The sequence below is a fragment of the Capricornis sumatraensis genome, chromosome 4 (genome assembly GCF_032405125.1).
Source record: "Capricornis sumatraensis isolate serow.1 chromosome 4, serow.2, whole genome shotgun sequence".
Lineage (NCBI taxonomy): Eukaryota > Metazoa > Chordata > Mammalia > Artiodactyla > Bovidae > Capricornis > Capricornis sumatraensis.
The window spans coordinates 40,015,089-40,087,177 of NC_091072.1; positions in this window are offsets into that span (position 1 = coordinate 40,015,089).

Below are 72,089 nucleotides of genomic sequence, written 5' to 3' on the forward strand. Positions count from 1 at the left end.
AAAACAGGAAATTGGAACTGTTTTTGGAACAGACTGTCCACCACACTTAATTGCAAACATATTTGGAAATGTACAAAATGAAGCCATAAGAACTAGAAGCCATTAAGGGAATATTTATCGACCAGAGGGATGCAGAAGGACTTCTAAGGATAAGATCGATAGATCTGTCAATCTGAAATCCAGGCGGTTACAACATTACCATGGGGAGAAATGAAAGAATCCGCAATCCATCGCTCTCCACTCACGTTGTGATGCCGTAGGTGTCAGCAGTTTATTGGTTTCTTTTTGCTGATTTTTGTTATGCTGGGTGAACAGAAACGGGGTGCTTATTCCTTCATTGAGGAAGACCTGGTTTGTTTCCAGTGTTTGTCCTTCCGGATAAAGTCACCATAAATATTGAGGAACATGTTGTGTATGTGTGTCTGTGTGTGCCCATGTTGCTATATTCCCTGTCTTTTGTTTAAATACCAGGGACCTGATTCTGTCGGCCGTATGTCAGGTGTAAGTTTGACTTATAAGAGGCTGTCAGGCCTTTCTTCTAAGTGGCATATGTATCATTGTAAACTCACACCAACAATGTTCCATTTGCCCTGTATTCTTGCTAAAATTTTGTGTTATATTCTTTTTTTCTTTTTGGATATTCTAGTGATGTACATTCCACAGCAGTTTTAAAGCAGACTTCTCTGATATCTAAAGCTGGGGAGCAACCTGTGAAAAGTTGCTCCTTGTAAAGACTCTAGTCTTCTTCCCTGGAGAATTCCATGAACAGAGGAGCCTCGTGGGCTACGATCCATGGGGTCTCAACGACTGAGACAGGACTGAAGGGACTGAGCACAGATACCAAGTCTAATTTAATATTTTAATTGTCATTAGTTGCTGTGATTTGTCTAAGAAAACTTAGCCGACACTCAAGTCATGAAGATTTTATTCTATCTTTTTCTCTAAAGCTTTATGATTTTATATTTTATGTTAGATCTTTTATCTACCTTGACTTAATCTGTGTGTAAGGTGTGACTTGGGGGTTAGGTTTCTTATTTATTTATTTATTTATTGTTTTAATGGATCTTCAGGTATCACAAATAGAAAAGAAAGAGACTTTTCTTTCTCTACTGGGTTATCTTAGCACCTTTGTCAAAAATCCCACGTGTGGGTCTGTCTCTGAACCCTCTGTCCTGCTCGGTTTATCTGGTTGTCATTTTTCATGTCAGCTCCAGTCTGTCTGGGCTTCCCTGAGAGCTCAGTTGGTAAAGAATCTGCCTGCAATGCAGGAGACCCTGATTCGATTCCTGGGTCAGGAAGATCCCCCAGAGAAGGGCTTGGCTACCCACTCGTGTTCTTAGGCTTCCCTTGTGGCTCAGCTGGTAAAGAATCTGCCTGCAGTGTGGGAGACCTGGGTTCAGTCCCTGGGTTGGAAAGATCCCCTGCAGAAGGGAAAGGCTACCTACTCTAGTGTTCTGGCCTGGAGAATTCCATGGACTGTATGGTCCACGGGGTTGTGAAGAGTCGGACACGACTGACTAGCCCAGTCTGGAACCTCTGTGGCTCCAGAGTAAATCTTGAAATCAGACAGTGTAAGATTCCCCATTCATTTGCCAAGCCTGCTTCAGTTTTTCTAAGTCTCTATCTGTGTGCAATGGTTTAATTTTGACAACAATATCCTACTGGATTATTAACACATGTTACCTTTTTGCACATCTCCTGCACTCACTCACTTACTTTCCCATCTTGCAATCACATCAAAAACTAATTAAATGCATGCAACTCCCTGTCTCAGGTACTGACTTGCGAGTGTGGGCAAATGAGGATGTTCTGTGTCTGTTTACCCTCACTGATTTTATGTCATTCTTAATATGTGCTTCTCTTAGTATTTTTATATATTATAAACATACTGCTAAAATGTGTTTAAATCTCTACCAAGATTACAATTTAAATTAGGAGTCAGAAAGTCTTGGATGTAGAGCATTTCTACTTAGTATCTGAATTTCCATGAAAATCTTATTTAATTATGATATATTTCTATATTTAAAAAATTAACATAATTGCATATGTTCTGCCCAGTCACAAATGTTATATACAAATTGTGTGAGGGAGGGGGGTTCAGGATGGGGAACACGTGTATACCTGTGGTGGATACATGTTGATGTATGGCAAAACCAATAAAATATTGTAAAGTAATTAACCTCCAATTAAAATAAATAAATTTATATTTTAAAAATTTTAAAAAAATAATAAAATAAAATAATCTCTAACCCCCCAAAAAAGAAATAAGACCGTTTATATAAGATGACTTAAAATTGCATTTTGTGACAGAAATATAGAGGAAGATTGACTTAATTAGCCTTTGAGAATAACTCATTTTCTCAATATTTCCTACAAATAACAAGTGAAAATTTTAGTAAGCAACTAGGGTTACAAATACATGCTTGCTTTTCACATGAAAAATGGGTATCCTGGAATATTGACAAGGTCTCTTTCCATTTCAGAAATATTTCCCATCTCCTTCTCCTACCAAATATCTTCATGTGCCATGTAGATCATTCCAAGACATGTCCATGAAAGTGAGAAACTAATTTTTTTTCCCTTAATTACAACTTAAAACACCTCTGTGAAGATTCTGCAGAAGTGTACAGTGTAAAGCACTACATGATTTGTAATCACTCATTCTGAGTCCAGGGTCTGAGACTTCCTTTCCTATACAGAACACATATTGCTGTCTGTAGAGATGCATGTGATATAAGTCTGGTGCGTTCTTTTGTTGTTGCAGTTAAATTTCTGCCTCAGCTCCCTTCCCATAGCTCTACTCTGCTGCATACGTGGACAGCAAGCATCTCTTCCTTCTCCTTCAAAGCCTATAGATGATCAGAGATGATTGTTATTTCACCTTTTCTTTTCTTCCACAATCCCTACCATTTCTATTTGCTTTTCTAAGTGGTGAGAGACTTCCCAAGCTGAAGGGAATCCAAGAGAAGTCTTTCTATCCTGGTCTGAGAGGACAGAACACAATAACATCCCAACTCTAACTCCTTTTTCATACGTTTGAGTTCCTACCAGCTGGTGGGTTGATGCTATGCTCTGCTGACTCTAGCTCTGACATGATCCTGGCTTCCTGTCCAGGCAATTCTTTGAAGAAGTCAAACATATGCAGTTAATGACTCTCATATTTGTATAGATGTTTTGGTGACTTTGGGCAAGCCAGATGAAGATGTTAACCCATTAGTAAGTAAGTGGAGACGGGTGTGTATGGCAGGGAGCATTTACACAAAAAGCAAGGTTAATCATTACTCATACTGGGGAAGAAGCAGGGAAGAGGATCTTTATATAAAACATGCCAAAAAAACCAGCTACCCGATTATCCAGAGGAGTGACTCTCCTAGTGTCTGCTCCCCACTCTGCCACCAGCCAGCAGGACATGGATCTAAATGGCACTGAGATTTGAGAGAGGATGAGGGGTTCAGGAATCATGCAGTGTGAGAGATTAAAGAAGCATCTTGACTGGAGCACAGTTGAAGTATCGTTCTAATGAAATTCTGCTGCTCCTGATAAGATTACCAGCTTATGTTTAGCTTATTTTTGACATTATTAATAGACAGGGATATTTTACTGTTAATCTAGCATTTAAAACAAATACCAAAAAATAGCTTCATTTTATGCCATCTAATAAACACTGGCTGTGTGTTCAGTCACTCAGTCATGTCTGACTCTTTTGCAACCCCATGGACTGTAACCCACTAGGCTCCTCTTTCCGTGGGATTTTTCTGGTAAGAATACTGGATTGGATTGCCATTTACTCCTCTGGGGATCTTCCCAACCCAGGGATCGAACCTGCACCTCTGGCACTGCAGAGGGATTCTTTACCGGCTGAGTCACTGAGGAAGCTGCAGTGTTAGTTGCTCAGTGCTGTCCAACTCTTTGTGACTGCATGGACTGTAGCCCTCCAGGCTCCTCTGCCCTTGGGATTTGTCAAGCAAGAACACTGGAGTGGGGAGCCATTCCTTTCTCCAGAGGGTCTTCCTGACACAGGAATCAAACCCGGGTCTTCTGGATTGCAGGCAGATTCTTTATTGTCTGAGCCACTAAGAAAGTCCTATAGAAACTAAAGGTGAAGTCATAAGGACTCTCCACTTCCCTGTATAGCTTTATCATCAAAAGTAGTTAAGGACGCAAAGACAGAGACTAATGTTCAAGTCCCTTCTACTTTCCAAGCTTTAAGAAAACCTTCTATTTAAATTACGTTATTTAATCTCATCATAATTTGAAGTGTCGTTCATGGTCAGGTCTCAAGGAAATGGGCTCCAAATCTTAGTACTTGACCAATTCCTTCTCCTCCAGAGATTGCATTCACTTACTTTTCGTGTGGGTTAAAAAATGAATGTCAATTATCTGTAAGATTAAAAAGAACATATTCTAAAGGTTAACCAAAGTGGCATGAATATTACTTAAGCTGGTTTTGACATCGCACCTTTTTCTTTGTTATACACCATCACTGATGGCTGCAGTGGATACTCTTCAGATCACAGCCACACAAAACAAGAATTCAGAGGCTGCCGTCTTCCTTGAGTAGGTAAAGTGACAGAAGATGGATTCTTCTATCATCTCACCAAAGAACTGCTTATTCTATTCAGATTTATAGTGTCTGCAGAACAAGAATGCTGTCGCTCATAATGTCGCTGGCCATTATTTATTTATCGGTCCAGGCAGGAGTTGTAATTCACAGCACCCTGGACAGCTGCCATTTCTCCCTCCCCATCAGTCATTCCCGCCTCTTCTGTTAACGTGTAGGCTTTCCTTTGAACCTCACCTTCTCCCACTCTCAGTCTACATAGTTGGCTTGTATTTGACTCTTTCTCTTCAATTCCAGAAGGGGACATCTGAGCCAGACTTTAGACCCAAAGACTGACCATAGAATGTCATTCTTTTAGAGGCTGTGCCCTGCCCCCTTCCCTCCTGTCACACCTGTATTTGGTGCAAGGGCACTTCATAGGTTGAAAAGGCAGAGTAATAGCAGTAAGACACTGCAGAAGAGTTTGTAGATCAGGATTTGTGGTGGTGACCATGTCTGGAATATACAGGCTGCCAGAATGTGGCTTGAAAGGAAACAGAGGAAGCATTTCTGCAAATAACTAAAAACATAAGCATCCATCTTACACACACACACACACACACACACACACACACACACACACACACATACATCCTGGCATTCAATCAAATGTATTCCATTGTTTGCATCAAATACTAGCCTAATAATCTTTCAGTTCAGTTCAGTTGCTCAGTCGTGTGCGACTCTTTGCAACCCCATGAATCACAGCACACCAGGCCTCCCTGTCCATCACCAACTCCCAGAGTTCACTCAAACTCACATCCATCAAGTCAGTGATGCCATCCAACCATCTCATCCTCTGTGGTCCCCTTCTTCTCCTGCCACCAATCCCTCCCAGCATCAGGGTCTTTTCCAATGGGTCAACTCTTCGCATGAGGTGGCCAAAGTACTGGAGTTTCATCTTTAGCATCATTCCTTCCAAAGAACACCCAAGACTGATCTCCTTTAGAATGGACTGGTTGGATCTCCTTGCAGTCCAAGGGACTCTCAAGAGTCTTCTCCAACACCACAGTTCAAAAGCATCAATTCTTCAGCACTCAGCCTTCTTCACAGTCCAACTCTCACATCCATACATGACTACTGGAAAAACCATAGCCTTGACTAGTTGGACCTTTGTTGGCAAAGTAATGTCTCTGCTTTTGAATATGCTATCTAGGTTAACCATAACTTTCCTTCCAAGGAGTAAGCGTCTTTTAATTTCATGGCTGCAGTCACCATCTGCAGTGATTTTGGAGCCCCCAAAATAAAGTCTGACACTGTTTCCACTGTTTCCCCATCTATTTCCCATGAAGTGATGGGACCAGATGCCATGATCTTTGTTTTCTGAAAGTCGAGCTTTAAGCCAACTTTTCACTCTCCTCTTTCACTTTCATCAAGAGGCTTTTGAGTTCCTCTTCACTTTCTGCCATAAGCGTGGTGTCATCTGCATATCTGAGGTTATTGATATTTCTCCTGGCAATCTTGATTCCAGCTTGTGCTTCTTCCAGCCCAGTGTTTCTCATGATGTACTCTGCATATAAGTTAAATAAGCAGAGTGACAATATACAGACTTGACATACTCCTTTTCCTATTTGGAACCAGTCTATTGTTCCATGTCCAGTTCTAACTGTTTCTTCCTGACCTGCATACAGATTTCTCAAGAGGCAGGTTAGGTGGTCTGGTATTCCCATCTCTTTCAGAATTTTCCACAGTTTATTGTGATCCACACAGTCAAAGGCTTTGGCATAGTCAATAAAACAGAAATAGATGTATTTCTGGAATTCTCTTGCTTTTTCGATGATCCAGCAGATGTTTGCAATTTGATCTCTGGTTCCTCTGCCTTTTCTAAAACCAGCTTGAACATCAGGAAGTTCACGGTTCATGTATTGCTGAAGCCTGGCTTGGAGAATTTTGAGCATTACTATACTAGCATGTGAGATGAGTGCAGTTGTGCAGTAGTTTGAGCATTCTTTGGCCTTGCCTTTCTTTGGGATTGGAATGAAAACGGACCTTTTCCAGTCCTGTGACCACTGCTGAGTTTTCCCAATTTGCTGGCATATTGAGTGCAGCACTTTCACAGCATCATCTTCCTGGATTTGAAATAGCTCACTGGAATTCCATCACCTCCACTAGCTTTGTTCATAGTGGTGCTTTCTAAGGCCCACTTGACTTTACATTCCAAGATGTCTGGCTCTAGGTGAGTGATCACACCATCGTGGCTATCTTGGTCATGAAGATCTTTTTTTGTATAGTTCTTCTGTGTATTCTTGCCACCTCTTCTTAATATCTTCTGCTTTTGTTAGGTCCAATACCATTTTTGTCCTTTATCGAGCCCATCTTTGCATGAAATGTTCCCTTGGTATCTCTCATTTTCTTGAAGAGATCTCTAGTCTTCCCCATTCTGTTGTTTTCCTCTATTTCTTTGCATTGATCACTGAGGAAGGCTTTCTTATCTCTTCTTGCTATTCTTTGGGACTCTGCATTCAGATGCTTATATCTTTCCTTTTGTTCTTTCCTTTTCACTTCTCTTCTTTTCACAGCTATTTGTAAGGCCTCCCCAGACTTACCACATACTTATTATCTACACATATCTAGCCAGATTTGAGGTCATTCATTGTGATAGAAATAAGGAAGAGTGGCTTCTCTGGTGGCTTAGTGGTGAGAAGTCTGCCTGCCAATTCAGGGGACACAGGTTCAATCCCTGATCCTAGGAGAATCCCACGTTCCATGGGGTGTCTAGCTCCATGTAGGGAAACTACTGAGCTTGTGCTCTAGAGACTGGAAGCTGCAACTGCTGAGTCCACTCATCCTGTGGACTGTGCCCCACCAGGCTCCTCTGTCCATGGGATTCTCCAGGGGAAGAATACTGGAGTGAGTTGCCATGCCCTCTTCCAGGGGGTCTTCTTGACCCAGGGATTGAACCCAAGTCCCATGTCCCCTGCATTGGCAGGCGAAAAAAAAAAAAAGAAAAGAAATAGGAAGGAACCTGAAGTGGAAGATTAGATGTGAGACTTTCCTCTTATTAATCACAAGTGAAAAATAAGATTTATCAATGTAGATTTTCATTGTGTTGCTGTCTAATGATGCACAATATGTATTCCTTTCTCTTTTGTCTTAAGGTAATTTTCTGAAAAAAAAAATAGACTGAAAATATAAGATTGGACTGGATCATTTGACTAATGCTCTACTGTTCTGAACTCAAAAATTCCAAACTAGATATCTTCATGAATTAGAAGGTTGCCATCATTAGTAAGCTGTGCATTAGAATTGATCATTAAAAGCTAAAGGATCCATTCATTCTGTGTCTTTCTTAAATGTTAGGCCATTTTCTCCCCAGAAGGACAATTGTGTACAAGGTCTCCACCAGTTTCCTCTTGACCATCAATTACATGAAGAAGAAGAATAAAATAACGATCCTCATTATTCCATCTGCATCTGAAAATACAGGGGATATGTGTTGTCATTGGCTGTCCCTGTTGAGAAGCTTGATCAGCCAGCTTGGTTGTGGAATTGCTGTGAGGATAAAAGAATTTTAGACAGCACTTAAGGTTTCTTCATGCTTGATTACACAAGGTGTTCCATGGACGCCTACCAAGGTTACTTACAAGCACTCACGGAGATTACTAAGAGATTCAAAACCCAAGGTCTTCTTTGGATCTTTGGGAACTAATTCCAGTTTCCAACATCTGCAAAAAAGTTATTTTATCTGAGTTCTTGTAAGTCATTTCATGCAATCATGAATATGAATATATTTGGTATATTTAGTTGTACAAAATGATAACTGTCTTATATCTTGAATTAAATAAGAATATAAATGTCCAGACCTCCAGTTTGCTATCTGCCCTACTCACAATTTGCCATTACTTCATTGACAATAAAAGCCTTCCCTAATTTTAAACTAACAATTTGAAAATATGAGGCTTGCTTTGTAGAATTCAGTTAGAGGAAGAAGTTTGGGAGTCTCAACTTTGCATGCATAAACATTCACTTAATTTTCACTACTTTCAAAATGAATGTACTATCCTCAATTAGATCTGAAATATTAAATCCAGGGGTCATATGATCTACCTTGTCCAGAAAATAATTTTCTGTTCTTTGGCTGTTTTATATTGTTCTTTTCCATATTTTATGAGTATAGTGGTTAACTTTAAAATATGGAAGTCCTGTTATAAGTTAAGAAATAGTCCACAATAATAGATTTTGGGAAAGCACTTAGTGATCAAATATGAATATTCTTCATGAATGAGTAATTGTTCTTTTTCACAGCTGGTAAAGAGATTACACACAAAATGAATTTCCTAAATGTATCTATTCCCTAAATAAAATTTCCTGAATTATATTAGCAATATACACAAAACATGTGAAGAGAATGATCCTCTTTGGTCCTCCCATGAAGCTTTTATGCGGATTCAGTGTAACTAGGAAATACCATAGCTATAAAAGGAAATCCCACTGGTATATATTTTGGTGGTGGAAATGAGGCAAGTGTTGGTTAACATGGATTATGCACAAACCTTCTATAAAAGCCTGTGGAATATGAATAGCTGGAGAAGGCAGAGTAATTTGGCAACAATTAGCCTAATATACAAATATGAAATCTCTTCTTGATTCTATCAATATGACACTGTGAAATCATGAGATTTAATAGTCTAGAGTTCTAATTATTGGTGACCACAAGGCAAATATTTGTTTTAACAGGTGGACCCCTTACATGTTTAAAGTCTTTTGGACTTTTTGGTTTTACATAGGTTTTTATTGCTTGGTTAATTTTCTTAATGTTTTATATTTTGTATATTTTGTTTTCCATCATATCCTGGGATCTAGAAATGCCTAACACAGAATCATTACTCAGTAATTATTTGCTGACTAATGAATCAATGCTGTTATTTTGAGAATCAATTGAGACTGTAAGGAGATCAAACCTATCCATCCTAAAGGAAATGAGTCCTGATTATGCATTGGAAGGACTGATGCTGAAGCTGAAACTCCAATACTTTGGCCACCTGATGCGAAAAACTGACTCACTGGAAAAGACCCTGATGCTGGGAAAGATTGAAGGCAGGAGGAGAAGGGGTTGACAGAGGGTGAGATGGTTGGATGGCATTACCAATTCAATGGACATGAGTTTGAGTAAACTCCGGGAGTTGGTGATAGACAGGGAGGCCTGGCATACTGCAGTCCATGAGGTTGCAAAGAGTTGGACATGACTCAGTGACTGAACTGAATTGAACTGATTGAGAGAAGCAGATGAGAATTTGGGAAGCAAAAGATTTTCTGGAAAATGTACGATGTATGGACATAATTCACAAAGTATTACTATTCTCGATTGGTTTGAGGGAAAGACAGAACTCTTTGCCAAGAGCGGAGAAGTCACTTTGTAGCTTTACCTTTTAAAATGGAATTTTAAAAGCCTGTAAGACAAACCATCATCATATGATATGTCACAGGAATGAACTCTCAAATCCAGAATCTAAATAACAAGAGAGAAATTTGGAGAACTGATCTTAGAAGGTTTTACTACAATCCAGAGCATTGGTAAAATGGAAACTGTGGGGAAATGACCAGTTTTCTCACACTTATCAAGAGGTTTGTGTAAAACCCTCTCTTGATCTTAGGCTGGGATGAGGAGATATGAAGCCATCTGGGAAACAGTGGGTTAGGGGTCCAGAGGGTCCCACAGTCACTCTTGGTGAAAGGCCCCAGTGGGTTTCAGGAGGACTATGGACACCAGGTAAGTGTTACAGGTTGAAAGTCAGGGGAATATTGCTCTCTACTTTCTGCTTGGAATTCTGGGAGGAGACCCTCACACAATAGGATAGAAACCATAATGTGAACAGGCATCATTTGCTAATTCTGGAGCAAGATATTCTTTATTTAAAGAGACTACTAGAAAGTAATCATGAGAAAGTTCTTGTTATCAAGGTCTCTGTGGAAGCTTCTGGTGTTTTAGACTACAGGTTTCATTATTTTATTCTATAGGCACAAGGAATGTTAGATCATTTTCTTTCCTTTTCAGAGAGGTTCTTCATGTCTGAACAAGATAGGTGCCTAGTAAGTGACTGTAGGTAAATCAGGGTCAAATCTTAGAAAATTCTATACTTGAGCTTGAACACTAGCCTCACAATTATGCTTTATCCACAATAAAATCAGAACCCTTTATATCATCTTGAACATACAACCAACTCTTAAGAAAGAAAATGCTAGCCAACTTTATCAGTTCAGTTCAGTCACTCAGTTGTGTCTGACTCTTTTCAACCCCATGAACTGCAGCATGCCAGGCTTCCCTGTCCATCACCAACTCCCGGAGTTCACTCAAACTCACATCCATCAAGTCAGTGATGCCATCCAACCATCTCATCCTCTGTTGTCCCCTTCTCCTCCTGCCCCCAATCCCTCCCAGCATCAGGGTCTTTTCCAATGAGTCAACTCTTTGCATCAGGTGGCCAAAGTATTGAAGTGTCAGCTTTAGCATCATTCCTTCCAAAGAACACCCAGGACTGATCTCCTTTAGAATGGACTGGTTGGATCTCCTTGCAGTCCAAGGGACTCTCAAGAGTCTTCTCCAACACCACAGTTCAAAAGCATCAATTCTTCAGTGCTCAGCTTTCTTCACAGTCCAACTTTCACATCCATTCATGACCACTGGAAAAACCATAGCCTTGACTAGATGGACCTTTGTTGGCAAAGTAATGTCTCTACTTTTGAATATGCTATCTAAGTTGATCATGACTTTCCTTCCAAGGAGTAAGCGTCTTTTAATTTCATGGCCACAATCACCATCTGCAGTGATTTTGGAGCCCCCCAAAATAAATTCTGATATTGTTTCCCCATCTATTTCCCATGAAGTAATGGGACCAGATACCATGATCTTCGTTTTCTGAAAGTTGAGCTTTAAGCCAACTTTTTCACTTGCCAACTTTATATGTAAGATAATTGGTAGAGGGATTGGACTGACCTTTTTCAAATGGATATGAAATTTACCTTTAAATGTATCTATGAAAAAAAAGGTACTAAATCAATATTAATAATGCTTTCTCTTTGGAAGTAAAGCCATGACAAACCTAGACAGCGTACTAAAATGCAGAGATATCACTTTGCTGACAAATGTCCGTATAGTCAAAGCTATGGTTTTTCCAGTAGTCGTGTATGGATGTGAGAGTTGAACCATAAAGAAGGCTGAGTGTTGAAGAATTGATACTTTGGTGCTGGAGAAGACACTTTAGAATCCGCTGTACTGCAAAGAGATGAAACCAATAAATCCTAAAGGAAATCAGTATTCTTTGGAAGTACTGATGCTGAAGCTGAAGCTCCAATACTTTGGCCACCTGATGCAAAGAACTGACTCATTGGAAAAGACTCCTCTGCTGGGAAAGATTGAAGGCAAAAGGAGAAGAGGACAGCAGAGGACAATGAGGTGGTTAGAGAGCATCGCCGATGCAATGGACTTGAGTTTGAGTGAACTTGGCGAGATAGTGAAGGACAGGGAAGCCTGGAGTACTGCAGTCCATGGGCTCACAAAGAGCTGAACATGACTTAGCGACTGAACAACAACAACAACATTACATAAGTCATTATGTCATAAATCGCCTGGTTGAAAACTTTACCAATCCTATGTATGCTGCTTAACTTAATATGACAACATGAATTTGGAAAATAGAATGTTAAACAAGGTTTATTCACACATACACTCTGAGTTTCTTCTCATCTTTCCTCCATGTTTGGGTGAATTAACACTACACTTATGAAAGACATATTGACACATTTTGAAATTTTATTGGAATTTCTTTGTAAATGATAATCTAAAGTGGCTGAAGAACTAAATATCTTTAGAATACATTTTTGGACTCTGTATAATACACTTCATTATGATTAGGTGCAAGCTGTGTGGAACTTTTGAGCCACATTTTTATTTCTATTTACTGCCCTGTAAAACATGTCCTAAAAATAACAATGGATATTTAGTTTACCTTAAATTATCATTGTGGAGTCTAATTTTAAAGATGTTCAGTAGGATATAGTGAATACACCATAGAATAAATCAGGGTAGGAACACTGTTTCGATTTGCCTTAGCTTTTGAATATTTCCAATTTCTGGGGACTGCTGTCAGAGGGCTTTGTAAAAAAGAATGCCTATTGGTGGTTTTTTTTTTTTTTTTTTTTTTGGCTGTTTTCCCCACAAGAGTATAAACTCTTGTGAACTGTGGCTTTCATGCACATATCAGTGAAATTTACAGAGCGAGCCAGCCAGCCTTTTCTGGCGAGGAATGGAAAGATTTAGAATTCTCAGGAAGTGGGGAGAGCAGGTAACTTTGTCAGAAAGCAGGACAAAGACGACAATTGGTCTTTGCAAAACTGAGGGGAAAGTCCACTGGAAGTCAAATCTTCTGGGACCCAGATTTAGCTTTTGGGGGTGTGTTGATCTGTGTTATGTTCAAGACTGCCTAAGAATGGCCAACTTAGGATCTTACAGCCAAAGACAGGGGAGAGCCAAGAACCACAATTTAACACTTCCCCAAGGACCCTGCAAGAGGCAACAGCATGAGACAATCCTGGCTCTCTGGTGGAGACTGTTATCTCCTCAAGTTTCCAGAGACTGGAGGAAGAGAATATGTCTCCACCCAGAAGGAACTGACAGAACTGAAAAGCTCAAGTATTTATGCTTCATAAGTCCCTGGGAATGATGACTTCTCATGGGGTGTTTAATAACCAGATGCCACTTTGTTAATTAGAACACATTTGAAAGAAGAAAGACACAGAAACAGTCTGACATCAGCCTCTTCCCGCCACCTGGAGGGCAAGCCTCACCGTTCCAGCTCAGCTAGCACATTCCCCGTAAGGGGCCGCTGAGGTTCACAACAGGACCGAGACTCGGGGAAGCCTGCGGCTGTGATACAACTCGGAGTGGAGAGAGGGGGGGCCCATGCCATCCGTGACGGAATGAGGAGAATCATGAGAAACATGTTCTCCAAGTGCTTCAGAAAGAGAAAAGCACATGTAGAGATTAGAATTTGATAGCAAGCCAAGATCCCAAGGAGGAGAAAAACTTAAAAATGTGATGGCTCTGTCATATCTGACTCTTGTGACCCCATGGACGGTAACCTGCCAGGCTGTTCTGCCCATGGGATTTCCCAGGCAAGGGTGCTGGAGTGGGTTGCCATTTCCTTCTTCAGGGGATCTTTATGATCCAGGGATTGAATTCAGGTCTCCTGCGTTGCAGGCAGATCCTTTACTGACTGAGCCACTAGGGTTATATTTGCAACACAACTATGATTCAGAAAGATAAATGCACCTCTGTGTTCATAGCAGCACTATTCACAATACCCAAGACATGGGAGCCACCTAAGCGCCCATGGAAAGATAAATGGATAAAGAAGATGTAGTGTAAATACAGAATGCAATATTACTCAGCCGTAAGAAAGAATGGAATTATGCCATTTGCAGCAACGTGGATGGATCTAGAGATTATCATATGAAGTGCAGTAAGTCAGACAGAGAAAGAGAAATGGTATATGATATCACTTATATATGAAATCTAAAATATGACGCACACTTATTTGTGAAACAGAAATGGACCCACAAAGAGAACAGACTTGTGTGGTTGTCAAGATGGAGGGGTGGGAGAGAGATGAATTGGGTGTTTGGAAATTAACAGATTCAAACTAGCATATATAGAATGGATAAAAACAAGATCCTACTGGATAGCACAAGGAACTATATTCAATATCCTGTAATAAATCACAATGGGAAAGATTATGAAAAATAATATATATGGTATAACTGAATCTCTGCTGTACAGCATAAACTAGCACAAAATTGTAAATCAACTATGCTTCAATAGTTTTTTTAAAGTTTGGTTTGCAATCCTACGGTCAAATTCAAAGCACTCATGTCAGAGAAAAATTCCATGATTGATGGTAATCATTGTAAGGATTACTTTAATGTTTATGTCTTTATGAACAAATTTATATAGAGTCATTGGGGATTCTGCAAAGAGAAGAAACCTTATAAATATTTTACTAGGAAAAATTTTTCCTAAGAGAGCAACTTTTTAGTCTCCATGTGTTAAAAACGGGAGAAATGTCATATGTGTAATAGAGGAATATATCTTCTGTTTTATTCTTGTTAACCATAATATAGGTCCTTAATTAAAGAAAAATATCTATTTATGGGGAAACCTAGATGTGAAGAAAGAAAAGCTACATGCTTAAGATAAAGATTCTTAACATTCTGACATTAAATTCCAAAAATATCAAACATGGGGTTACATGTTTATTTTGATTGCATTATATTGTGTGAATGACTCAAAAGTGTCCATTCCTTCCAAAGTAAGTAGCTTTAGTAGATTTCCTGTGGTATGTTAAGTGAGTTTATTACAGTATATTAAGCATGTTTTATAATTTTTATTTCTGTATAAAATCAAGGGGAAAAGGGGATCTTTGATGACCATTTCTGTGAGCAACAATTTGCTCCCTATATAACTTATATCTGATTGACCAGTGGTTTACATATTCACTCTCATGAAAAGTACTTAGCAATATAGTGAGGAAGCACGTAAGTTAATGGATAGTCCCATAATCAGATTTCGGGTAGTAACTAGTGACAGACATGTGTTTCCTGTATTTCTTTATCTGTTAACTTCTAACTTTCCTTGGTGCACGTAGGATCTGGTAGAAGTGGGTGAAAAGCAGTACCGTCTCAACACTGGAGACTCAGCCTACATGTATTATCTCTACATTCTCCACAGAACACTTAGGACTTTCTCATTCACACATTAATTTATACATATTTAAAAATCACAGTTTTTAAAGAGACATGCATACAAACTACAAGAGATGCCTGTTAGATCAGATTTCAGCTAATATAGAATTATTTAATACATTAGGAAGAGATTGAAAATCATGTTGATATCATCCACTTAGCAAACAGAAATGACTGCTGTTCAATAAACCACATTCCATCAGGTATTTTACCCCAGTTCACTCATTAAATTATTAAAATGACGCTAGGCAATGCCCACATGTTCATGAGGAGAAAGCTGCTCCTCCAAGACCTTAAACAAGGTACCCCGGGTATCAGAGCCACTAATTGGCAAAATCGGTCTTGAGATAATGCTCTGCTTTACCTCAGAGCTGACAGATAAGTCTGCTCAGTCTGCCTGGTTTGTAAACTTGCTGACAGGACCTTTTAAATTTTTAAGGTTGCTAAAGGAAATCATTTCAGTTGAGTTAATTTTCTCAAATTGTCTCTTAGAAGGAGAAAGGAGATTGTAAATTTTTCCTTGTGGTTTCCTAAAGTCAGTTATTTTTAAAACAGAAAATACTCTTCCTCAGTGGTTTACACAGTAATACTCTGGTGCCACTGGTAAATAAAATTGTCATAAATATTAGTGAATTGCACATGTGCATTTTAATAAAGGCTAGACTTCATGTTCATCCATTGCCTACACCGCATGAGATGATTACAGCAACTGTATTTTCTTTCTCTTCTTCCTCCCTAACCAGTGTCCATGAAATCCAAGACCAAAGAGTTTCCTTTAATATTCCCAGGCATTAAAACTTTTTTATTTAACTATTTAAGCTATTTTCTTCAGTGTCCTAATACTTCTAACATAGCAATTGAGTCGCTTTACTCTGGCACTGAGATATATCATTTATCACACTTAATTTTGACACCACCAAAGGAGATTACGATGTTCTTCTGACTCTAAAAGTGGTACCCCAGTGCCTCAAACACCGTAAACCCTTGCGTTTTGCAGAGTTGTTTAGAGGGGCGCTGTCTTCACCTCTTCAGTGCTTCGCTACCTTTCCATCTCACTGTTACCAGCAATCTCTGGTCTTCCCTTACTGCTTCTTGCCCAGAGCCCACTTTGATGTTTAGCACAACCTCAGGTCCCTGATAGCTCAGATCATAAAGAATCTATGTGCAGCGCAGTTCAATCCCTGGGCCGGGAAGATCCCTTGGAGAAGGGAATGGCTACCCACTCCAGTATTCTTGCCTGGAGAACCCATGGACAGAGGAGCCTGTTGGGCTGTAATCCAAGGTGTCACAAAGAGCTGGACAAGACTGAGCAACTGACACTTTCCTTTTTTTCAGGGAGCAATATTCCAAGCCTTCTTTTTCCCAGCAACCCATCCAGTCAACAGTGATTTTTGTTCATCATCTGTCTGGTTTTCCAATGTGAGCACTTTATCATCCATGAAGGAATGGTGACAGAACCTTCTCATACCAGTATAAAAGTCAACCCAAATATTTCATTCAGTCAAGTTGCTCCCTTTCTCTCAATGCAGGAACAGTCTTCCCATGAGAGCACAGAGGACTTAGTGTTCTGCGTGGTGTTCTCAACGTCATCACTATTAATAGTGATTAAAATTGTAAAATGATTTTTAAGTGTTGGAACACAGAAAAAAAAAAGCCATCCTTGTAATGTTACAAGAGTCTTCATTATAATTCTCCACCTACCCACTCCCTCACCAGGGTCACTTGGCTTTTACATTGTTGTTATTTTAGGTTATATTCAATCTTGTATCTGACTTTCTTTTAGCTTTGCTTTTAAAAAATTCAGCTTTATTGAAATAATTTATGTGCATTAAATTGCATCATTTAAAAGGATGACTTTGAGATGCATGCATACTCAGGGTATTATTATCATAGACCAGGTATAAAGTGTTTCCCTCAAAAGAATTTAGGTGGTCCAGCCTGCTCTCCACCTAGCCACAGGTCACCAGCACCCTGCTTGATGTCACCTGCTTGATATCTAATTTACATAAGCAGAATCATATGGTGTGGGCTTCCCAGGTGGCTCAGTGGTGAAGAACCTGCCTGTCAATGCAGGAAAACAGGAGAAGCAAATTCAATCCCTGTGATAGGAAGATCCCCTGAAGGAGGTAACGGCAACCCACTCCAGTATTCTTGCCTGGAAAATCCCATGGACAGAGGGGCCTGGTGGGCTACAGACCATGAGGTCACAAAGAGTCAGACATGATTTCATGACTGAGCCCAGCACAGCACAAATCATACGGTGCACACGGTTTCAACTGGCTTCTCTTAATAAGCATATGGGTTATATGTATCAGTGGTTCTTTCTTTTTATTAGTAGGTAATGTTCTATTGTATAGTGTTCTGCTGCATTTTTATATGCATTCACTGGTTCTTACACATTTGTTTACAGTTTAGAGTTATCATAAATAAACATGTGTACACAGTATTTTGGGGGTATATGCTTTTATTTCTCTTGGGAAATTAAAAAAAAATGTGAATTGCTGAGGTAAATACTAAGAGCATATTTAACTTCTGAAGGAAGTGTCAAAGTATTTTCCACAGTTGCTGTAGTTGTTTAAATTCTCATCATTGCATATGAGAGTTCCAGTTGCCCCCTGTCCTTGTTAACGCTTGGCATTGTTGGGTTTTTAATTTGATACATTCTAATGGATGTAGAGTGGCATTTATTTGAGGTTTCAATTTGTATTTTCCTGATAACAAACATAGTAAGTAAACTTGATATGCTTATTAGCCATTCTTGTATCTTCTTTTGAAGAGCATCTGTTCAAATGTTTTACCATTTATTTTACTGTCTTCATATGGTTGAGTTGTAAGAGTTCCATATAAAAATCCTTTATCAGATATGCATATTTTGAAAAGGGATCCCAAACTGTGGTTTGACTTTTTCTTTGTAGTGCTTTCATAGTACAAATTTATTGATATAGTTCAGCTCATCAGGTTCATCGATACTTAATGCATTTTTTACCCATCTTCCAAAATCCTTGCTAAAGAGAGTTCTGAAGTCTTTCCTTGAATTTCCTTCTAGAAAGTGCATAGTTTTAGATTTTTATATTTCAGTTCAGGATCCATTTTGCATGAATTTGTTCTACCCCCATTTTTTTGTTGACAATGCTTTTCTTCTCCCAGTGACTTTTCTTGGCACCTCACCAGTCAGTTGTCCAAGCCTGTGGATTTATTTCTCCTCTAAGTGAACTTGATTAGTCGGTGTGTCTCTGCTTCAGTCAGTGTACCACTTTCTGGTTTCTCAAATCTTCACAAATCTTAAAATGAGCCCATTTAAATACCTCAAATTTGTTCTTTTTAAAAATTGCTTTCACTATTCTAGGTCATTTGGATACATATAAACATTAGAATAAGTTTGACAGTTTCCACAAAAGTCTGTTTGAATTTTTATTGTGATTGCCTTGAACCTGTATATCAATCAATTTATAGACCAATGACAAATAACAAATACTGAGGCTTCCCAGCCATGTCTACATCTCTGTAAATACTCTGCATTGATGTCAATGCAGAGGTCTTGTACTTCATTTGTTAAGTGTATTCCAAAATGTATAATGTTTTTTGATTCCAGTTTAAATAGAATTATTCATTATTTTTCAGTTGTTTACTGCTAGAACACACATTTTTGTATTAACCTTATAACCTTACTAAATTCACTTGCTGGTTCTAGTACATATCTGTAGATTGCTTATGATATCCTGAATAAACAAGCTTGACATCTGCAAATAAAGACATTTATTTGAGATAAATCTACCCTTAATACAAAAAAGGTACATTATTTTTGAGCACATAGTACATTTAGGATTCATCCAAGATTGCAAGCCAGAGGCTCATAAACACCAGGGCATACTTTTCCAAATTAGGAATGGTCTCTGGTCCTGCTACCCAATAAGAGGCTAGGCGGTGTACTCAGTCTCTCAGTCATGTCCAACCCTTTGGGACCCCATGGACTGTAGCCATCAGACTTCTTTGTCCATGGAATTTTCCAGGGAAGAATACTGCAGTAGGTTGCCATTCAATTCTCCAGGTGATCTAATCGACCCAGGGGTCTAACCTGTGTCTCTTGCATTGGCAGGTGGATCCTTTTACCACTGCCCCACCAACACCCTCCTTTAAAAGTGAGTGCCAGCCTCACTGGCTCCAAATATCCTTTGATCTGTGCACTCTCACATTGTTTCTCCTCATTATTACCCTTTACTTTGGGGTGAAGGCATTTTACTTTCCTTGTTGTCAGCTAGAATTTTACCCACCAGGCTTCTCTGCCCATGAGATTCTCCAGACAAGAATACTGGAGTGGGTTGCCATGCCTTCCTTCAGGGGATCTTCCCGACCCAGGGATCAAACCTGCGTACCGTGCCTCTCTTTCACTGGCAGACAGATAAAGACTGTGCCACCAGGGAAGCCGTGTTCTCAAATTAACAGTCATAAAATATGCACTGTTTTTCAACAGTGAAATCAAAACTATGTTTCTAAGAAGAAACATGAGAAAGTTTGCAATCATTGGTTTTCAAACATATCATAATTATTTTATAAAACTGAGAGATGCAGGGCTTTGAGACTTTTCTTTGAACTGAACTTTTATAAAGAGAAAATGTCTGCTTCTCAGTAATGTGAGTTGGAGGCATAGTATCTGCCTTTTATTATGCAGTTAGGATCATCGTTTTAGTCTTCACAGTCTTATGTGCTGGAACTTTGGATTATCTCTGCTAAAGATTTTCAAGCAGTAAGTAAATTATATTACATTATTTGGAGCTGTGTTTTTGCATACAGTTATTGACGTAGGGTTTCTTTTTGAAATATTAAACTGAAATATACAAACTAATAAAATGTTATGCATTAATTATACCTCAACCTTAAAAATAAAGAGACAACAACAACAACAACAACAACAAAAACTGTGTGTGTTAATTGCTTAGTCATGTCTGACTCTTTGCAAACCCATGCACTGCAGCCCACCAGGATCCTCTGTCCACGGGATTCTCCAGGCAAGAATACTGGAGTGGCTTGCCAGTTCCTTCTCCAGGGGATCTTCCCAACCCAGGATGGAATCCAGGTCTCCCACATTGCTGGTGGATTCTTTACCATCTGAGCCACCAGGGACTAGGATAGAATGTAATTAGGAATTAATGCTCTCTTAAAAAAAATTACATATGTGGTATAAGCAACATTTATGTGATTATCTAAGTTTAAACATAGTAATTCAAAATTTTGCTAAAATTCATTCCCTGAGTTTCTAAACGGTGTATATACTACTTAGTTAAAGATATTAAATAATTTCATGGATTTCCAAAATGCAATACATTGCAAAACTTAATTACAAAAGATAGAATTCCTATTACATTCTATCCTAGTATAAAAATATTCTAACATTTCTCAGTTTTAGGATTAGAGTAATGATTTATTCATTCAAGTACTAGAGTAAGAGATGAAATGCTTGTTTTGAAGTCACAAATATATACATAGGCTGTTCATTGAGGTCTTGTAGTTCTCTCGTATATGGATTAATGGTTTCTTTTCTTTTTTAACTTGTTTCATTTGATTATAAATGCTTTGAGCTCTGATTTGTTGGATCTCTATTTGTTTGGGTAACACTTTTAAGGAGACACATTGACTGCCAGGTCTGATTTTTTTCCACACTGCCCCATCTCACTGTGACTGTGTAGAGACATTTAGTGAGGGGATAAATCTAGCTTCTGGACAGGGTATTTAAAAAAAAGCCTCAGAGGTTTTAACTAACTGTGTTCATGAGTCAACTGCTTGAACTACATGCCACCCCATCTTAGATGGTATTAATTGTCACTGGGTCTAAATGTTAAAATCAATGCATAAAGAACCATAAAGAAGCTGAAGATTGCACACACCAAGGTGATGATGGATGTCCAGATGGGGAAATGAACCATAAATGTTGATTTTTGGAAATAGATGTCTTACAAGGGACCTAGCAGCTGCCTTTAAATCATGAGTGTTAAGTGTGGAATTAGTCCAAAGGGCAGGGCTGAGATTGGTCTACGAAACTTCTGTAAGTCGTGGACTCACCACAGGAAACACACTCTTTCCTTGGCTTGTGTAGAACTGGGGCCTGGGAATCCTGGGAGATAGTGTCCAATGGGGTCTCAGTTAATTCTCAGCTAGGGTAGCTAACCATATTTACCACTTCTGCCTAGATGCCCATCATCTCTATAAAAGGGGAAGAACATAGAACCAGTCTGCCAACCTGGAGCTCACTTCGATGAAAACAGTGTTACAATATCTGAGTCATGTAAATTTCAGACGACACTACCATAAATGGGGACGTCTTGTTAGTCATAGCTTTCCACCAAAACTGGGTTTGTGCTAATGAGGTGACTTTCCGAATAGGAACCAACCTTGAATAGAGAGTTGGAACTTCCAGCCCAACCCCTGGTTTCCAGGGAGGGGAGAGTGTCTAGAGGTTCATTTAATTGCCAGTTGTGATAAGTTAATCAGTCATGTCTGTGTGGCGAAGCCTCCATAGAAAGCAATAAAAGGAGGGGGTTCAGAGAACTTCCAGGCTGGAGAACAAGAGCCCCATGTCAGTTTCTCCTGCCTGCAGTTCCCTCCGTACTCAGCTGTCAGGTTCTGTGGCGCTTCTGCTGACATCTCACCTGCCAGCATCTCTAACTTCTCTACTCACCGTCCTCGCCTCCCAGGAATTTAACTTTGCAGTTGAATTTAACTTTCCACCTCTTTTCCATCTAACCCTTAAAGTCCTCAACCTCCAAGCAGTGAAGAGTTACTGTGCTTTCTTAGCCAACAGTCCCTTCATTCTTTATGGTGGCCATTGTAAACACTCTGCTCCCAGAAAACTCTGAACCCCATACCTTCCCACCAATCTCAAGAGCTGCTGTAAGTCAGAGAATAATTAAAATGTGCACATTTAAAAGTCTTTCAATTTCCTATCAGAAACATTCTGGATTCTGCATTTGATTTTTACTTTTTCATTCTGAGAATAATACTTTCCTGTTTGAAACCATAGCCCAGAGTTTAGAGCATATACCATTAATTCTGGTTGGAATTATTCTTGTGTGTATTGGGTTGATTAGTCAACAACTTTGAAGCAGATTGCAAGGCATGATCCATAACTGGAAGCTGTCCCTTCTTCTTCGTGGAGGTTCAGTGAGGTGTCTGATACCTGAAAGGATGTTCCTCTAGAGGTGATGTGAGAATTTAGTTGACTGTTTTTCACATCATTGATATTCTCACTCGATCATGTGTCTTTGCATTGAAGGAAAAAAAAAAAAAAAACCTGAGAGACATTTTAGACTCAGTACCAGTGAATGCAAAAGATGTTGGGTTACTAAAATAAATGAAAGATTCTGGTTTCATCCAAGGCTTGTCATGTAGATAATATCAGATAATGAGTTTTTTGAAGATGAATGAGTTCATACTGTCAAATCTATGCCTCTAAATATAGCTATGATGCCATAACATTCCCCTTATATTTTCCTGTTAATCTTTATCAGTCTCTCTCAAGTCTGAAAACTAGATCCCTATGCCTAGAATTAACTTCATTGATTATTTTCAGGAGTAGTGATGCATGAGGTACCAAGAGAGATATGGAGGGGTTAGATGGATCTCTCGACTTCCCACTCACTTGCTTTATTAAAACTTTTGTTTTATTTCTATATTGGATTTCTATGTATAGGCTATATGGATATTTTTTAAGTGCTTTATCTAAGTAACTTCATTTTGTGCTTTGTAGAGTTGAAGTATAAAGAGAAAACTTAACCTAGGTCATGCAATTGATAAATATGTCTCTGTTCAAAAAGGAGGATTCAAGGCTGGTCACAGAAATACCTGTGAGACCTCATGGAATGTAAGAAAGATAGAAAAGGTGATGGGGTAAGAAAACCAACATGTGTTTAATAGACATTTTAGAAGCCAGGAATTCTCTGTTCACAGGCTCTCTTTTCCAGAGTATGACCCTACAGCTCCCACCATGTAAATGTGATCGAGACCACAGAGAAATGAACCAGAGGTAGTCCATGCTTTCCCTCCTGAGAACTGAGACTTATTCCACTTAGTTTCAGGAGTGGGATTATAAGATTATGGGACTATGGATTTAACCTGGGGGTGGGGGGAGGACTTTTGTGTTATCTTTTATTTCTTTTGTGTATTGGATTTTAAGTAAGATTTCTTTAAAAGAGCTACATGATTGTTAAAGAAAAAACTATCAAAATATAATTATTTAGGACATTATAAAACTGATGTCAAAGAAGTACCTGTGTGCATTCTCAGTCCTGTATGACTCTTTGCAGCCCCATGGACTGTAGCCCAGCAGGCTCCTCTATCCATGGGATTCTCCAGGCAAGAATACTGGAGTGGGTTGCCATTCCCTTCTCTGGGGAATCTTCCTGACCCAGGGATCGAACCCAGGTCTCCTGCATTGGCAGGTGTGTTCTTTACCAATGAACCACCTGGGAAGCCATTAAAGAGGTGATCTAAATTAATTCACATATTTGATTTACTAACTTTTATCTTACTTAAAAAAAAAAGAATCTAGAAAGTATAATAAAATGCATACACAGAAATGAAAAACCTTTCAGTCTCAGAGATTATTGGCAAGAATGATTGACTTGGTTCCGAATGGTTCCCAAAGACCAATTGTAACCAGACATTTCTGCCCTTAATTTTCTCAAGTACTCAGATTCCCTATAATAAATTCTTCTGAAGCTGGATTGAAGACTCTAATTGGTCGTCTGGCAAACATTACTAACTAAAGCCGTATGCAGTCTTTATATTATGAAGCTTACATCGTTGTTAGAGGTTGGATACAAGGGGATCTTATGGAATCAAAGAGAAAGAGGAAATAGAATAAATTACATTGCTCTTATGAAAAAAAAGGAATGTTCATTCTCTATAATTATAATAGAGAAATATATCCTCTGGGTCTTCACAGAATAAACCATGTATAATATGGCAAATATCTTCAGGAACATCCTTATGATAATAAATGCAACAATGAGTTTCACAGGGTTATATTTATTAAATTTCTTAATATAAACCAACTACATAATATCAAAGGGAAAGTTAATAAAGGCAGTTCAGCATGGGTGGTCCTGGCATACATCCTTGACACAACTAGTAATGATTCTGTGAGAAACCAGGTCAACTGATTCTTAGTTTATTGCCCAGTTTTTCTCCCTACATCTTATATGAGGAAAAGCCATATACGTATTGGAGAGAAACAGGGACAGCAAGAGACAAACTGACTTCCATGTGATGTTTACATGTCAGTGATATGTCCTAGACTGGTGCATACACACACTCACAGATGCATACACTGACTGTACCTGGTATGGGAAGAAGAATCAGTCTTTTGGCAAGATCTAAAATATATTGACAATCATAAGGTTGTTACATTTTTAATTTTTTGAAGCACCTCCAATCTCTTTTCCATAATGGCTGTACCAATTTACATTCCCTCCAAGTGTACACGTGTTCTAAGTTCCCCACATCCTCCTCATCACTTCTTATTATGTGTGTGTGTGTGTGTGTGTGTGTGTGTGTGTTAACAATAGCCATCCTGACAGACATGAGATGATATCTTATTCTGATACTGATTTACATCCCCCTGGTGATTAGTGACATTGAGTATATTTTTTCATATATCTGTTGGCCACTTGTGTGTCTTTGGAGAAATGTCTGTTCAGAACGTTGCCCAAATTATAATCAGGTTTTTGATTTTTCACTCTTGTAAAGACAAGGGGTTCCTTCTCTGTTTTGGAAATTAATGCTTTATCAGATATATGTTTTGTACATATTTTTTCCTGCTCTTCGGGATGTCTTTTCACTCTTTTGATTGTTTCCCTTGCTGGGCAGCTGCTGTTCAGTTTGGTGCAGTGCACGTGTCTATTTGTGCCTTGTGGCTTGTGCTTATGGAATCATATCCAATAAATAATAGTCTAGATCAATGCCATGAAGCTTTCCCCTTATATTTTTTTCTAGGAGTTTTAGGTCTTACATTTAAGCCCTTTGAGTTGAGGTTTGTTAATGATGTAAGACAAGGATCCACTTTTATTATTCTGAATATGAATATACAATTCCCCAGTAAGCCCGATCCTGAGTATGTATCTAAAATAATTTAAATCAGAATTTGGAAGAGAATACCTGGGTTCCCATGTTCATTGCAACATTATTCGCAATATCCAACATATGAAAACAATCTAAATGTCCATCAACTTAAGAATGGGTAAGAAAAATGTCTTATAAATATGATTATTCTTCATCTTTTAAAAAGCAGGAAATCTTGTCATATGCAACAACATAAAAGAACCTAGGGGACATTATGCTAAGGGAAATAAGCCAGACACAGGACAAATACTGCATGACTCCACTTAAATGAACAATATTCAAATTCTTAGATGCAGAGACTATACTGGTGGTTGACTGCGGCTGGGGAGAGGAAGGAGGGAGAGTTACAATTCAGTGTTTATGAAGTTTCAGTTCTGAGGGAGAAATCAGTTGTAAAGATCTGCTGCACAACTCTGTGCCTAGTTAGGTCCAGAGCCCTGTGCTGTGCACTTGAAAGTTCACTGAGGGTAGATGTCCTTATGTTATTCCTACATTAAATAAGTACATTGGCGAGTGGAGATAACTATATTAATTAGGAATATGGAAATTTTCAGAAGAACTCTGAAACCCTTTATGGTGTGTGTTTTCCTGTGTCCTTGACCACTTCCTATTTTGCAACTACTGATCAACAGTGAGGCATCTCAGCTACAGGTTCCAGTCTGAGGAAATGTCATGAAATGAAAAATTAGAATTTGACTTATTAGTTTCACTTAAACGTTGAAGGAGTGCTACCACAGTGTGCATTTCCTACATGAAAGCAGATAATAAATGAATCATTTTCCTGATAACGCTACAGTATCTGGGATTATAGGAAGCATTTATCTCTTCTCACCAGCTTTCTCTTCTCTCCACTAACTCATCCTCCTATAATTCTCTCTATGACTAGTACAGCTCTGGTTGCATAGGATTAAATGCCATCTGTAGTGTTGACATCATAAGTGTTGTCTTTCACAAGCTGTTATTGATAAACCATAAAGAGACAGATGATCTCAATTTATTCCTTAATCTTAATGGTAAGGAAATATGGACTCAGCAGGTAAAAATCACTGACCTCAAGCCATGTAACAAATAGGTGACAGAGGAAGAAAGGAACCCAAGGGTTCTCATCTTTAGACACTTTCTGGAATGTTCCTATCTGTTAATGGCATCAGTCCACAGGTATTCACTTCCTTCCTCACTACATTCTCTGATAATTAAGTGGAAATCCGATACTCTCAAAAGCTACACTGAGCTCAGTCATCCCCACGTTCAATTCTTTGTTTCTATGCCTATTCACAAATTTCCTCAGGCTTCAGTATCTGTTCAGTTCAGTTCAGTTCAGTTCAGTCGCTCAGTCGTGTCCGACTCTTTGCGACCCCATAAATTGCAGCACGCCAGGCCTCCCTGTCCATCACCAACTCCTGGAGTTCACTCAGACTCATGTCCATTGAGTCAGTGATGCCATCCAGCCATCTCATCCTCTGTCATCCCCTTCTCCTCCGGCCCCCAATCCCTCCCAGCATCAGAGTCTTTTCCAATGAGTCAACTCTTTGCATGAGGTGGCCAAAGTACTGGAGTTTCAGCTTTAGCATCATTCCTTCCAAAGAAATCCCAGGGCTGATCTCCTTCAGTATCTGTAGTATATTCTAAACCATGATTAGGTAGTGTTAGCTGGTTTCTGATGACTTGTCTTAATTCAGCCTCCTTGTTTCCAGTTTCCCATGAGCCAGTCTCCTCTTTATCAAATCCTGTGATGAAGATGTGTTGTGTTCCACCTGCAGATAAGCTCAGTTGCAAGGTTCTCCTTTGTAGTGAATGTAAAGCGTTCTTTGTGATGTCTGCTTGGTTGTCCGAGTCCGGAGCCTCTCTGCACTGTGAAGCTGGGGTAAAGACCTATATTTGAGGTGCTTTCACTTCTTTGCTGCCAGAACTCAATTTTCTTTTGTTAACTGTCTATTTATGGTTGTAGTGTCTGCCTATATTTCTGATAAATTCCGAAGTCACAATTGTACTGGGCACTTACTCTGTCCCACGATATATAGGTAAAATAAACAAACACAATGGTGAGGACATGATGTCTTTTCCTTCACTAATCTTCTACTGAAAAGAGCAAATATTAAGCAGATAACTATGCAAATAATCATTGAATTTATTACAAATTATAAAGAGATACAGAGAATTGTGAGAAAGTAAACCAGGGAGACCTAAACTAGTCTAGAGAACATTTGAGAATTTTTTCTTCTTCATCAAGCCCTTATTCCAGTTTCTTTCAATTAAGACATTAAGAGAGATGTCTTGCCTCATTCCCCTCTAAATAATACCCTTGTCTAATCACTGATGTGATTTTTCTGTATCTGTGTCCTCATGATACTCCTAGAACATGACATGAGATTTCACAGTGTGATGTTCTGAACAGCAGGGAGTAGAGTGTGGCTGTCAGGGTAACCATTCACATACTGCACCCCCCTTATATCTGACATTTTAGAATTTGTGTGTGTGTGTTTAATGTTGGATGTAGCATTGCAAAACTATTGTGTTACTATAAAATAAATCATACTAATTACATTTAAACTACTGTGTCATGAAGAGACAAAGAGGAAGTTCCAATGGCATGGGCTGCACTGAACAGGAAGGAGTGCAGGAGTTCAAGGGGAAGCTGCCTGGTACATCACGGAGGCAGCTTCACATGTAATTTGCAAACATAGTGGGCAACTCACATCTTCTTCCTTAGCGGGTCATGGTTTCACAAGTCATTATTGAACCTGGCATGTGAAAGCACTCTGTGAAGGCAGGTTGTGTGTGGATATGGAACAGATATGGGGTAGAGATGTGTATTGATCAGAAAGGACCAAGTGATAACTTTGGAATCCCAAGACAGAAGGTTATTTATCAGTCACTCTTCATGCCTTATATGCTCTGTCCCTCTCTGTGGCCCAGGCTCCAGAGTGACCTTCTGATATAAGTGGCTTCTGGATCTCTAGGGGAATATAACAAATAAGTCTCAGGGCATCATGCCAGTTCCCTTATTCTTCGGGATGGACGGGAAACAAAGTCCTTTCAGAACTATGGACATGTCACATGGCTAGTCATGTGACTGCCTAGAAGGACATGGGGGAAATTGGGACAGCAAAGATAATAATTGAAGAACACAGGTGTCTCTGGCCCAGAATAGTAGTTTTTGTTTTTGTTTCATTTGCTTTGGTTTTATAATTTCTTTGTAAAGATCCTTTGTCAGAAGGGTCTGTGTCAGAATTTGTAGCTGTTTATGGGTGATTTTGAGTGTTGGGGATCCTCCAGAAAGTGTAAAAATTTTATTGGCTCATCGACTGCCAGTTTCTAAAGCTATAAAGTGGAGAAGAAAATGTTTATTGTAAAGTATTTATAGCAACATCTTGGGTGCTGAAAACTTCATTTCCAGAGGTTTTTTCCCTCCCCCCATGCCTTCTGTGACAGCAAGCTTAACTGTCACCACTTCTTAGCTAATTCCACAGAGTTTTGCATTTTATAGCTGAACATATGTACAAGTCCTGCTGAAGGGCCAACATGTTGTACCAACTAAGAGGGTGATAAATTATTTAAGTTGCTTCTAATATCAGTATGCCAGCATTTGGGCAATCCCTTGACATGCATATGTAATAGTTTGTTGGGTGATTAACTCCAAAAACATGTAAAACTGTTTTCCTAAAATGGAATAATACCATTAGAGGATCTATAACTTCAAAATAAAGTGGCACAGTAACTGTGGTTTGATACACAAGGTTTAGCTGATTATATATTATACAAACACAGTCTCATGTTATGTCTCTGTAAAAAGGAAAATAAGATTAGAGTAGGAATGACCGATGCTCTTTTTACCCAAAAGAGTTTAATTCTAAGTAACATCTTATCATTTGGAATGAAACCTCTAATTTTCTGTTATTAAATAGTATGTATTGTCCATTTATGTAGAAATTAGGATTCAAACTAAGTTTTCTTTCAGTTGTCAAGCCTACTGTTTATTTAACATAGGTTAAAAAAACAAAAAACCAAAACTAACTCCCAAAAGTATATAGTTTTACATTTTAAAAAGATGATATTTTCATAATTTTTTAAAATAAATGTTTCAGCACATGCTGTACAATCAAACAGCACATAAGAGTTAAATATAAAATGTCTTTTTAGAGTCTTTATGAAACCAAAGTTTGTGAACCATTTTTTCTTATTCTAATAATACTATCTCAGGAAGAATAATAATAAATAATTAAGGTAACTGTGCCCATTCTTATTTTACTCATGATTTTCATTGGTCATGCTTCTAATGTCTACCTAGTAAACATATTAACTGTGGTGTGGAACATGCGCACACACACGTGCACACACACACACACACACACACACATTCATGTCATAACAACAGCCAAGTATTCATTTGAAGATATTTTATCAAATGATGGATTTTATCAAATCCATTTTCGCTCTTGCAGAGATATGTTTATCCTTTAATATCTTATGAAATATTTAATGGATTTCAAATATTTTATATTGATTTTACTCTACTGTAAGTATTCATATATCATTTGAAATGTTTGCATTATTATTCATGGAGATATCAGTCTAAGAATTTGGTATATGTGAGGTCTGTCTGACTTTGTGTCAGAACAATGAACAGAAGAGATGCGAAAAGCAAAGGAGAAAAGGAAAGATATAAGCATCTGAATGCAGAGTTCCAAAGAATACCAAGAAGAGATAAGAAAGCCTTCTTCAGCGATCAATGCAAAGAAATAGAGGAAAACAACAGAATGGGAAAGACTAGAGATCTCTTCAGGAAAAGTAGAGATACCAAGGGAACATTTCATGCAAGGATGGGCTCGACAAAGGACAGAAATCGTCTGGACCTAACAGAAGCAGAAGATATTAAGAAGAGGTGGCAAGAATACACGGAAGAGCTGTACAAAAAAGATCTTCACGACCCAGATGATCATGATGATGTGATCACTAATCTAGAGCCAGACATCTTGGAAAGTGAAGACAAGTGGGCCTTAGAAAGCATCACTACGAACAAAGCTAGTGGAGGTGATGGAATTCCAGTTGACATATTTCAAATCCTAAAAGATGATGCTGTGAAAGTGCTGCACTCAGTATGTCAGCAAATTTGGAAAACTCAGCAGTGGCCACAGAACAGGAAAAGGTCAGTTTTCATTCCAATACCAAAGAAAAGCAATGCCAAAGAAAGCTCAAACTACCACACAACTGCAGTCATCTCACATGCTAGTAAAGTAATGCTCAAACTTCTCCAAGCCAGGCTTCAGCAATACATGAACCGTGAACTTCCAGATGTTCAAGCTGGTTTTCAAAAAGGCAGAGGAACCAGAGATCAAATTGCCAACATCCACTGGATCATGGAAAAAGCAAGAGAGTTCCAGAAAAACATCTATTTCTGCTTTATTGACTATGCCAAAGCCTCTGACTGTGTGGATCACAATAAACTGTGGAAAATTCTGAAAGAGATGGGAATACCAAACCACCTGACCTGCCTCTTGAGAAACCTATATGCAGGTCAGGAAGCAACAGTTAGAACTGGACACGGAACAACAGACTGGTTCCAAATAGGAAAAGGAGTACATCAAGGCTGTATATTGTCACCCTGCTTATTTAACTTCTATGCAGAGTACATCATGAGAAATGCTGGATTGGAAGAAGCACAAGCTGGAATCAAGATTGCTGGGAGAAATATCAATAACCTCAGATATGCAGATGACACCACCCTTATGGCAGAAAGTGAAGAAGAACTCAAAAGCCTCTTGATGAAAGTGAAAGAGGCTTAAAGTGAAAAGTTGGCTTAAAGCTCAACATTCAGAAAACGAAGATCATGGCATCTGGTCCCATTACCTCATTGGAAATAGATGGGGAAACAGTGGAAACTGTGGCTGACTTTATTTTGGGGGGCTCCAAAATCACTTCAGATGGTGACTGCAGCCATGAAATTAAAAGACGCTTACTCCTTGGAAGAAAAGTTATGACCAACCTAGATAGTATATTGAAAAGCAGAGACATTACTTTGCTGACTAAGGTCTGTCTAGTCAAGGCTATGTTTTTTCCTGTGGTCATGTATGGATGTGAGAGTTGGACTGTGAAGAAGGCTGAGCGCTGAAGAATTGATGCTTTTGAACTGTGGTGTTAGGAGATCCAACCAGTCCATTCTGAAGGAGATCAGCCCTGGGATTTCTTTGGAAGGAATGATGCTAAAGCTGAAACTCCAGTACTTTGGCCACCTCATGCGAAGAGTTGACTCATTGGAAAAGACTTTGATTGGGAGCAGGAGGAGAAGGGGATGATCGAGGATGAGATGGCTGGATGACATCACGGACTTGATGGACGTGAGTCTGAGTGAACTCCGGGAGATGGTGATGAACAGGGAGGCCTGGCATGCTCCATTCATGGGGTCGCAAAGAGTCCGACACGACTGAGTGACTGAACTGAACTGAACTGAACTGAATGGCACTGCATACAAAACATTTATTTCTTTCCTTTTTTAATCTGTGCTCTAAGAGAGATTATCTCTTGTTAAAAGTCTGCCAAAATCATCTATGAAACTGTCTAGAATTTATTTATTTAGTGTGAGCAAGAATGTAGATTTTTTAGAAACTACCTCAGTTTTTTTCTAGAGTAATATTAGTTTAGGCGTCAGCATCTTTGAGCAAGCCCCAGGAGTTGGTGACGGACAGGCAGGCCTGGTGTGCTGCAGACCATGAGGTTGCAAAGAGTCGGACACAACTGATCGACTGAACTGAGCTGAACTGAACTCTTCAATAATATAAAATATTAATTTACATATCTTGAAAAATAATTTCATCTTGGTTTTTAAGTTTATAAACATGGATTTTAAAAAATCATAAGCATTTTTTTTCTTTACATTTGAGCATGTTAGCCTGCATGCATGCATGCTCAGTCGCTAAGTCATGTCTAGCTCTTCTGCAACCCCATAGACAGTAGCCCACCAGGCTCCTCTGTTTTTGAGATTTCCCAGGCAAGAATACTGGAGTCGGTTTCCATTGCCTCCTCCAGGGGATCTTCCCGACCCAGTGATCGAACCTGCCTCTCCCGTATTGGCGGGTGAATTCTTTACCAATGAGCCACCTGGAAAGCCCTCTGTTAGTCTTTATTACTTCTAATTTTATTAAGTGTACATTCTTTTTATGAATTCTTTTCATCTGCTGATGGACATCTAGGTTGTTTCCATGTCCTGGCTATTATAAACAGTGCTGCGATGAACATTGGGTACATGTGTCTCTTTCAATTCTGGTTTCCTCAGTGTGTATGCCCAGCAGTAGGATTTCTGGGTCATAAGGTAGTTCTATTTGCAATTTTTAAAGGAATCTCCACACTGTTCTCTATAGTGGCTGTACTAGTTTGCATTCCTACCAACAGTGTAGGAGGGTTCCCTTTTCTCCACACCCTCTCCAGCATTTATTGCTTGCAGATTATTGGATCACTGCCATTCTGACTGGTGTGAAGTGGTACCTCATTGTGGTTTTGATTTGCATTTCTCTGATAATGAATGATGTTGAGCATCTTTTCATGTGTTTGTTAGCCATCCGTATGTCTTCTTTGGAGAAATGTCTATTTAGTTCTTTGGCCCATTTTTTGATTGGGTCGTTTATTTTTCTGGAATTGAGCTGCATAAGTTGCTTGTATATTTTTGAGATTAGTTGTTTGTCAGTTGCTTCATTTGCTATTATTTTCTCCCATTCAGAAGGCTGTCTTTTCACCTTGCGTATATTTTCCTTTGTTGTGCAGAAGCTTTTAATTTTAATTAGATCCCATTTGTTTATTTTTGCTTTTATTTCCAGAATTCTGGGAGGTGGATCATAGAGGATCCTGCTGTGATTTATGTCGGAGAGTGTTTTGCCTATGTTCTCCTCTAGGAGTTTTATAGTTTCTGGTCTTACATTTAGATCTTTAATCCATTTTGAGTTTATTTTTGTGTGCGGTGTTAGAATGTGATCTAGTTTCATTCTTTTACAAGTGGTTGACCAGTTTTCCCAGCACCACTTGTTAAAGAGATTGTCTTTACTCCATTGTATATTGTTGCCTCCTTTGTCAAAGATAAGGTGTCCATATGTGTTTGGATTTATCTCCGGGCTTTCTATTTTGTTCCATTGATCTATATGTCTGTCTTTGTGCCAGTACCATACTGTTTTGATGACTGTGGCTTTGTAGTAGAGCCTGAAGTCAGGCAAGTTGCTTCCTCCAGTTCCATTCTTCTTTCTCAAGATTGCTTTGGCAATTCGAGGTTTTTTGTATTTCCATACAAATCTTGAAATTATTTGTTCTAGTTCTGTGAAAAATATGGCTGGTAGCTTGATAGGGATTGCGTTGAATTTGTAAATTGCTTTGGGTAGTATACTCATTTTCACTATATTGATTCTATCAGTTCTGATGAGATGGATGAAACTGGAGCCGATTATACAGAGTGAAGTAAGCCAGAAAGAAAAACACCAATACACTATACTAACACATATATATGGAATTTAGAAAGATGGCAATGACGACCCTGTATGCAAGACAGGAAAAAAGACACAGCTGTGTATAATGGACTTTTGGACTCAGAGGGAGAGGGAGAGGGTGGGATGATTTTGGAGAATGGCATTCTATCATGTATACTATCATGTAAGAATTGACTCGCCAGTCCAGGTCTGACGCAGGATACAGCATGCTTGGGGTGGGTGCATGGGGATGACCCACAGAGATGTTATGGGAAGGGAGGTGGGAGGGGGGTTCATGTTTGGGAACACATGTAAGAATTAAAGATTTTAAAATTTAAAAAAAAAAGAGTTTAATAAAAAAAAAAGTGTACATCCTAAACCTACCATTTTTAAAGTTACCTAATGATTCTGATTCTTTTTACCTGACAATTCCTTCTTCATGTTGCTCTCTTCACATTTTACTTTAAAACATCAGGAAGAATGAATTTGCTCCTTCAGCAGTTTACTTAGAAATCTCCTCAGCTAAATATCCAATTTCATCACTATTTCTAACTTAACAAAATCCTAGAACACATACGCACAGTTCAGCAAGTTATTTGCTGCTTTGTCATGTCTTCTCCATTGTCTGATGACTTGATCCTCATGTTCATGTGAGACCATCAGAATGGCCTTACCATCCACATCTCTACCAACATTCTGTTCATGATCACTTAGGTATCCCCTGAGAAGACGAAGATGGAGGGTTTCTCCCCCAGCCCTCCTCTCTCTTTCTGAGCCCTCACTAGAATCACCACTGAGAGTCCATTCATGGCAATACGGTCTTCTTCTACCATGTACCTCACGGATCTTCCACCTTCTCCCCATTGTCTAGTTCCATAGCCACTCCCCCGTATCAGGTGTTTGTTATATTTGTTACAGCAGCACCACAGTTTTTGTTACCACAATCTTTATTGGGTTGGTATATCCAGAAAAACAAAACTAACAACACACACAGACACAGACACACAGACACACAGACACACACACACACACACACACACACACACGGAATTTTATCCCATGAAGGTAGATATGAGAATTCCAAAATCTGTAGTTAACAAGCTGGAGACTCAGGGAGGCCAAGGATATAGGTCCACTCTGAGTCCAAAGTGTCCTGATGTCTCAGGTCAAAGTTAGTCGGGCAAAGAGAAAGAATTCTTTCTTAGTCAAATTCTTATTCTGATCAGGCCTTCAACTGATTGGATGAGGCCCACTCACTGTGGAAAAAGTCATCGGCTTTACTCAGTCTCCTGACTCAAGTTAATCCCATACAGAGTCCTCACCAGGGAATCTGACAGGATGGCACCTTGATCTGAAATTTTCAACCTTCAGAACATTGAGAAATAAATTCCTATCCTGATATATACTATTTTGACCTGGAGCCCAAGATGATTAATGTACAACCGTTGTTGTTCAGTCACTCAGTTGTATCTGATTATTTGTGACCCCATGACCTACAGGACAGCAGGCTTCCCAGTCCTTCACCATCTCCCCAAGCTTGCTCAAACTCATGTCCATTGAGTCAGTGATGCCATCTAGCCATCTCATCCTCTGTCATCCTCTTTTCCTCTTGCCTTCAATCTTTCCCAGCATCAGGGTCTTTTCCAATGAATCGGCTCTTCACATCAAGTGGCCACAGTATCGGAGCTTTGGCTTTAGCCCCAGTCCTTGCAATGAGTGTGCAGGGTTTAGGATTTCCTTCAGGACTGACTGGTTTGATCTCCTTGCTGTCCATCTTCTCCAGCACCACAATTCAAAAGTATCAATTCTTTGGTGCTCAGCCTTCTTTATGGTTCAGCTCTCACATCCATACAGGACTACTGGAAAAAACATAGCTTTGACTCTACGGACCTTTGTTGACAAAATGATATCTCTGCTTTTTAAAATGCTGCCTAGGTTTTTCATAGCTTTTCTTCCAAGGAGAAAGTGTCTTTTAATTTTGTGGCTGCAGTCACAGTCTGCAGTGAATTGTGCCTTAAGTAGAGGTAATATGGTGAATTTTATGATATGGATATTTTATCACAATAAAAAATAAACAACCAAAAGAAGTGGGAGGAAAACAGGTGACACCACTCTTACAGCTGGAGACTCCAACACCCCTTAATCAGTTAATGGACACCACTAATTGATATGCATTGTATTATTCTAACCATACAAACTGTGGGAAAAGAAGAACTATAGAAAGAGTAAAAAGGTTGAAGGTTGTCAGGGGCTTGGGGGAGGTAGAGATGTATAAGAGGAACACAGAAGAATCTGAAGAATCTTAGCACAGTGAAATATTTGTAATGGTGAATACATTTCATTATACATTTGTCAGAACCCATAAAATATACAACACAAAGTGAATCATAATGTAAACTATAGAATTTGGTGAATGATAACCTATCAATAGTGGCTTATTAATTATAACAAATATAGGACACTAAGGCAATATGTTACTAATAGAGCAGATGAAGAAACGTTTGGGAACTCAGTACTTTCTGCTTTTGCTGCAAACCTAAAACTGTCCTAAAAAATAAAGTCTATTAATAAAACAAAACAAAACTCAAGAGGGAAAGGCAAAATTCATAGCACATACAACTAGAAAACTGGCATCCATCCTCATAAATTTTAACCTACTTTTTGTGAAATCCTGATGTTTCGTAAAAGTGTCTAAGAGACAAAGACCACAGAGTGTGGGGATTTTGAGCGTGAGGGTGCAATTGAGAGGAATATAAAGATATTAGAAAGTTGACCACATATCCCTTCACTTCTTATTGGTTTTTATTCTTGAATCCCATCTTCAATTTCATTTAATATTAGTTCCACTGCTGACATTTCTGCAAAAAGGTTATTTCTCAAGATAAGCTGACCTCCTCTTCGGTAACAACTCAACTTGTAATGATCTATGACAGTGAGAGTTTATTTCCATCTCACAAGTCAGTCTGAGGAAGAGGGTATGGGCCATAACTTAGGTCTTTTGGTGGCTTCTATTTTGTTGTTTCGGTATTTCCAGGGAAGAGGAGCCAGTTATTGGTTCCTGGAAATGCTGTAGGTTGCCTCTGCCCACTTTCCATTAGCCTTCCCCAAAACTTTGTCCCAATTTAACTGCAAGAGTCTGAGAAATATGTACCTCTCAGGGACCCAGGGAGACGGGAAATGTTGGGTGACCCTCTGTCTAATCTTTGTCACTCACCTGAGAGTCTGTACTTTAAAATTCTTACAAATTGTTGGGAATTTGTATCCGTGTGTGATACGTCACTTCAGTCGTGATTGAACCCTTTGCAACCCATGGACTGTAACCCACCAGGCTCCTCCGTCCATGGGGATTCCCCAGGCAAGAATACTGGAGTAGATTGTCATTTCCTTCTCCCGGGCATCTTCCCGACCCAGTGATCAAACCCAGCTCTCCTGCATTGCAGGCAGATTACCATTCTTTACCCACTGAATCATCAGTGAAGCCTGTAATTTGTATCAGAAACAACATCAAAATATCAAAATTATCCTGAACAAAATCCAGTTTAGTATCTTCGTTCTAGGTGTAAAGTTCTCATGTTTCTGTTGAGTTAAGAGCAAAATGTTTCAACTTATGTGCCCAGGGAATCAGAAATCAAGCCGTGTAGAAATCTGTGAGGTGCCATTTGATTTGTCTGTGTTCTGTTTTTGTTGTAGTTGCTGTTGTTTTTTCAGACTCCCTGATGCAGTTCTATGAATAAACTATAAAATGAGATTCCAGCAACTTCTGTTGGGGTGTTCTAAATATATCAGCTTGGCATAATATGAAATGGTGAGAGACGGAACCATTGTTTAACTAAAACATCACTCTAATCATGGTTTGTACACAGTGCAGGTAAAGTTGATAAGAAAACAACACTGGAGGAAAAATATGACCCATTTGAGTCAATTAACAACTTCCCTTTAAGAACCTGATCAGAAGTGACAATCTTCCAAACCATAAATAACACCAGGTTTTGTCTAATTAACACCACCTCTACACTATGCCACACTTGAAAGCGTCTTCCTAGAGTTTATATAAATTTGAATTAAATGGCAAAATAGATCATACACACAAACCTCAGGATTTCAAGGGGAGCGAGTCGCACAAGGAAGATGACAGTGAGTCTAGTGAAATCCGTGCCCCCTGATGGACTGAAAAACTTGTCATAACCCAGTGTGCAAACCTCAGTCTCCAGGCTCAGGAAAGGAAACTTTGTTTCGGGTTACCAAGAGTGGGTCTACTTGTTGGTGAATATTTAAGTTGTTTGTCATATTTATTCAGGTATAGTTGCTATACAATAAACTGCACATATTTAACATGTCCAGTTTTGTAAGTTTTGAGATATGTATGTACTCTTGATACCATTACCTCAATGACGACAAGGACCCCATCTGTCTCTCCAAAAGCTTTCCTCAAAACGGTTTATAATCTCTGCCTCCAATCCTTCTCCCATCTCCTCCCCAGCCACTGACCTGTTCTCTGTCACTTAAAATTGGTTTACATTCTCTAGAATTAAAAGACAAATTTTTATTGGTGTATAGTTGATCTACAGTGTTGTGTGAGTTTCAGGTTTACTACAAGTTTTAAAAATGAAACCACCCAGGATGTACTCTTTATCTGTGATTCTTCTCTCACTAAACAACTCCTTTGAGATTTATTGATGTCTATAGTCATTATTCATTTGTTTTATTGTTTGAATTTGACTTCATTCCATGCATATACCAGCCTGTGCATCCATGCTCTTGTTGAAAGCCTGAGTTCCTTCTAACTTTTGGCAACTACAAAAGAAGCTGATATGACTGTAAATGTAGAAGTTTTTTCATGGACACATAATTTAAATTCCCCTGGATAATTATTGAAGCATGTAATAGCTGGATGATACAGTTTTAATATAGTATAAAACTATTTTTCAATGTTATTGTTGTTTAGTCACTAAGTCTTGCCCAACTCTTTGTGACTCTCATGGACTGCCGCATGCCACACCTTCCTGTCCTACACCATTGGCAGGAGTTTGCTCAAACTCATGTCCATTGAGTTGATGATGCCTTTCAGTAATCTCACCCTCTGTCACTCACTTCTCCTCCTGCCCTAATCTTTCCCAGCATCAGGGTCTTTTCCAATGAATTGGCTCATCACAACAGGTGACCAAAGTATTGGAGCTTCAACTTTAGCATCAGTCCTTTCGATGAATATTCAGGACTCATTTCCTTCAGGATTGACTGGTTGGATCTCCTTGAAGTCCAAGGGACTCTCAAGAGCCTTCTCCAACACCACAGTTCAAAAGCATCAATTCTTCGACACTCAGCTTTCTTTATAGTCTAACTTTCACATCCATACATGACTACTGGAAAAATTATAGCTTTGACTAGATGGGCTTTTGTTGGCAAAGTATTGTCTCTGTTTTTTAATATGCTGTTTAGGTTTGTCATCGTTTTTCTTTCAAGGAGAAAGTGTCTTTCAATTTCATAGCTTCAGCCACCATCTGCAGTGATTTTGGAGCCCAAGAAAATAAAGTCTCTCACTGTTTCCATTGTTTCCCCTTCTATTTGCCATGAAGTGATGGGACCAGATGCCATGATTTTTGTTTTTTGAATATTGAGTTTTAAGCCAGCTTTTTCACTCTCCTCTTTCACTTTCATCAAGAGGCTCTTTAGTTCCTCCTCACTTTCTGCCATTAGGGTGGTGTCATCTGCACATCTGAGGTTATTGATGTTTCTCCTGGCAATCTTGATTCCAGCTTGTGCTTCATCCAGCCCAGCACTTCGCAAGATGTACTCTGCATATAAGTTAAATAAGCAGGGTGACAACAGACAGCCCTGACATACTCCTTTCCCGAGTTTGAACCAGTCCTTTTTCCATGTCCAGTTCTCACTGTTGCTTCTTAACCCACATACAGGTTTCTCAGAAGGTAGATAAGTGGTCTGGTCTTCCCATCTCTTGAAGAATTTTCCACAGTTTGTTGTGATCCACACAGTCAATGAAGCAGAAGTAGACTTTTTCCTGGAATTCTCTTGCTTTTTCTGTAATCCAACGGATGTTGGCAATTTAATCTCTGGTTCCTCTGCCTTTTCTAGATCCAGCTTGTACTTCTGGAAGTTCTTGGTTCACATACTGCTGAAGCCTAGCTTGAAGGATTTTTTTCTTTCTTTCTTTTTTTTTTTTTCAGCATGACCTTGCTCGCATGTGAAACGAGTGCAATGTGCAGTAGTCTGAGCATTCTTTGGCATTGCCTTTCTTTTGGATTGCAATGAAAACTGACCTTTTTCCAGTCCTGTGGCCACTGCTGAGTTTTTCAAATTTACTGGCATGTTGAGTGCAGTACTTTTACAGTATCATCTTTTAGGATTTGAAATAGCTCAGCTGGAATTCCATCACCTCCAATAGCTTTGTTCATAATGGTGCTTCCTAAGGCCCACTTGACTTCACACTCCAAGATGTCTGGCTCTAGGTGAGTGATCATATCGGGGTGGTTACCTGTGTCATTAAAATCGTATTTTGTATAGCTCTTCTGTGTATTCCTGCCATCTCTTCTTAATATCTTCTGAAAAATAATGAATAGTTTTCAAAGTGGTCATACCATGTTATATTTTCACTAGCATTGTATTCGACTTTCAGTTCCTGCTCAAGTGCAGACATTTTTATGATCAGCTTTTTTATTTTTTCCTTTTTTTTTGTTTTAGTCATTCTAAGTTGGTTAATGATTCTGAACTTTTTCTTACTATGTATTTGCCATTGATATATCTTTGATGATATATCTTTTAAAATTGCTTGGCCATCTTTTATTGGGTGGCTTGTTTTCATTTTATTAATTTGCAAGAGCACTTTGTATTTATTGAGTACAAGTCCCTTACTTTTGAAGTGTAGAATTATGCACTTTTAATGAAATATATTTTATGTATGTGTTCCCATATGGATAGTGCTATTACGTGTACTATATCATCACCAACTCCATGGACATGAGTTTAAGCAAACCCTGGGAGATCGTGGAGGACAGGAAAGTCTGGCATGCTGCAGTACATGGGGTCTCAAAGAGCTGGACATGAGTTAGCCACTGAGAAAATCAACAACATAGGACACCTTTATCTAACCCCAGATCATAAAACATGTGGCTTTTTTTTTTCTGTAGAGTTTTTACAGTTTTATGGTCTATATTTAGGTTTGTGATGTGTTGAGTTAATTTTTGTGAAGCGGGGCATGGTATGGATCAAATAATACTTTTCGTATATATATTCAATTGTGCTAGCAATGTTTATGGCAAAAACTATCCTTTATCTACTCAATTGCTTTTAAACTTTGTCAAAAACTAGTTGTCCGTATATGTGTGGGTCAGTCTCTGGATTCAGTGTTATATTTTGCTTACCTATTGTCATTAAACTGATACTTCACTGTTAGGGTTACTGAGATTTTAAAATAAGTATTGAAATCAAATAGAATTATGACTCAAAATTTCTTTTTTCAAGATCGTTCGTGTTTGGAGTCCTTTGATATTTCATAATAATTTTGTTAAGTTTTACAAAATTTTTAATTTTCCTACTTATACAAAAACTTAGATTAGGATTGAATTAATGTATAGATCAATTAAGGGAGAATTGACATATTAAGTCAACTGACTTAAGACCCTCCCCCAAACCACCACCTTTAGAGATTAGGGTTTCAGTATATGAATTTTGAGTGACACAAATATTGAGACCATGCCATGCCATTACTTAGGGTTGGTTTCTCTTCTTGATGATGTGACCCATTTATCATATATGTCCATGCCAAAATTTTTTGCTTTGAAAAACATTTTTGTTTGTAACTATATTTTAATAGGTATTTTAATATGGTTACAGCAGCTTTGAATAAACTCATATTTTCAAAGTATACTTTTAAGTTCTTATACTCTTAAGATACTTGTTTTTTTACAAAGTTAAAAGGAAATATATAGCTGGATCTTGAACTTTTTATCCAACTGACAGTCTCTGACTTTCAAATATAGTATTCAGACAACTTAAATTTAATGAGATTGCTGATACGGTTTAATTTAAAATTGTCATTTTATTTGATCTGTATTTATTCCTTTTTTTCTTCTTCCACTTTCTTCCTTGTTTACCTTCTTTGAGATCATTCAGGTGGTTTTTATTTTTTATTTTATTTATTTATTTATTTATTTATTTTTCACTTTCTTATTTATTTATTTATTTTAATTTTAAAATCTTTAATTCTTACATGTGTTCCCAAACATGAACCCCCCTCCCACCTCCCTCCCCATAACATCTCAGTGGGTCATCCCCATGCACCCACACCAAGCATGCTGTATCCTGCGTTACATGGACTGGCGATTCAATTCTTACATGATAGTATACATGATAGAATGCCATTCTCCAAAATCATCCCACCCTCTCCCTCTCCCTCTGAGTCCAAAAGTCCATTATACACAGCTGTGTCTTTTTTCCTGTCTTGCATACAGGGTCGTCATTGCCATCTTTCTAGATTCCATATATATGTGTTAGTATACTGTATTGGTGTTTTTCTTTCTGGCTTACTTCACTCTGTATAATCGGCTCCAGTTTCATCCATCTCATCAGAACTGACTCAAATGAATTCTTTTTAATGGCTGAGTAATACTCCATTGTGTATATGTACCACAGCTTTCTTATCCATTCATCTGCTGATGGACATCTAGGTTGTTTCCATGTCCTGGCTATTATAAACAGTTCTGCGATGAACATTGAGATACATGTGTCTCTTTCAATTCAGGTTTCCTCGGTGTGTATGCCCAGCAGTGGGATTGCTGGGTCATAAGGTAGTTCTATTTGCAATTTTTTAAGGAATCTCCACACTGTTCTCTATAGTGGCTGTACTAGTTTGCATTCCTACCAACAGTGTAGGAGGGTTCCCTTTCCTCCACACCCTCTCCAGCATTTATTGCTTGCAGATTTTTGGATCGCTGCCATTCTGACTGGTATGAAGTGGTACCTCATTGTGGTTTTGATTTGCATTTCTCTGATAATGAGTGATGTTGAGCATCTTTTCATGTGTTTGTTAGCCATCCGTATGTCTTCTTTGGAGAAATGTCTATTTAGTTCTTTGGCCCATTTTTTGATTGGGTCGTTTATTTTTCTGGAATTGAGCTGCATAAGTTGCTTGTATATTTTTGAGATTAGTTGCTTGTCAGTTGCTTCATTTGCTATTATTTTCTCCCATTCAGAAGGCTGTCTTTTCACCTTGCTTGTAGTTTCCTTTGTTGTGCAGAAGCTTTTAATTTTAATTAGATCCCATTTGTTTATTTTTGCTTTTATTTCCAGAATTCTGGGAGGTGGATCATAGAGGATCCTGCTGTGATTTATGTCGGAGAGTGTTTTGCCTATGTTCTCCTCTAGGAGTTTTATAGTTTCTGGTCTTACATTTAGATCTTTAATCCATTTTGAGTTTATTTTTGTGTGCGGTGTTAGAAAGTGATCTAATTTCATTCTTTTACAAGTGGTTGACCAGTTTTCCCAGCACCACTTGTTAAAGAGATTGTCTTTACTCCATGGTTTTTAAATTTTTTTAAATATTTTACCACATTTGTTAGCTTCAGTTCAGTTCAGTTCAGTCACTCAGTTGTGTCTGACACTTTGCGATCCCATGAATCACAGCATGCCAGGCCTCCCTGTTCATCACCATCTCCCAGAGTTCACTCAAACTCACATCCATCGAGTCAGTGATGCCATCCAGCCATCTCATCCTTGGTCGTCCCCTTCTCCTCCTGCCCCCAATCCCTCCCAGCATCAAAGTCTTTTCCAATGAGTCAACTCTTCTCATGAGGTGGCCAAAGTACTGGAGCTTCAGCTTTAGCGTCATTCCTTCCAAAGAACACCCAGGGTTGATCTCCTTTAGAACGGACTGGTTGGATTTCCTTGCAGTCCAAGGGACTCTCAAGAGTCTTCTCTAACACCGCAGTTCAAAAGCATCAATTCTTCAGCGCTCAGCTTTCTTCACAGTCCAACTCTCACATCCATACATGACCACAGGAAAAACCACAGCCTTGACTAGACGGACCTTAGTCGGCAAAGTAATGTCTCTGCTTTTCAATATGCTATCTAGATTGGTCATAACTTTTCTTCCAAGGACTAAGCATCTTTTAATTTCATGGCTGCAGTCACCATCTGCAGTGATTTTGGATCCCCCCAAAATAAAGTCTGACACTGTTTCCACTGTTTCCCCATCTATTTCCCATGAAGTGATGGGACGAGATGCCATGAACTTCAGTTTCTGAATGTTGAGCTTTAAGCCAACTTTTTCACTCTCCTCTTTCACTTTCAAAAAGAGGCTTTTTAGTGCCTGTTCACTTTCTGCTATAAGGGTGGTGTCATCTGCATATCTGAGGTTATTGATATTTCTCCAAGCAATCTTTATTCCAGCTTGTGCTTCTTCCAGCCCAGCGTTTCTCATGATGTACTCTGCATATAAGTTAAATAACCAGGGTGACAATACACAGCTTTGTCGTACTCCTTTTCCTATTTGGAACCAGTCTGTTGTTCCGTGTCCAGTTCTAACTGTTGCTTCCTGACCTGCATACAGGTTTCTCAAGAGGCAGGTTAGGTGGTCTGGTATTCCCATCTCTTTCAGAATTTTCCACACTTTATTGTGATCCACACAGTCAAAGGCTTTGGCATAGTCAATAAAGCAGAAATAGATGTTTTTCTGGAACTCTCTTGCTTTTTTGATGATCCAGCAGCTGTTGGAAATTTGATCTCTGGTTCCTCTGCCTTTTCGAAAACCAGCTTGAACATTTGGAAGTTCACAGTTCACATATTGCTGAAGCCTGGCTTGGAGAATTTTGAGCATTACTTTACTAGCATGTGAGATGAGTGCAATTGTGCAGTAGTTTGAGCATTCTTTGGCATTGCCTTTCTTTGGGATTGGAATGAAAACACACCTCTTCCAGTCCTGTGGCCACTGCTGAGTTTTCCAAATTTACTGGCATATTGAGTGTAGCACTTTCACAGCATCATCTTTCAGGATTTGAAATAGCTCAACTGGAATTCCATCACCTCCACTAGCTTTGTTCGTAGTGATGCTTTCTAAGGCCCACTTGACTTTACATTCCAGAATGTCTGGCTCTAGGTGAGTGATCATACCATCATGATTATCTTGGTCATGAAGATCTCTTTTGTACAATTCTTCCGTGTATTCTTGCCACCTCTTCTTAATATCTTCTGCTTCTGTTAGGTCCATACCTTTTCTGTCCTTTATCGAGCCCATCTTTGCATGAAATGTTCCCTTGGTATCTCTCATTTTCTTGAAGAGATCTCTAGTCTTCCCCATTCTGTTGTTTTCCTCTATTTCTTTGCATTGATCGCTGAGGAAGGCTTTCTTATCTCTTCTTGCTATTATTTGGAACTCTGCATTCAGATGCTTATATCTTTCCTTTTCTCCTTTTTGTTAGCTTATTGGCATAAACTCTCATTTTATATTGTTGTGGGTTTTGAGAGTTTAAAGAATACATCTCTAGAATACCACAGGTTAATTTCAACTTATATTATGCCATGCTAGTTAGAATAAGGACTTCATGACAATATAATTCCATTTCTCTACTTCTGATATATTTGTTCTTATTGCCATATAATTTTTGTTTGCAATTATTATAAACTCTACACTTCATTGTCATTTTTTCCTTAAGACAGTTAATTATTTTTAAAAGATGTTTAAATAGCACCACAAAATATTACATATTTAATCACAGAATCATCCTTTCAGGTTGTTTATTTCTGTGTATAGATCCATATTTCCATTTGGTATCATTTTTCTGCTGTTTGTATAGTATTCTTCAATGTGTCCATTAGCAGAGTTCTACTCCAGGTGAACTCTTTCATCTTTTCTAAGTATAAAAGAAAAAGTGAAAGTGTTAGTCAGTCTATCCTGTCTGACTTCTTGTAACCTCATAGACTGTATCTCATCAGGCTCCTTTGTCCCTGGGATTCTATAGGCAAGAATATCAGAAAGGGTTGCCATACCCTTCTCCAGGGAATCTTCCTGACCCAGGGGTCCAACCCAGTTCTCTTGCATTGCAGGCAAATTCTTTACGATAGTGCCACCAGGGAATCCCTTCTTTATCCAATAAGTCTTTATTTTACCTTCGTTTGAAAGTACTGTGGCTTTTTTCTTTTTTTTTCTGGAATAGAGTTTGAGACTGATAGATGATGTGAATTTTAAGTTATGTGTTGTCGAATGCCTTTGTTTTCCTATAAATATTCTTGTGCTTTGCTGTGGTGTGATGCTATGTTGCTGGGAAACAGTTTAATCTTTCTGAGGCTCGCTTTTGGGATTTATTGGGTAGTGATTAGTTTAGAAATCATTATATTTTATTGCTGAGGCCAAACCCTTGGGGTCCTTTTCTCAGTGTAGAACCTTGAGGTTTTCCAGGTTGACTGGTGGGAAGAATCCCTGTTCCTGCCACCATCTCTGTGCCAGGTAGTGCTCCCTGTAGTCCTCTTGGGGGGCTCTTTCCTACGCCCCCGGCATGTTCCTCAGGAGTCAGACAAGCACTCAGCTGACTTGTACGCAAGGGGACCCCTGGCCTGTGTCTGAAGTTCTCTTTGCATACATTTCCTTCTTCACTGGCCCTGTGTCCTGAGACTCAGGCTGCTTCTATTTCAGCTTGGAGTCAGTCTGGCATCACTGGGAAATCTTCTCTCTGCTCTGTGGACTTCAGACTGAAGACAGGAAACCAGAGCAAGCCTAGAGCTCAAATAGCTCATTTCTTGTCCTCTCACAGATTATGGTCCTTTGTTGCCTGCATAACAGTGTTATAAAAACTGTCATTTCATATACTTTGTCTGAATTTTTCATTCTTATAGGTGGGAGGTTATAAAAATGTCTCAAGGCTGAATAAAATTAACTAAACTCATAACTATTAATAGGAAGATAATGTTAATTCATGTTAAAAGCTTCTTTTGACAGTACAAAGATGCCCTCAAATCTCTCCTTATATTTAAGCAATATTGCAAAATTCAGAAGGCTATTTGTTGATCACAGATTCAGAAGAAACACTAGATTGAAAACCACTTACTGAGGACAGACTGAAGCACCTACTTCCTATGGAGAGTATCCCCCACCCATCAACAGGCGTAGGGGTCAAGACCAGCACCTGTGCTTGCCTCTGGGCAGTGTTTGAATGGACACTGATCACATGCCTTTATGAGACTCTCCTTTATGCCTCTTTGGCTAATAATGACCCCTGATAAACACTTGTGATAAAGTTGTTTCCTGTTTTGCTGTTTGTGTAAACTATGACAAAGGTCCATATAAGTCACAGCTATGGCTCTGACAGTAAAAAATCTGCCTACAATGCCAGAGACTCAGGTTCAATCCCTGAGTCAGGAAGATCCCCTGGAGAAGGGCATGGCAACCCACTCCAGGATTCTTGCCTGGAGGATTCCAGGGACAAAGGAGCCTGGTGGGCTACAGTCCATGGGGTTGCAAGAGTTGGACATGACTGAGTGACTAACACTTTCACTTTCCAGTAGTCATGTATGGATGTGAGGGTTGGACCATAAAGAGGGCTGAGCACCAAAGAATTTATGCTTTCAAACTGTGGTATTGGAGAAGACTCTTGAGAGTCCCTTGGACTGCAAGGAGATCCAACCAGTCCATCCTAAAGGAAATCAGTCCTGGGTGTTCACTGGAAGGACTGATGCTGAAGCTCCAACACTTTGGCCACCTGATTCAAAGGGCTGACTCACTGGAAAAGATCCTGATGCTGGGAAAGATTGAAGGTAAAAGGATAAGGGGGCAGCAGAGGATGAGATGGTTAGATAGCACCATCAATTTAATGGACATGAATTTGAGCAAACTCCAGGAGATAGTGGAGGACAGAGGAGCCTGGCATGCTGCAGTCCTCCAACAGGACTTAATGACTGAACAACAACAATTTTTTTTTTTTCCAGTTGCCTTCAGGTCCTATTAGCCTTATTCTCCTTAAATAATTTGAATGTTCTTTAATCTTCTATGTCAATCTCATTTTAACATATAGGAACAACTTCATTTACCTAACTTTCATATTGTTGTTAGACTTCTCAATGAAGACTGAAGTGCTTTGGCAACAGTTTTTAGGTTTGCTCATATGTCTGTGATTTCCATACAAAATTAATTTACTATTTAGCAGTTTAAATCACACATATTCTATTTCTCCCTGCTGTCTCCCTTGTACATATGCTCACTGCTGTATACACACCAACACAATAGTACCTGAAAACTGTGAGATAAAGATATAAATGCCTTCCCTTCTTTCACATACTAATCTGAAGGCTTGCATTTCGAAATCTCACCGATCTCCAAAATCGTGGTCCTTTATTCTTTTAAGCTGACAGCGTCCTTTATAATTTTAGAATGTCATTTTCTTTCAGATTCATTACTAATTGTCTTCAGAATAGTTCACACCAACAGTGTATAAGTATGTTATCTGTTTAATACATTTTCTCTCTTCCACATGATTTATATTGAAATGCTCTTTCTTTTCCTGAAACTCTTTAACTGGTAGTTTGTATAAAACATTTTCTATGATATTTACTTGATCCTCATTATTTCCTGCTGCCTCTAAAAATAATTTAAATCTTCTTATCAGTTCCGTTTCACTGTATGTTTATAAGCCTCTCTTGAACAATGTGTGATTTGGTTTCTTTATTTAGGATCTTGTTTTTTTGTGTGCTACCTTCTGTCTAGTTTGAATGTATTATCTCCTCAGAAGTTTACCTTTTCTTTTTACCAAACTCAGGAAAAAATATTGGGAGTTCCTTGATCCATTGCTTCTATTTTCTGTCTTCTAATATAAAACACAGCGGCACAATGAAAAGCACTCTGTTGACCGTGTGTGTGTGTGTGTGTGTGTGTGTGTGTGTGTGTGTGTGTGTGTGCACAGGCGCACTCAGTCGCTCAGCCATGTCTCTTTGTGACCACATGAACTGAAGCCTACCTCCCCCCAACCCCGCGGCTCCTCTGTTCATGGGATTTCCTGTCAACAATAGTGGAGCAGGTTGCCATTTCCTCCAAGGGATCTTCCCAACCCAGAGATAGAACCCGTGTCTCCTGCGTATCCTGCTCTACAGGCACATGTTTCACCACTGAGCCACCTAGGAAGCCCGTGTCGACCATATCTGTTCACTGGGTGGCCTTAAGATTTCCTGGCTTGCTCACTGAGTTGTGATGAAATAGCCCATGACATTGAGAACGCTCAGGAGAGTCTGAGGGAACTGTCAGCAGCACGTACATGTCCAGCCCTGTGATACCCAAACCATTCCAAGCCCAAAGAATTGATTGATTTTTCTGTTACTGTCCCAAATTTTGATATTCTCTTTTCTTGCTGTCCTGTTATTCCATTTTCAGTAGCCCAGTTAAACCCTGTTCCAGGCCCTCTGGGTCCACCTCAGCCCTTCATCCATTCTTCCTCAGGAGCAGCACTCTGGCCTCATTCCTGCTTGTCACGGGTCCCGTTACAGACCTCATTTCTAAGCTCTCTGGTTAGGAGGGGTGACCAGCGAGGTGTAATTGAAATAATGAACAGAGAGGCCAGGAAAGTTCCTTGAGACAGCAAATCGAGATGGATTTAGCCTGTGTTCCATCCTTCCTCCAGTTTGCTATCTAGAAAATACATGTGACGGCTGCTTAAGGATGAATATTAGATAGTAAAAATGGCAGAACAAAGGTGATGGTCTGCATCACTCTATGGAATTCAAAGAACATTATGTCAGTCCCGAACCGTCCATTCTGTACCAAAAGACAAGTAAATACGTGTTTAGGCCACTGTGACCGGTATCTGATAATGATAGTCAGACAGGATCCTTAATCAAAAATGTTCCCATGTGTGTGGCTTTCTCTGATGCTTGCTGATATTTCTGCTTCTTGTGTAAAAATGTGTGTTGAGTAATCTGCATTTTTGTTGCAACTCCTTCGAATATTTCTGACAAACTACTTCCTGCTCAGTAGGGTCTTTAAATGGTAGAATCGTAGTTGAAATTTAGGGCTGACCAGAAGCCAAAACTTCACTTCAGTTCAGTCACTCAGTCGTGTCTGGCTCCCTTTGCAACCCCATAAATTGCAACATGCCAGGCCTCCCTGTCCATCACCAACTCCCAGAGTTCACCCAAACTCATGCCCATTGAGTCAGTGATGCCATCCAGCCATCTCATCCTCTGTTGTCCCCTTCTCCTCCCGCCCCTAATCCCTCCCAGCATCAGGATCTTTTCCAATGAGTCAACTCTTTGCATGAGGTGGCCAAAGTACTGGAGTTTCAGCTTTAGCATCAGTACTTCCAAAGAACACCCAGGACTGATTTCCTTTAGAATAGACTGGTTGGATGTCCTTGCACTCCAAGGGACTCAAGAGTCTTCTCCAGCATCACAGTTCAAAAGCATCAATTCTTCGGTACTCAGCTTTCTTCACAGTCCAACTCTCACATCCATCCATGGCCACTGGAAAAACCATAGCCTGGACTAGATGGACCTTTGTTGGCAAAGTAACATCTCTACTTTTTAACTTTCTGTCTAAGTTGGTTGTAACTTTCCTTCCAAGGAGTAAGCATCTTTTAATTTCATGGCTGCAATCACCATCTGCAGTGATTCTGGAGCCCAAAAGAATAAAATCTGACACTGTTTCCACTCTATGCCCATCTAATTCCCATGAAGTGATGGGACCGAATGCCATGATCTTAGTTTTCTGAATGATGAGCTTTAAGCCAATTTTTTCACTCTCCTCTTTCACTTTCATCAAGAGGCTTTTTAGTGCCTCTTTACCTTCCGCCATAAGGGTGGTGTCATCTGCATATCTGTGGTTATTGATATTTCTCCAAGCAATCTTGATTCCAGCTTGTGCTTCTTCCAGCCCAACGTTTCTCATGATGTGCTCTGGATATAAGTTAAATAACCAGGGTGACAATATACAGCCTTGACGTACTCCTTTTCCTATTTGGAACCAGTCTGTTGTTCCATGTCCAGTTCTAACTGTTGCTTCCTGACCTGCATACAGATTTCTCAAGAGGCAGGTCAGGTGGTCTGGTATTCCCATCTCTTTCAGAATTTTCCACACTTTATTGTGATCTGCACAGTCAAAGGCTTTAGCATAGTCAATAAAGCAGAAATAGATGTATTTCTGGAACTCTCTTGCTTTTTCCACGATCCAGCAGATGTTGGCAATTTGATCTCTGGTTCCTCTGCCTTTTCTAAAACCAGCTTGAACATCTGGAGTTCACCGTTCATGTAGGTATGTGCCTCATTTTATCATAGTCTATTACAATTTGTTTCATGTGGTTTCACCATTTGGCTTGGAATAACATAGCCATCTCATCCTCACTTTCACCACTCCCCGCCCCTTAAATGCAATGTGCTATATTTATGAGTGAGTTCAGAGATGCTCCGATGAATGAGAGGTCCTCTCTTCTGTGCTGGTCTTATCACCCAGTCCCCACACTGGAGAACCCTCAGAGTCCAGTTTCCTTCAATTACTTGGTCTCAGTCCTGTGTCATCACCTGAAGAATGTATTGATGTATTACACCTATCAGTCATCTCCAGATGACTTTTAAAATAGCAACCATGATGTACCTGATGAAATTATTATTTTTTCCTTATTCTAAAAATATGTCATTCTAATCCCTTCAGTTTGTTCTGAAACTTCTTCGTTTAGACTCTCATTTTCTAGCACCATCTGGTGTAACATTACATGTTGCAAATAAAACCCTCTTTTACTGTGTATCTAGTAATATGCACACAGCCATTCGTACAACTACACATATTTTACCAGACTTTATTTGATAGCAGATTCCTAACCGCATCAACTAAAACAGCACCTTCATCACTCATTCTTTTGCTTTTATTCTTTTGTCTTAACAGCACTTTACAACTTCTGTAGTAAACAGTTGTCTGTCTGTCCCTCCTGAGGTTTTAAGTTGTGGGAAAGCACTGAATTTGTCATGTTCAGAGCATATGGGATAGATAGCAACGGCCACGTAGCAAGTGATTATTACAGGTGTGCTCATGAACTAAATTAGCACAGCATCTAGAAGACGAGAGTTAACGAGAATCTTTTAGTGAAGACACAGTAATCTCCATTTTACTCATAATGAAACTAAGGTGGGTTAAAGCCCCTCGCCCTATCTCAAGCAGGAGATAAGCTAGAAGCAGAGTGGAATTCTGCCTGGAAAACCTATGTTCTTCGAATTGTGTTGGGAGCCGACCCTCCCCAAAGCCTCACTGTTATGTTCAAAGAGTTCTTTCCTTTCTCAGCTGTTTATCATGCTATTCACACTCCTTTAGTTGTGACATCCGGCATTAAGCAAGTCTTTATCTTTTGCTTAGTCTTTCATCATTAACGCCTATTTTCACTCTCTTTCTCTCTGGATCCTAAAAGTTATTAAAGGTACCGCCTTGCAGGGGCTGGTGCCCCCACGTGCCCTGCTCTGTGTGCCACCTTTCTTCCCTCTCCAGTGAATTAAAGGAGGTCTTAAACCTTACTTTTCCTCAGCATGCTCTTTTTCCTTGCATGATCATAATGAAATTGTCTGAATTTTTGGTTTTACACTCCTTTTGTGGTTGTTCAGTTGCTCAGTCACGTCCAACTCTTTGTGACCCCATGGACTGCAGCATGCCAGCTTCTATGTCCCTCACCATCTCCCGGAGTTTGCCCAAGTTCATGTCCATTGCATCAGTGATGCCATCCAGCCATTTCATCCTCTGATACCCTCTTCTCCTTCTGCCCTCAATCTTTCTGAGCACTTTTTTCAGCTTTGGAAAATGACTTTTCCAATGAGTCAGCTATTCGCATCAGATGACCAAAATACTGGAGTTTCAGCTTCAGCATTAGTCCTTCCAATGAGTCTTAGGGGTTGCTTTCCCTTTAGATTGACTGGTTTGATTTCCTTGCTGTCCAAGGGACCCTCAGGAGTTTTCTCTCCAGCACCACACTTCAAATGCATCAATTCTTCAGCGCTCCACCTTCTCTATGGTCAAGCTCTCACAACTGTACGTGACAGAAGACCATTGCCTTGACTCTACAGACTGTTGTCCACAGAATAATGTCTCTGATTTTTAACACACTGTCTAGGTTTGTCATAGCTTTCTGTCAAGAAGTAAACGTCATCTGATTTCATGGCTGCAGTCACCATCTGCAGTGATTTTAGAGACAAGAAGAGGAAATCTTATTGCACTCCTTATTCTCTTGTATCTACTCTATGGTCTTCATGATCTGATCCTGTAGTTGGTAACAGGTAGTTTGCTTTCTGGAATTAGTGGATTTATTTTACATCTTCAGAATGTGACCCATGGTCATTTTATTAAACCAAGGTATTTCACCCAATCAAAGTATTTTAATGAAATGAAAGTCTTTATTTTCCATTCCAAAGCCATTCCAACCACAGTTAGCAGTCTTGGGCTTTTTGGCAATTACTTTGAAATTTTATTGTTATGACATCTTATGGATAGAGCTGTCTTTCCTCCAGTCATCTCTCTTGTATTTTTAATTTTCCTTAAACTCTGATGGCTTCCCTACATTTTCTAATAAATTATGTTTTCCATGTTTCCCATTTTAACAGTGCACTTAGCTGAAGGTCAAGAAGCAACAGTTAGAAGTGGATGTGGAACAACAGACTGGTTCCAAATCAGGAAAGGAGTATGTCAAAACTGTATATTGTCACTCTGCTTATTTAAATTATATGCAGAGTACATCATCTTAAATGTTAGGCTGGAGGAAGCACAAGCTGGAATCAAGATTGCCAAGAGAAATATCAATAACCTCAGATACGCAGATGACACCACCCTTATGGCAGAAAGCAAAGAACAACTAAAGAACCTCTAGATGAAAGTAAAAGAGGAAAGTGACAAAGTTGGCTTAAAGCTCAACATTCAGAAAACGAAGATCATGGCATCCAGTCCCATCAGTTCAAGGCAAATAGATGGGGAGACAATGGAAACAGTGACAGACTTTATTTTGGGGGGCTCCAGAATCACTGCAGATAGTGATTGCAGCCATGAAATTAAAAGATGCTTGCTCTTTGGAAGAAAATTTATAACCAACCTAGGTAGCATATTCAAAAGTAGAGATGTTATTTTGCCAACAAAGGTCCATCTAGTCAAAGATACGATTTTTCCAGTAGTCATGTATGGATGTGAGAGATGGTCTAAAAAAGAAAGCTGAGTGCTGAAGAATTGATGCTTTTGAACTGTGGTGTTGGAGAAGACTCTTGAGAGTCCCTTGGACTGCAAAGAGATCCAACCAGTCCATCCTAAAGGAAATCAGTCCTGAATATTCATTGAAAGGACTGATGCTGAAGCTGAAGCCCCAATACTTTGGCCACCTAATTCGAAGAATGGACTCATTGGAAAAGACCCTGATTCTGGAAAAGATTGAAGGCTGAAGGAGAAGGGGAGGACGGAGGATGAGATGGTTGGATGGCATCACCAACGCAATGGACATGAGTTTGAGTAACCTAAGAGTTGGTGATGGACAGAGAATCCTGGCATGTTGCAGTCCTTGGGGCTGCAAAGAGTTGGACATGACTGAGTGACTGAACTGAACTAGCTGAGAACTGCTTTTCCAGTCATATAGTGGGATGATTTGTCCTGTGTTTCATAAGTCTGTCTTGCTCCATCTGTTTTTAAATGAAATAACATCCCCTAAAACTATGACTTTTGAGTCATTACTAAGAATAGGCTTTGTCGTCGTCATCTCACTAACTTAAATCAAAAATTTTTCCCCTCTGAAGGAAAAGAAAATTGTCAACACTTACTCTGTCAGAAAGGTGCCATCGATAAAGATTTAGGTGTTTTCTTTCTTCATGATGCATATTTATCACGTAGGTCAAATCTTTGACCTGAAACTGTTTTATAAGTATTTATCAATTTTCTCTTCAAAAACATCCTTATACCTAAAATAAAACCCTGTGCTCTGAATTGAATTATATTGCCTGAAACTTACCCAATAGCATAAGCCCTCTGTGTCCTCACTTGTCTGTTCTCTCAGGTGACCTCATGGCTTCCCCTCCTCTGTCCTCCATGGACACTCTCCCTGCCCTGGAGCCTCATCCGAGCCCCCTGTGGCCCCCACCACTTGGCACCTGCTCTCGCCCTCTGCTCCCCACCGCCGTTCACTCCCTCCACTTTGCCTGCTGTGCAGCTCCTCCACCTCTTGGCTGTCAAGTGGTTACCAAACCCACTGCTTTGGCATGGTCCTCTGGTTGTCCATCCCCCAGTCTGAGATTTGTGTGGTTTCCTTTTGCTGTGAAGCCTCACTCTCTAGCTTGATTGAAGAGCAAGACTAATCATCGGTATCTTCTCTTTGATTTTAATTTTTTTAATTTAATTTCTTTAATTCTGTTTAATTTTAATTTTTAATTTAATTTTTGTCTTAACTCCAATCCTCTTTTTCTGTCTTTATGTCTCTTCAGTTTTCCCTATTTCTCTATGTTTTACCAGACTCCCATTTTCCAGCAAAAACTGAAGCTTGGAGAAAAATTTCTTGACTTGATACAATCAAGCCACTCCAGGGGTTTCCCAGCTGTCACCACCTTTTTTGTCCAATTTGCTTTTCAATATTTGATTTCAAAGGTCCTCATCTTCTGACCATTGCCTCTCATAATTCTCTTCCTCAGATGTTCAGCTCAGATTCACAGGTCCTGACACTCATCCTTTAACCTGGATCAGGCTGGATGATATTGTTGTTGTTGTTCAGTTACTAAGTCGTGTCCTATTCTTTGTGACTCCATGGACTGCAGCACATTAATCTCCTCTGTCCTCCGCTACCTCTCAGGATTTACTCAAACTCACGTCCATCGAGTCAGTGATGCCATCCAGCCATCTCATCCTCTGTCACCCCCTTATCCTTCTGCCCTCAATCTTTTCCAGGATCAGGGTCTTTTCCAATGAGTTGGCTCTTCACATCAGGTGACCAAAATATTGGAGCTTTAGATGCAGCATCATTCCTTCCAATGAATATTCAGAGTTTATTTCCTTTAGTATCGACTGGTTTGATCTCCTTATACCGTTTTAAAAAAGCAGAAACCAGGCAACACTGCATTTCATTTTGTTATTTGATCAATTTAAAAACTAAGTAAACATTCTGACTGGTGAACATAAGAAACTATTTTGTTTGCAATTCTTTTGAATACAAATCTCAGGATGTTACAGATTTTTTCCTTCTTTAAATTAGTATAATGGAATTGGTAAATGAGCAGACTGGGTAGTAAATTCTGTAGCCCTTGACAAATTTCTGTTTAATCCCTACAGCTATGGCATCAATCAGGTCAAGCAGTAATATTTCCAAATTAGCATTTCATTTAAAAGAGAAAACACATGCTAGGGTTTTCTTTCACATCTGCTTCCACAGTCTGATCGATTCAGCAGACTGGGGTTATGATGAGGGACGATCACACGAGAAGAGTTGAGAGAAACTGTTTGCTATTTCTGAGCTGTAACATCTAGAAATTAGTTTTAAGTGCAAGATACAAATGATAAAAAAAAAAAAGAGTTCTGTTGTAAATAGCATGCCACCTTTTTTTCAATAGCCGTGCTATTTTCAGTTCTTTGTAAGTACTCAAACAGACATTGAAGGTAAAATAAGCATATATCCAATTAGGCAATATCTCTAAATCCCCTTATAGTTACTTTATTCCTACTCCTTAATATTGTGTCTTCAGCCCCTTTGATGTACTTATTTTTTAGACCCTTTTTTTGGTCACTATTGGATAACTGCTCTGTTGGATCAGCTGTTTTGTGAAAAAAGGTAATTCAATAATTCAGAACTCTGTAAGAAAGTACTTCTTAGGAAGCAATTCTCCATCATGTCTTTTAAGGTGTATGCACAATTTTAAAGGTTGAAAGGTCAATTTATGATTATCAGTATTCCAAAGTAAACTTTGTGAGGAAGCAATTGACAGGTTCTGCTACAGCTGTGTTCATTCTATCATCAGTCATGGAGTTTCTGAATAGAATCACTCCCTCATCTACCTTTATTGTAGTGAGTATATATTAGCTTCTGCATTTTATAAGAATCGCATGTAACTACAGGACAGATGAACAAATCTCAATTTATTTAAAAAATTAGCAGCCACTTTTGCCCCTGCACTTAAGACATGTCAGTGATTTTTTGAAAAAAACAAACAAAAAACAAAGTGGTGATTCATTTCTGTACTGCATATGGGATCTGAATTCAGTCCAAAGAAATGAGTGATTATTGACATCTTCATCTACTATGTTGTGTTCCCTGATTATCCTGAAGGTGTCAATTGATTTTCACCTGCAAAATTCAGCTCTTACAAATAAATATGCTTTAGGTGTTGCATGTTTAAAAATTTGGAAAGCCCCCTTCCTTCTCCAAATTGAGCCTTTTCTCTGCTTCACATCCACAGACACTGTAACTCCTCTTCAGCCCTCTTTCAGCTGTGTCTGCTGACTCTGAGGGGAGCTCTTCTTCCCAACAGGAGATTTTGGACCATAGTCATTAGAAGGACATGAGCCAGCTTTGAGCTTAGTTTTAATCACTGTTAATGAAGGTAATGATTTAGTGGGTGGAAACAAATTAGTATCAGAAAGAATGATTAGATCCTACATGAGTTCCATTACCAATCTCCTTAGAAGCTTTTTATATGTCTCTGCTGATCCATTTAATTCCATGTTTGGAAATTATCCCTGAGAATAAAGAGAGATTGAAAAATCCTCAAATGCAAGGTTTATTTAGGCAATTTTTTAAGAGCTATAGAATTTTAATTTTATTTTTGCCAAATTCAAAGATAAAATGTCTTTTATTAAGGTTAAAAATGTTTAATGCTAGAAGCAGGGGTTTCTGGATAATGATAAACTATGTATGTTCTAGTGACACCTTCAGATTTTTAGAAAAGCAAAACTTACCGGTAGAAGGTCCTCACTGCAGATCTGGGAAAAATTTATCAAGGCCCAAACAAACAACTGGTTCTATTACAAGGTGTGTGGGATTCTTCCTCCTTGCCCTGTAAAGCCTTCCAATAACCTCACTCTGCCTTGCAGATTTCTCAACTCTCAGAGATGTCCAAAAATACCTTTATCATCAGAGTGGAAGGGTGATAATAAACACTCAGAAGGCTGATTTCAATGCTAAATAACTCAGCAAACAAAACAACTTTGGAATAGCTGCAAAGGCCAATCCTTGCCTCAGGGTCTCCTGTTCTTAGTATTGTTGTCCCTGTTCTTTAGTCAATGGTAAGTACTATCCCACTCTTTGTGACCCCATGGACTATAGCCCACCAGGTTCCTCTGTCCATGGGACTTCTCAGGCAAGAATACTGGAGTGGGTTGACATTTCCTTCTCCAGGGGATCTTCCCCACTCTAGGACTGTATCTAGGACCTGTGTCTTTTGCATTTCAGGCAGGTCCTTTACCACTGAAGCACCTGGGAAGTCTGTGTTCTTAGTATTACCTCCAGGATTATTTTTGCACAAGAAAAGAAGAGGCAGCCCTCTGAGCTTATGAGGTTGGGACAGCCTCTGAACTCAAGATAATTGGGAAACAAAGGACTTCCCTGACAGGACAATAGTTAAGATTTCACCTTCCAGTGCCAGGGGTACAGGTTTGATTCCTGGTCAGGGAGATCACATCCCACAAGCTTTGTGGCCAAAAACCCAAAACATAGAGTGGAAGCAATATTGTAACAAATTTAATAAAAACTTAAAAAATGGTACACAAGGGGAAAAAAAGGCAATAGGGGAACTGGAGTCGCTGTGAGCTAATATTTCTGTTATATTAAGCAGGAACTGCTGCTCTGGAGTTTTCTAGTAAGTTGACTGTGTCCCCCTAGAATGGATACGATTGGAACAAAGGAAGAACAGAATCTCATAGGCTTTTAAACTAGCCATATTTGATAAGGAATTCTTAATTAAAGACTATATGGTTCATTTGGGGAAATAAAAAGCTTTGCCTATCTGTAATAAATCTGTAATAACTTTAACATGTGCATGTTTGAACACATGACTGAAAAAAGTATTTGTTTGAATGTGAGAAACAATTCTTATTATTTCAAATATCAGAGAATAATTCATAAAGTTTTAGTTAATGCTGGATAATTCATTATCACATATGAGATGTTTGTTAGAATAATTAAGTCAACTGTACATTCTTTGAAACTACTTTTATAGTGTTTGAGGCAAGTGGGACATGAGAGTGTGGTTTAGAACAGTGTGTGATTGAATATAGAAAAGCCAGCTTTGGGACATCATTAAGAAAACTTATTTGAAATGCCTTTTAGGTCTAGCTCTGTGTTTTGTGTGAAGGTAGGACCATGCTTCTCACTGTCTAGTTTCAGAAAGAAGACTAGATTAACTTGGTGTGAGGGAGATAAAGATGGAGACAGCGGTCCAGCACTTTTGGGGAGGAAAGATGTTAAAATATGTAGCAAGTCATCATTTTCAAGAAGTGTCCTAAACATTGGTTGTTCTCTGAGTTATTTCTGGAGGCCAAAGTAAGGGTGAAAGTCTTAACATTGTTTTTGTCAGGATTTATTTCCTTCTATAGATTGGATCTTTATTGTGAAAAGTCATTAACCAAAGATGTGCTTTTCTAGATGTGGTCAAAAAAGGACTTGTAGTTTGCAAAAAGTAGTAGAGAGACATAATTTTGGGTTAGGGCTGCTAAGGTCAGGCTAATACGCCTAACTGATTTATTTAGTTCAACTGCAAGTTAAATTTCTGAGTTGGCTTTTTCATGTGCCAATCTTATATAAAAGTGCAACAGCCCAGGTAGGGTTAATTGGTCGCATATAGTGTCAGTGAAGAAATCACTGATGATTCCATTTCTACACACAAGAATTTATCATTTTATGGGCTGAGTTGAAATTGGGAAAACATATTAATATATTTTGTTTTTCTGAGTTTCTAGGTTGTAAAAAAGGTCACTCTTATTTTATCCTTTTGGTGGTTATACAGTTGCCCAGAATACAAAACTGAGAATCCATACATGGCTAATTTGGCTTCCCTGGTGACTCAGCAGTATAGAACCCACCTGCAATGCAGAAAATACATGAGATGTGGGTTCAGTCCTTGGGTGGGGAAGATACCCTGGAGGAGGAAATGGCAACCCACTCCATGGGAGAACCTCATGGACAGAGGAGCTTGGCTGGCTGTTGTTGAAGGGGTCAAAAAGAATCAGACATGACTGAAGCAACTGAGCACAGACATGGCTATGCAAAATAAAGTTGTGTGTATTACAAGTACATGAATACATATAAGTGTATGTGTGTGTGCTTGTTTTTCTATAAAAACCTGTAAAGCAATAATGTGATTGGAAAATGATTTTGAATGGTATTTTGACGTAAGGAAGGAGATACAGATGTGAACAGGAAATTTTAATGAAGAATAACACACACCAACCCAGAGACTATGTCTTCATTTTTTGTTACTTTATCCCTGAGATGTTGAGTTTTACTGTAAGTTTTTCATGATGTAATATAATTTATCCAGTTTCTCAGTACTGTATGGAATCATTATGTGATATATTTGCTTCCTAATATTTTTTGTGGTGTTTAAGTAGGTAATAGCAATATAAACTCAAATATCTCTGATAAATTATTCAAAATTCAGAGTTTTGTAAAGGGATAGGTAGTTTCTAAAATGGCTCCTGAGACTGGGTTGTTGGTTGTATATAAAAACAAGTGGTTGGAGTAAAGGGTTGCTGTGAAATGGCTGTAAACTCCGTATGTGTGCATCTCAAAACCCAAGGAGTGTGTGTGTGTGAGAGATTTTATACTGACAATCAGTGATGGCTCAGAGTCCTCAAGAAATGGAAGACTTGATGCTTGTGCCCCAGTGAAAGGATGTGGCTTGTAGGCGTGACCTACCACTTGGCTGAAGGATATTAACAGGGACAGGGTGGCTGTTTCTAATAAAGAGAAAAACTGAAGACTTGAGGGAAGGGATGAATGGAGAAAGTCGCGTCACCATACAGACACTATCGTGTGTAAAATAGATAACCTGTGAGAAGTTGCTCTGTCACACAGGGAGCCCAGTCTGGAGCTCCGTGGTGGCCAAGAGGGGTGGGGCAGTGGAGGAGAGGGAGGCTGAAGAGGGAGGGGATATATGTATAACTATGTCTGGTTGTTGTAAGGCAGGAACCAGCAAAACATTGTAAAAATTTTTAAAAAAATCGAAGATAAATTGCATGTGGTGAAACTGTAATAGTGGCCTCCACAACTGGAGCGGGATACGCCCTGACGCAGGCCCCTGCTGTCAGGGCCTATCTGCCGCCCACCCAGTGCGAGAGCTGGGACCCCGGCTCCTGGACCAAGCCCTCCCTCCAGGAGCTGACCAGTAAGGTGAGCCCATGGTGCCCGCCCCGGCAGACGGCCATCCCAGAGTCACAGCAACAACCTCTGCGTGGCCACCGGCAGTCTCCGCCGCCTGCGTGCCCCTCCTGCATCACTAAGGGCTGGAGGACAGCCTTTCTGGAGCGGCTGGGTACTTACTTCTTGAGACCCCGCCACTTTTGGGCCCTCGTCTTTCTGTGGGAGGAGCCAGGCTGGCCTGAGCTATTGCGCCGCTCAGCCGTTGGTCGGTGCCACAGCGGCCCTGCCCCTTCCGCTCCTGTATATAAAGTGTGACTTGCTCAGTCGTGTCCAACTCTTTGCGACCCCATGGACTGGCTCTTGCCAGGCTACCATACTCCTCTGTCCATGGGATTCACCAGGCGAGAATATTGGAGTAGGTTGCCATGCCCTCCCTCCAGGGGATCTTCCCAACCCAGGGATGAAAGCCAGGTCTCCAGCATTTCAGGCAGACTCTTTACCCTCTGAGCACCAGGGAAGCTTGTATATAAAAGAAGCCCCAGTTGGAACCCAGCGAAGACCAGTTTTTGAGAGACTCGAGTGCCACCCTCTGGGTCTGATAGTTTTCCAGTCACAGTCATTATTCCTTGTTCCAACAAGTCAGCTCCCGGTTTATTGACCTGTCACATGGTGAGCAGAAGGAGGAGTAACAAAAGGTGCAGGGGCATTACCAAATTCACATGTGTTGGAGAGGAATAAGGCTCAGGCGGGAGAGCATGTGGGCAGAGTGCAGGCTGTGGGGCTGAGCCCTTTCCACAGACAGCCCTGGGTGCTTCGTCACTCTTGACTGGCCCTCCTGCGTCTTTCACCTTCCAAGAGAAGCTCTCCTTTGCAGGCTCAAGTCTAACCTGATCCACTCCTCAGCCTCCTTTCCCAGCAATGGGCCAGTTAACTCTCAGTTCGGTTCTATCCCTTTTCTGTTTATCCTCACTCTGGCTGACACAGTCCAGTTTCTTGGCTTTAAATGCCTGCATGTCTGTTCCTCCCTCAATGGATGTGAGTTTGAGCAAACTCCAGGAGATGGTGAAGGACCCGGAAGCCTGGTGTGCTACAGTCCATGGGATTCCAAAGAGTCTGACGCAACCGAGCGACTGAAAACCAGCAGCAGCTCCTCCCCTCCAGCTGTCTCTGATTAGCCCCCAGAAGCCTGTATCCAGACTGCTTGCCTGACACTTCTGCTTGGATGTGTACTAAGCGTCCGGCTTCAACGTGCATTAAGCAAGCCACTCCTGTCTCTCTGCCTCAGATGCATGCCTCACTCGGTGCTCCCTCACAGTCCGGCTCAGGTAGTAGCCTGCGGCCTGCACTCGGCTCAGGCCAGGAAGCTGAAATCACCCCAGGCTTCCCTCCTTCACTAGAATCCCACATCCCATCCAGGAGATAATACCTTTGTTTTCATGTTTAACCTTGTGAAACAAGGGCAGCAAGTCCTAGCACTCATCTAAGTACATTTTAACATACATTTTAAGAATAATGTACATTTAAAAATCTATTACCAGTGGGAATTTGACAGGTCATATTGTATACAACTCAATTATCCCAAACTGCTAAATGTGTATAAATTGAGCAGGCCAGCCTGTTGAAGTACATGCCTAATGCTTATGGACTCAGTCATGTCCCAGTTTTTGCAGTCCTATAGACTGTAACCTGCCAGATTCCTCTGCCCATGGAATTCTCCAGGCAGGACTATTGGAGTGGGTAGCCACTTCCTCCTGCAGGGGATGTTCCTGACCCAGAGATTGAATCCATGACTCGTGTCTCCTGCATTGGCAGGCAGATTCTTTACCACTATTTATCAGAGATATTGTTTTAAATACTTAAATACTTCTACATGTCAGGTCTATGTTAAGTTAGATTTTGAACCTTCTTGATGAAAAAGGACTACTTCCCTAAAGTGTTACATATTTTGACATTATGTGTAATCTAAAAATGACCTAACCTCAGAAACTTGGGGCACAGTAGATTTTACTATATGGATAAAAGAACACAGGAAACATAAATAAGATGTGTATGTGGTGCATATCTATGAAAGGATGCTATAATCTCTAATACATGGTTTTCTGATCATTTAGTTTGATTTAGTTTAAAAATTCTAGAGGAATATGTATTCCTTAAACAACTGTTTTGAAAATCCAGTCATTGTATCACCTGACAGATGTGGAGTAATTAATTGTGGAGGTTAAAGTCTCACTTTGACAGCAGACAGCTTGAGAGTAAACTAACCACAGAGCTCCCTAAGTTACTCTCACTGGGTGTTTACAATTTATGTTTCAGGCCTGTCCAGAACTGAACTTTCACCTGTGTTTAGAATAACCTACATCTTCATATTCATCTCCACTACCTGTAATGCAGTGTAACCCAGAGCCCAGGTGACAGCTGGTACTTGGAAAAGTGCTCTGAGTGTCTTTAGTAAGAAATGTTCTCATTTGCTGGGAACTTATATTCATAATTGGATAACAGGAAGGTATGTACTCTCTTCTTACTGAGGGAAATAACATGTTTATTCTATCTCAGGCCAATATATATATATATTGTCCTCTTGTCATAGCTTCATCAAATTATTTTCATCCTTTATGAATGTAAACATGGAAAAGACTTGTAAACAGAAACTAAAAATAATGCAGTTTCTTCAAGCTTGAGAACTTAGTCTAAAGGTTCTTGGTTATAAAGGCATTTACTTATTTTTTATCCTTTAATTGAAGTATATATAGTCTATTCGTACTGTTGTGTTAGTTTCAAATGTGCAGCAAAATGATTCAGGTATATATATATGTATATGTATAGATTTATATGTATATATATGCATACATGTATATATATACACACATATATATAAACATATGCATATATATTATATTCCAGATTATTTTCCACTATAGATTATTGCAAGATACTGAATATAACTCCTTGTGCTATGCGGTGGGCCATGGTTGTTTATTTCATAGTCTGTATTTCTTTTTCTTGTTGTTAATTTTTAATTGCAGGATAATTGCTTTACAGAATATTTGTGGTTCGTCTGTCATACATCAACAATAATCACCCATACCCCCTCCCACCCAGACCTCCCTTCCATCTCCCTCCCCATTCCACCCTTCAGCCTGTTGCAGAGTCCTTGTTTGAGCTCCTTGTGGCATACAACAAATTCCCATTGGCTATCTATTTTACATATGGTAACAGAACTGGACATGGAAAAACAGACTGGTTCCAATTAGGAAAAGGAGTACGTCAAGGCTGTATATTGTCACCCTGCTTATTTAACTTCTATGCAGAGTACATCATGAGAAACGCTGGGCTGGAAGAAGCACAAGCTGGAATCAAGATTGCCAGGAGAGATATCAATAACCTCAGATATGCAGATGACACCACCCTTATGGCAGAAAGTGAAGAAAGTGAAGAAGAGCCTCTTGATGAAAGTGAAACAGGAGAGTGAAAAGTTGGCTTAAAGCTCAACATTCAGAAAACTAAGATCATGGCATCTGGTCCCATCAGTTCATGGCAAATAGATGGGGAGACAGTGGAAACAGTGGCTGACTTTATTTTTTTGGGCTCCAAAATCACCGCAGATGGTGATTGCAGCCATGAAATTAAAAGACGCTTACTTCTTGGAAGAAAAATTATGACCAACCTAGACAGCATATTAAAAAGCAGAGACATTACTTTGTCAACATAGGTCCTTCTAGTTAAGGCTATGGTTTTTCCAGTAGTCATGTATGGATGTGAGAGTTGGACTATAAAGAAAACTGAGCACTGAAGAATTGATGCTTTTTAGCTGTGGTGTTGGAGAAGATTCTTGAGAGTCCCTTAGACTGCAAGGAGATCCAACCAGTCCATCCTAAAGAGATCAGTCCTGGGTATTCATTGGAAGGACTGGTTTTGAAGCTGAAACTCCAATACTTTGGCTACCTGATGAGAAGACCTTGAAAAGACCCTGATGCTGGAAAAGATTGAGGGCAGGAGGAGAAGAGGACGACAGAGGATGAGATGGTTGGATGGCATCACTGACTTGATAGACGTGAGTCTGAGTGAACTCCAGGAGTTGGTGATGGACAGGGAGGCCTGGTGTGCTGCAGTTCATGGGGTCGCAAAGAGTCAGACACAACTGAGCAACTGAACTGAATTGTAAATTTCTATGTTACTCTCTCCATACATGTCCCCTTCTCCCTCCTCTCCTCCCACCATGTCCATAGGTCTGTTCTCTATGTCTGTCTCTCCATTGCTGCCCTGAAAATAAATTCATCAGTGCCATCTCTTAAGATTCCATACATATGTTTCAGTATACGATATTTATATTCCTCTTTCTGACTTACTTCACTCTGTATAGTAGGCTCTAATTTTTCCACTTCATTAGAACAGATTCAAATATGTTCCTTTTTATGGCTGAGTAGTATTCCATTGTATATATATATACCACAACTTCTTTATCCATTCATCTGCTGATGGACATGTAGGTTGCTTCCGTGTTCTGGTTATTGTAAATAGTGCAGCAGTGAACACTGGGGTACATGTGTCTTTTCCAGTTTTCATTTCCTCAGGGTATTGTTAGGTAAAAGACGACCAGGTACACCAAAAGAATGTCTTACAGGCTTTAATGGCGAAATGCTCCCGGGCGGGGTTCCCAGACCCGAATGGGGCAGGTAGAGGAAATCCGCATGCCCGGGCCGCGTTAGAAGTTTGTTTATATATGCACGCTGCGAGGGATGGCAGGGTTTAGTGGATGGGGGGTTGGATAGGTTGCCCATTCCTAGCGTTGTGGGCTGATAGGTCTTTCTATGCGGCTGGGCCGGGGCGGCTTTAGCGGTGAAGTGTCCTGTCACTGGTCCCTGGGATCCGGGAGCCTCTCTCCATTAGGGACTTCCGACGGCGGGGGAGAGGAAGGGCGGCTCGTCATGGCAACCGGTGAAGTGTGCTGTCATTGGTCCCCGGGATCTGGGAGGATCCTTCCGTTAGGGACCTTCTCGCTGGCGGGAGGGAGAGGAGGGGCGGCCCATCATGGCCCCCCAGGTCCGACCTTACAGGTATATGGGTAGGAGTGGGATTGCTGGGTCATATGGTGGTTTTATTCATCGCTTTTTAGGGTTTCTCCATCCCATCTCCCATAGTGGCTGTATCAGTTTACATTCCTACCAACAGTGCAAGAGAGTTCCCTTTTCTCCACACCCTGTCTAGCATTTATTGTTTGTAGACTTTTTATTATTATTATTTTTTAATTTTACTTAACAATGCTGTATTGGTTTTGCCATATATTGACATGAATCCACCATGGGTGTACATAAGTTCCCAATCCTGAACCCCCTCTCTCACCTCCCTCCCGATATCATCTCTCTGGGTCATCCCAGTGCACCAGTGATGGCCATCCTGACTGGTATCTCACTGTAGCTTTGATTTGCATTTCTCTGGTGATGAGTGATGTTGATCATCTTTTCATGTGCTTGTTAGCCATCTGTATGTCTTCTTCAGAGAAATGTCTCTTCAGGTCCCTTTCCCACTTTTTGATTGGGTTGTTTGCTTTTCTGGTATTGATTTGTATAAGCTGCTTGTATATTTTAGAAATTAATTCTCTATCAGTTGTTTCCTTTGCTATTATTTTCTCCCATTCTGAGGGCTGTCTTTTCACCTTGCTTGTAGTTGCCTTTGCTGTGCAAAAGCTTTTAAGTTTAATTAGTTCCCACTTGTTTCTTTTTGTTTTTATTTCCATTCCTCTAGGAGGTGGGTCATAGAAGATCTTGCTTTGATTTATGTCATCAAGTGTTCTGCCTATGTTCTCCTCTAAGGGTTTAATGGTCTTCTATTTAGGTCTTTACTCCATTTTGAGTTTATCTCTGTGTATGGCATTAGGTAGTGATCTAATTTCATTCTTTTGCACATATGTGTCCAGTTTTCCCAACACCACTTATTGAATAGGCTTTCTTTGCTCCATTGTATATTCTTGCCTACTTGTCAAAAATAAGGTACCCATAAGTGCATGGGTTTGTCTCTGGGTTCTCTATCTCATTCCAATAGTGTGTATTTCTTAATCCTAAACTTCTAACTTATCTTTCAACCCCAACGGGAAGTCTTGTGGTTACCAAAAGTTTGTTTTCTGTTTCGTAAGTAAATTTGTTTGTACCATTTTTTATCATCCATATTAAGTGACGCAAAAGTGAAAAGTGAAACTGTTAGTAGCTCAGTGGCGTCTGACTCTTTGCAAGCCCATGAACTGTACCCCGCCAGAGTCCTTTGTCTGTGGAATTCCCCAGGCAAGAATACTGGAGTGGGTTCCCATTCCCTTCTCCAGGGGACCTTCCTGGCCCTGGGATTGAACCTAGGTCTCCTGCACTACTGCAGGCAGATTCTTTACCATGTGAGACACCAGGAGTAAGGAAGTCACCACCTGCCTGACTTCATTTAAGGTGATAATCTCTAGGTCCATTCTTGTTGCTGCAAATGATATTACTTCATTCTTTTCTATAGTTGAGTGATATAAAGGCATTTTAGATATATCTATTAAGAATTTTATTTTAATCTGCATGAACCTTGGAAATGATTTAAACAGTGATACATATTGACTTTTGTTGGAATCCATCTTTCCCCCATATATACATTATGCTTGTATATATATAATATAGCATATAATACATATATATATAGATTTATGTATTATATACTATATATCTCTGGCAGATATCAACTATGGTGTGTGATATATAGAGAGTATTTTACATAGTATGCTAGATATATTCAAAAGTTTCTTGTATCAATGCTTCCAAAACTCCTTTTTCCCCTTCTCTGACTAAAACATTTTAAACACTTTTAAAAATAGACAATCTACCAATACTTGAAAAGAGAGATTTAAACACATCAGTGACAAATATTATGATATTGCCTAATATCATTCATGGTGCTTGGTTTATAAAGAAAAAAGGTATTGAAGTGGCATCCACCCAGAGGCTTTCCGGGGAAGCTGAACCCACCACCCTACTCCTTCTGTAAAAAGGGAGGAAAATCAGGTCAATTGGCAGCTTTTGATAAATTGCTTACAGTCAGTCATGGTTTGGGATAAAGCTTTCTTCTTCTTCTTTTTTTTTTTTTTCAAGAGTAGCCATTTTAATCAATAAACACCCATTCAAAGCATTTAAATATTAATGCAAGTGAATTTAAAGATAGGAAGAAAGGAAAAGAAAAGGCAAAAATGCACAGGAACCAAGGGGATTTTTAAGTTCAAAAATAAAATTCAAGTTGGTAAAATGACCAAAACAAATTGTGGCCACACTCTGTTGGTAGGAAAAGCAGGTTTTAAGTGAAAATTAAAATGGAGTTAAGAAGTATTTTCATCAACAGTGAGGTGACTGTTGCTGAGAAATGAACGAGCACAGCTGAAGACTTCAGCACCGAGGGGTAAAGTGAAATGCACAGAAGATGAAGTATGTTTGCTAGAAATTAAAAAAAAAGAGCGAGACAGAGCTTTTAAAAATGTTTACAGGATGTATATTTAATAATTTAAGTTGTGCTGATTTTGTTTTGTTCCTTAATATAGGAGAAAGCTTTGTGTGCTTGCTAATATGGAGGGCAACATGTTGTGATGATGTAACCATTACCCTTTTAAACGTGGTAAACCTTCTCTCTTCAAAGAGTGTACAGTCAAGGCCATGGCAGGTCTCAACCATCACTGTAAAGACATACTAAGTTATTCATTGTTTCCTGCAAATTTTGAGGAAAACAGATCTCAGAAGAGAGTCATCTGACTAAATATTCTTTGGTCACTTTTAAATAAGCCATTCTTTACCTGGTTTGACATATAGAATCGATTCCCAGTCTAGACATCTCTGCAATTCCATTTTTAGTGAACATGTCTCATTTCATTAAAAGATACATACTCTCAGCTTTCCTAGATTGGTCTTTACAAGCAAGACTTAGAGTGGCTCAGAGTTTAGTGGCTGCTGCTGCTAAGTCACTTCAGTCGTGTTCGACTCTGTGCGACCCCGCCAGGCTCCCCATCCCTGAGATACTCCAGGCAAGAATACTGGAGTGGGTTGCCATTTCCTTCTCCAATGCATGAAAGTGAAAAGTAAAAGTGGAAGTGAATTCGCTCAGTCATGTCTGACTCTTAGAGACCTCATGGACTGCAGCCTACCAGGCTCCTCCGTCCATTGGATTTTCCAGGCAGGAGTACTAGAATGGGGTGCCATTGCCTGAGTTTAGTGGAGACGTTACTAAATACTGGAGAGCCTACATAAGATTAGGCAGTTACAAAGTGGGTGTGTTCTGTCCTTCCTGTCCTTTGGTCTCACTTTGTGTTTCAATTCTGTTCATTCAGAACATCAGACAGGCAACCAATAAACAGTGTTTACTGTGTTCCAGGCACTGTTTTGAGTGCTTTAGACCCATCCTGAGTGAATTAGATAACATCCTGCCTTGTGAAGCTAACATTTCTCAGGAAAAGTGCCCTCCAACATAAGAAAATGAATCCAAGAAACCTGGAAAAATATGAGTCAAAGCCATTTTATACTTAAAGAGTAGAAGAATTCCAACAGCATGTGTTTGATTTTTATCTTATAATTGTTAAATAATAAAAAAACATGTTTTTCAGAAACACCACCCCCCAAAAGAAGGTAACAAAACAAATTGTTTATAGTGTTTAATGACTCCACTGAATATAAAGAATCTCTTAAAATGTATGATAATTACATCACACTGGTACTTGGATCAAACCATGAAGAACTGAAAGGAGTATGTTTTTGAAATTTACATACATATGATAAAGAATTGATACTGAAGATAGAAAAAAAGAAACCCATTCCTAGAATTCTTAGCTTAAATCCAAAATACAAACTAAAATGATATTAGCATAATTTTCAACACTTTCAGCATAATAGAACACTTACTAAAACCGAATCAACAGTACTGATTAGTTAAAATGTTGAAAATATTAGATTACTTTCCTCACAAAAGCAAATGCAGAGCCTGAAGGAAGACCAAAGCCATTGGAAGATAACAACTGGATGGAGTATTTTTATTGAAAAAAATATCTTTTTTTAAGGAAAATGGAAGACAAAGGACATATTATTTTGTTTGTTTGTTTTTAAGTCACAAGAGAAATGTGGACAACTTTCAACTAGAGAACTGTTCCATAATTACTATTTAAGATTAACTTCTCCTAGTAATAAGTTTATAAACACTGATGGGATTTTACAAAGATTTAAAATCTAAATGCATGGGTTAAAAACTTGAGGATCAATTTCCTTTCTAGCCTATAATTCTTTAGTTCAACGTTAACATCTATCTTCGCTCTTGTTAATAAAAACATTCTATTCATTTGATTTTTTTTATTTTGATAGCAAGCCAGAAATGTTGTATATAAAGCTCTCAGTTAAGTTCAGTTGCTCAGTTGTGCCCGATTCTTTGTGACCCCATTGACTGCAGCACACCAGGCCTCCCTGTCCATCACCAACTCCCAAAGTCTACTCAAACTCATCAAAAGTGAGTCAGTGATGCCATCCAACCATATCATCCTCTGTTGTCCCATTCTCCTCCTGCCCTCAATCTTTTCCAGCATCAGGGTCTCTTCAAATGAGTCAGCTCTTCGCATGAGGTGGCCAAAGTATTGGAATTTCACCTTCAATATCAGTCCTTCCAAAGAACAGCCAGGACTGATCTCTTTAGGATGGACTGGTTGGATCTCCTTGCAGCCCAAGACTCTCGAGAGTCTTCTCCAACAATACAGTTCAAAAGCATCAATTCTTCAGTGCTCAGCTTTCTTCACAGTCCAACTCTCACATCCATACACGACCACTGGAAAAACCATAGCCTTGACTAGATGTACCTTTGTTGGCAAAGTAATGTCTCTGCTTTTTAATATGCTGTCTAGGTTGGTCATAACTTTCCTTCCAAGGAGTAAACGTCTTTTAATTTCATGGCTGCAGTCACCATCTGCAGTGATTTTGGAGCCCAGAAAAATAAAGTCAGCCACTGTTTCCACTGTTTCTGCATCTATTTGCCATGAAGTGATGGGACCAGATGCCATGATCTTCGTTTTCTGAATGTTGAGCTTTAAGCCAACTTTTTCACTCTCCTCTTTCACTTTCATCAAGAACCTCTTTAGTTCTTCTTCACTTTCTGCCATAAGGGTGGTGTCATCTGCATATCTGAGGTTATTGATATCTCTCCTGGCAATCTTGATTCCAGCTTGTGTTTCCTCCAGCCCAGCGTTTCTCATGATGTACTCTGCATAGAAGTTAAATAAGCAGGGTGACAATATACAGCCCTGACATACTCCTTTTCCTATTTGGAACCAGTCTGTTGTTCTATGTACAGTTCTAATTGTTGCTTCCTGACCTGCATATGGGTTTCTCAAGAGGCAGGCCAGGTGGTCTGGTATTCCGATCTCTTTCAGAATCACTTTATTGTGATCCACACAGTCAAAGGCTTTGGCATAGTTAATAAAGCAGAAAATAGATGTTTTTCTGGAATTCTCTTGCTTTTTTGATGATCCAGCAGATGTTGACAATTTGATCTCTGGTTCCTCTGCCTTTTCTAAAAGGAGCTTGAACATCTGGAAGTTCACGGTTCATGTATTACTGAAGCCTGGCTTGAAGAAGTTTGAGCATTACTTTGCTAGCATGTGAGATGATTGCAATTGTGCGGTTGTTTGAGCATTCTTTGGCATTGCCTTTTTTTGGAATTGGAATGAAAACTGACCTTTTCCAGTTCCGTGGCCATTGCTGAGTATTCCAAATTTGCTGGCATATTGAGTGCAGCACTTTCACAGCATCATCTTCCAGGATTTGAAATAGCTCAACTGGAATTCCTCACCTCCACTAGCTTTGTTCATAGCGATGCTTCCTAAGGTCCACTTGACTTTGCATTCCAGGATGTCTGGCTCTAGGTGAGGGATCACACCATCGTTATTAT